Source organism: Ornithodoros turicata, chromosome 3 (genome assembly GCF_037126465.1).
Source record: "Ornithodoros turicata isolate Travis chromosome 3, ASM3712646v1, whole genome shotgun sequence".
NCBI classification, from domain to species: domain Eukaryota; kingdom Metazoa; phylum Arthropoda; class Arachnida; order Ixodida; family Argasidae; genus Ornithodoros; species Ornithodoros turicata.
This window is the reverse complement of record NC_088203.1, coordinates 27,662,455-27,722,440: the sequence shown is the minus strand read 5'-3', so window position 1 is coordinate 27,722,440 and position 59,986 is coordinate 27,662,455. Positions and strand designations below refer to the sequence as shown.

Here is a 59,986-nt window from a genome sequence, read left to right as displayed (position 1 = left end):
TATACGACGGGGTCCTTGGCACTGTAGGCGCTTTCAGGAATAAATCTAGCTCGCTGTCCTCTCCGGATAAAATTGCTGTGGTCGCATCGTCCAGCACGAAAGAACGACAGTTAAGGGCAGCCTCCATGGAGCGAATGTGCAGCGAAAAAGCTGCGAACATCCCTCAGCGTCGGACGCCCTGCGCGCGGCGTCAAAAATGTGAGCATCCGCCGCCGATCTCCCCATGCCAGATATTTTACTTGGCCTTCGGGAGAGGAAAAACAGTTGCGCTGCGCATGCGCTAGAAGTGATGTCACGTGTCTTTCTTTGCCGCCGCCTTGCAGTCTGCTCGCTTCGCGTACGCATGCGCTAGCAGACAGCGGTTTGTTTGCTTGAGCTGCTTGAGCATGACTTGAGGATGAGATTTGTTGTAGTGGTGAAGCAGCTTTGCCAAATATTCCGTTCAAGTTCCTCGCTGGATGTCCCGCTCGTCCGTCGATGTTCAAGAGGTGAGGGAACATTTCAGCAACGCCTGCGAGTTTCATGCTCGCGGTTCAAAAGGTGAGGGCGTCTGTACAAAATTGTAAAATGGGCCGCTCTGTTACTACAGATGCAACAAGTGCCAGTCCACTTTTTCTCAGCTGCACCTTCTCAGCCCAGGCAGCACCAGGTGAATGTAGGTACACAACTTCCAAGTGAATTAAGACGTACGAGTGCAATTCTGAAGCAGGTAAGTACGTCTCATGTTACACACCATTCGCGTTCAACGCGCTTATTTGCCATGTGTTGTAGCAAACTTAACTGGAGCAACAAAATTACGAAACACATGAGGATTGTGTTGAAACTGAGGACATTGCTTATTTTTACTGATTTCAGATTTTCAGGCATGTTGAGAAGAAATGCGCAGAAGGCAGCCAAGAGTCACTAAAGGCACAGGGGTAAAAAGATTGAAAGATGGAGGTTTAAAGTGTTATTATATTTGTAACTGATCGGGTGCTTTTACAGAGAACGTCATCAAAGGAAGAAGGTCCATAAAATCATAAGGTTCCGTCAGGCGTGGGGACACCTGCCTTGGTGATATGTCTGCAATGTTCCAAACTGGCAAGGTCTCGTTTGTCTTCCAAGCTTCCTATTATGCACATGATTTTGGGGCTGTCGCACACCCCACTGACAAAAACAGAGGAAGATGCAATAGAGGCGGCTCGTGCAGGCACTTGTAAAACACTATGTTGTACTGGAATGTCCTTTTTTTGCCTTCAAGAAACTATTTGTTTATATTAGGGAAACTACGTGACGGCATTGCACTCAGCGTACTATGCAGCTCAGTATTCGGGGTGTGCTGGATGGCACGTTTCAAAGGATCCAATTCACCTCACTACAAGGCAGTGCTTGTACACCACCATGAGGGACTATAATATATGTTATGGTGAGAGGAAACACGACCACAGTCAAAGCAGTGTTGCCCTGTTGGTCAGTTCTATCAGAGCCCAAACAAACAGTCCAGTGCTTTCCCTCACACACAAAAGCAAGAAGGATGATCCTACTGTCTTTCAACGAGGAAATACTGACTTGTTGCAAGATGAGGATTTCTTGCTAGTTCTCATGACAAGCATGCAAAAACAGCTGTTAAGGCATTTGGGCACCAACAAAAGTGTGATGAACATAGGAGGAGCAGGAAAGCTAGCTTGTGTTGACTTGATGTTAATGTCGAAGTGTACACTTTCTTTTTACCCTGTCTCTCTTGCACTTTGTGTATTAAATCTTCATTGCTGGTTCGTGTGTCTATGTGTTCGTCTCGTCCCGTGTTCGTCCTGTGTTTTCCCTCAAACTCAAGGCAATGTTAACATCAAAAGAAAAGTGTGCATAGATTCTACACATAGCACCACAGATGGGTCATTCAGTGTGATAGTTGTGTACTGCCACTTCATACTTTTTGGGTAATTTTTCAGGTGAAACACGTTACAGCAATGCATGCTCTCCTGCATTGACTTTTCAACTGAAGACAATATGCCCCATTTTGAGCTTGGTCTGGGGTATATTACAGCAGGTAAATACATTTAAGTGTGGTGACATACATACACATAACACACATGATTGGCAATTTGTATATCCTATAAAGTGCTCTGACCTGAGAAATCTTGTAGAAAAAATTGGGTTAGTATTCTGCCAATAAGAAGTGGAATAAACTTTCCACTCACTGCACTAGGCAGTTTGTTTTATTCTGTGTGTTTTTATCTCTCCAGTACTGAGTACTCTCTTGCAATATAATGAGACAACTGCCCCTGACTAATGGTATTGTTTTCTTCAGCTGCAACAGATGCTTTTTACCAAGAAAATACTAACATCAGTTGGCATTGCACGGATAAAGCCTTGGTGAGCTCAAAGCCGCTGTGTGTATTCTTGTGAATGATTTAGCTAAGGAAATGTACACCCAACAACCATCAGCAAACTCTTCATGACTATATATAATGCATAATTATTTAATTAGATTAAAGGAAAAATATATTGCCGTCACACCAGCTCAATTGCAGTCTTTCGTTATCATCAAAAATATGGTGGCTGGGGTACATGACTCTCATCAACATTCTGATAATCTAATTCGCATACAATGCTCAGTCATTTTTAAATTTTTCATCCGCATCAGTATGCCTTCTATATTCAAGTTGGCTTCTATCTTGTCTCATGCTAGTGTTAGTAGTATAGAGATAGACTGCATAATATTCGAGCGGCATAAGAACCGAGCGGCATAAGAACCGAGCGCTATAACGGCATCCTTTTTCTAATCCAAGATGGCCGATTCTAAGCCAACACAATCCAGTTCTAAGCCAACACAAGCCAAATCCAAAGCCATCTGATTGGCCGCCATTAGCTCCGCCCACTTCACGTTGATTGGCCCATGCTAAGCCTACTGATCTTCGAATGGCTGACCGTAGCTCCGCTCCTTCACGCTAATTAGTTGGCTTGGCTTCGCCCACTTCACGCTGATTGGCCCATGCTAAGCCTACTGAGCGTTGATTGGTTTACCGTAGCTCCACCCCTTTATGCTAATTACTTGGCTCCGCCCCCACTTCACGTTGATTGGTCCACGCTAAACCTACTGATCGCGTTGATTGGTTCACCATAGCTCCGCCCCTTTTATGTTCATTACTTGACTCCATCCCCACTTCACGCTGATTGGTGCACGCACGCCGTGCTAATTAACTGGCTTCGCTGATTGGTCCTACTGTCCAGTCGCGGCCCCGGCGGCAGCGGCCACGCTGCGGCTTTATCTCAGATGTTCGAACTTACCCATGCCGATTGGCCCGGGCTAACGGGTGGCCTACTGAACATAGCCTTCACCGGCGCTCGCCAGATGACAGCGGCCCCGCTGCGGCTTTATTTCAAATGTTTAAACTTACCTTGTGGTGTGCACCCGCTTCATGCTGATCGGTCTGATTCAGACGTCTAAGCCTACTGATCACCCTTCCAATGTAAGCCTGCCGATTGGCCCGTTCTAAGCCCACTGACACCGGACTTTACTGGCTCCGCCCACTTCACGCTGATTGGCCCATTCTAAGCCTACCGATGGCTGGCCCTGATTGGTCCACGCTAAGCCTACTGAACGGTGATTGGCTTACCTGAATTTGTCGCTCCTAAGCAGCTTCAGACAAGACACACGACAATTGTTGATTTCAACCTTTATTTGGTACAACAGCCTCCCGGTCCAGCTGCATCAGAGAGATCATTGGTCCATAATTCTATGTGGACATCTCTCACGCTCAGTCAGCTCCCTCGGTAGATTCCAACTGTTATTGGTTCATCTGACTGCACGTGGCCGCTCAGCAGGCTCCTTATTGGTTCTAGTTGGTCACAGCTCCCTCATAGCCTCCAACCCCGATTGGTCCATCTAACAGCAAGTGGTCACTGCTATTGATCCATTGAACTGCAAGCCACTCATTGGTCACTCACACTCATCTCTAGACGAGATAAATTTAACTGTGGGAGATTGTAACTTTTACCATAGGATAACTTTAGCGGTGGCTGGTAGGCTCCAACTGCTATTGGCCCGTGCTAACCGCATGCCTCCACCCTGCTGCCCATTGGTTCACAACGCGCATGCTCTGACAGCGCCGAAGAAGGTTCCCTACACATTTAATAGAAATTATGCTATTGGTCCAGCTGCGTCATAGGGCACGGCTTGGTTCTGCTGTGGCTGGCCCTGATGCTACTTACTTCGTGGCGCAACTCTTTAATGGCTCCACCCACTTCGCATTGATTGGTCCATTTTAAGCCTACTGACTTCTAAGCCAGTCCACGCTAAGCCTACTGATCACTCTACCAGCGCTCTGATTGGCCGCTACCAATTGGCCCTCGTTCTAAGTTCACTGACACCAGATGGCACAACTCTTCACCAGCTCTGCCTATTTCATGCTGATTGGTCCATTCTAAGCCTACTGACTTCTAAGCCGAACCACGCTAAGCCTACTGATTGTCCCTTCACACCAAAGCCTACCGATGTCTGGCCCTGATTGGTGTACGTTAAGCCTACTGAACAGTGATTGGCTAGCCTGTCGCTCCTAAACCACAATGCAGCAGCTTCAGACAAGACGCACATTGTTGATTTCACCCTTTATTTGGTACAACAGCCTGTGGGTTGGTTCAGCAGCATCAGAGAGATCCCGGTCATCTCTTGCACTCATTGGTCACTCAGCTCCCTCGATAGACACCATATGGCTCATCTAACTGCAAGTGCTCATTGGCCCATCTGACTACAAGCCTCTCATTGGTCACTTATGTCTAGAGCTCCCTAACAGGCTCGAACTGCCCATGCCTCCATCGGCGGCCGCTCAATGGTTCACAATGAAACTTTTTCACATGCTCTGCCCTACACAGACAAGAAATGGCGCCGCTTGTCTTTGCAATGATGGACAGCTGCCATTGCATTGGTGACTCATTTCTATCCAACTGGTTCTAGAGAGCCAGCGTTCTGTACAGCTTACATGCCGCCGCCTGTTCACATAGACGCAGTTGGAAATGGGGAAAAATTTTTTTCCCAGGGTACACATCTCAAAACACGCTCTACACAAGTAAAGTTGGCTTCCCCGGGTTGCATGCCTGCGTTAGGTGAAGCCCGTCCCATCTGGCTGCTCACTGGTTCACAATGAAACTTTTTCACATGCTCTGCCCTACACATATAAGAGATGGCGTCGCTTGTCTTTGCAAAGATGGACAGCTGCCATTGCATTGGTGACTCATTTCTATCCAACCGGTTCTAGAGAGCCAGCGTTCTGTACAGCTTACATGCCGCCGCCTGTTCACATAGACGCAGTTGGAAATGGGGAAAAATTTTTTTTTGCAGGGTACACATTTCAAAACACGCTCTACACAAGTAAAGTTGGCTTCCCCCGGTTGCATGCCTGCGTTAGGTGAAGCCCGTCCCATCTGGCTGCTCACTGGTTCACAATGAAACTTTTTCACATGCTCTGCCCTACACAGACAAGAGATGGCGCCGCTTGTCTTTGCAAAGATGGACAGCTGCCATTGCATTGGTGACTCATTTCTATCCAACCGGTTCTAGAGAGCCAGCGTTCTGTACAGCTTACATGCCGCCGCCTGTTCACATAGACGCAGTTGGAAATGGGGAAAAAATTTTTTTTGCAGGGTACACATTTCAAAACACGCTCTACACAAGTAAAGTTGGCTTCCCCCGGTTGCATGCCTGCGTTAGGTGAACCCCGTCCCATCTGGCTGCTCACTGGTTCACAATGAAACTTTTTCACATGCTCTGCCCTACACAGACAAGAGATGGCGCCGCTTGTCTTTGCAAAGATGGACAGCTGCCATTGCATTGGTGACTCATTTCTATCCAACCGGTTCTAGAGAGCCAGCGTTCTGTACAGCTTACATGCCGCCGCCTGTTCACATAGACGCAGTTGGAAATGGGGAAAAAATTTTTTTTGCAGGGTACACATTTCAAAACACGCTCTACACAAGTAAAGTTGGCTTCCCCCGGTTGCATGCCTGCGTTAGGTGAAGCCCGTCCCATCTGGCTGCTCACTGGTTCACAATGAAACTTTTTCACATGCTCTGCCCTACACATACAAGAGATGGCGTCGCTTGTCTTTGCAAAGATGGACAGCTGCCATTGCATTGGTGACTCATTTCTATCCAACCGGTTCTAGAGAGCCAGCGTTCTGTACAGCTTACATGCCGCCGCCTGTTCACATAGACGCAGTTGGAAATGGGGAAAAATTCTTTTTTTGCAGGGTACACATTTCAAAACACGCTCTACACAAGTAAAGTTGGCTTCCCCCGGTTGCATGCCTGCGTTAGGTGAAGCCCGTCCCATCTGGCTGCTCACTGGTTCACAATGAAACTTTTTCACATGCTCTGCCCTACACAGACAAGAGATGGCGCCGCTTGTCTTTGCAAAGATGGACAGCTGCCATTGCATTGGTGACTCACTTCTATCCAACCGGTTCTAGAGAGCCAGCGTTCTGTACAGCTTACATGCCGCCGCCTGTTCACATAGACGCAGTTGGAAATGGGGAAAAAAATTTTTTTGCAGGGTACACATTTCAAAACACGCTCTACACAAGTAAAGTTGGCTTCCCCCGGTTGCATGCCTGCGTTAGGTGAACCCCGTCCCATCTGGCTGCTCACTGGTTCACAATGAAACTTTTTCACATGCTCTGCCCTACACAGACAAGAGATGGCGCCGCTTGTCTTTGCAAAGATGGACAGCTGCCATTGCATTGGTGACTCATTTCTATCCAACCGGTTCTAGAGAGCCAGCGTTCTGTACAGCTTACATGCCGCCGCCTGTTCACATAGACGCAGTTGGAAATGGGGAAAAAATTTTTTTTGCAGGGTACACATTTCAAAACACGCTCTACACAAGTAAAGTTGGCTTCCCCCGGTTGCATGCCTGCGTTAGGTGAAGCCCGTCCCATCTGGCTGCTCACTGGTTCACAATGAAACTTTTTCACATGCTCTGCCCTACACAGACAAGAGATGGCGCCGCTTGTCTTTGCAAAGATGGACAGCTGCCATTGCATTGGTGACTCATTTCTATCCAACAGGTTCTAGAGAGCCAGCGTTCTGTACAGCTTACATGCCGCCGCCTGTTCACATAGACGCAGTTGGAAATGGGGAAAAATTTTTTTTTGCAGGGTACACATTTCAAAACACGCTCTACACAAGTAAAGTTGGCTTCCCCCGGTTGCATGCCTGCGTTAGGTGAAGCCCGCCCCATCTGGCTGCTCACTGGTTCATAATGAAACTTTTTCACATGCTCTGCCCTACACAGACAAGAGATGGCGCCGCTTGTCTTTGCAAAGATGGACAGCTGCCATTGCATTGGTGACTCATTTCTATCCAACCGGTTCTAGAGAGCCAGCGTTCTGTACAGCTTACATGCCGCCGCCTGTTCACATAGACGCAGTTGGAAATGGGGAAAAAATTTTTTTGCAGGGTACACATTTCAAAACACGCTCTACACAAGTAAAGTTGGCTTCCCCCGGTTGCATGCCTGCGTTAGGTGAAGCCCGTTCCATCTGGCTGCTCACTGGTTCACAATGAAACTTTTTCACATGCTCTGCCCTACACAGACAAGAGATGGCGCCGCTTGTCTTTGCAAAGATGGACAGCTGCCATTGCATTGGTGACTCATTTCTATCCAACCGGTTCTAGAGAGCCAGCGTTCTGTACAGCTTACATGCCGCCGCCTGTTCACATAGACGCAGTTGGAAATGGGGAAAAATTTTTTTGCAGGGTACACATTTCAAAACACGCTCTACACAAGTAAAGTTGGCTTCCCCCGGTTGCATGCCTGCGTTAGGTGAAGCCCGTCCCATCTGGCTGCTCACTGGTTCACAATGAAACTTTTTCACATGCTCTGCCCTACACAGACAAGAGATGGCGCCGCTTGTCTTTGCAAAGATGGACAGCTGCCATTGCATTGGTGACTCATTTCTATCCAACTGGTTCTAGAGAGCCAGCGTTCTGTACAGCTTACATGCCGCCGCCTGTTCACATAAACGCAGTTGGAAATGGGGAAAAAAATTTGTTTTTAGGGTACACATCTCAAAACACGCTCTACATAAGTAAAGTTGGCTTCCCCCGGTTGCATGCCTGCGTTAGGTGAAGCCCGTCCCATCTGGCTGCTCACTGGTTCACAGTGAAACTTTTTCACATGCTCTGCCCTACACAGACAAGAGATGGCGCCGCTTGTCTTTGCAAAGATGGACAGCTGCCATTGCATTGGTGACTCATTTCTATCCAACCGGTTCTAGAGAGCCAGCGTTCTGTACAGCTTACATGCCGCCGCCTGTTCACATAGACGCAGTTGGAAATGGGGAAAATTTTTTTTTCAAGGTACACATCTCAAAACACGCTCTACACAAGTAAAGTTGGCTTCCCCCGGTTGCATGCCTGCGTTAGGTGAAGCCCGTCCCATCTGGCTGCTCACTGGTTCACAATGAAACTTTTTCACATGCTCAGCCCTACACATACAAGAGATGGCGTCGCTTGTCTTTGCAAAGATGGACAGCTGCCATTGCATTGGTGACTCATTTCTATCCAACTGGTTAAAGAGAGCCAGCGTTCCGAACAGCTTACATGCCGCCGCCTACCGCTATTCACGTAGCCACAGTTGGAAATGGGGAAAAAATTTTTTTCAGGGTACACATTTCAAAACACACTCTACACGAGTAAAGTTGGCTTCCCCCGGTTGCATGCGTGCGTTAGGTCAAGCCCACCCCCTGAGAACCAGCTTAGGATCGTTTAGGATGTGTGTGTGTGCTTTGCATTTCAACCTAAAAATCGTTTCAATCAAGCAGAATGGCAAATGATGCAATGGAGCGCGTTCATTCTTGAGAACGAATTTTGTGACAGAACATAAACAAAACAAAACATTTCAATGTGCAAAAATGTCATCGTGACGCTAATCAGGAAAGCCAGCACGCGTTCGAAATAAGCAGGAAGAAGCACAAGATCGAGAAAACAACGATAGTTGATGCTGTGCAGAGAAGCTGGTTTGAGGGAAAAACAGCTTGTATGATCAATAAACCCTATAGAGCTTGGGCCTGTTTTTATTTTAGACAGCGCGCATTCAACACACGAAATTAAATAAATCGAGCAGAATGACAATAGCATAGTGGCGCTATGTGGTGAAGCTCAAGACGCACTGACACTCCAACGCTTATTAAACAATGACGCACGTACTGAAGCTAAAAAAAAAAAAAAGAAAACTCAACCCAAGCTGAGTATGAAGAAACACAATTGCTCCCATCCGAACATTCTGTTCAAACATAGCCGACGTACACGACACAGCTCGCACTCCTGGAAGCACTCTTAGAAATATAAGTCCAAGGCACAACGTCGCACAATGAACGAGTTCATCTCGGAAAAAATGCGCTCACCTTCGCAGACGGGTCACGAGCACCATGCCGCAATATCTGAAACATGCGGCGCGTGGACAGCTCACGCGACTTTAGCCAGCCCATGCAGTTTTAGACTCCAAGAAATCAACTAAATCCAGCACAAAGCACAGTGATGCTATGTCGTGACTGACGCTTATTAAACAATGCTATGCAGTGAAGCTTCGCACGTACTCAATGTTAAAAACGGACACTCAACCCAAACTGAGTATGAAGAAACACAATTTCAGATTGCCTTCACAGAACATCCCGCGCCTCCGCGTTCCTTCTCTATACTGGAAGCAGCAATATTAAGATCGTCGCACTATGAACAAGTTCATCGAGAAAATAGGCTCACCTCATCACATCCGTATGGCGCACGCAGATTCTTGTCGCGCGACGCGCTACAGCAGGGTAGGGAAACACGGGCGCGTGGACAGCTCACACGATTTCAGCCTGCTCGCGCACACCTCAACATGCGATGACATACCAAAATGTCGCGCGCACCTTCCAGGCACCCGTTACCTTGCCAGCCGCACGGAAAACTTGATAGCCGAAACACAGGCGCATAATATAACCCACCGGTTGGGACCATCTCTTTTATATCAGTGCTCGCTCGTTTCCGCAAGGTTGCAAGCCCGAGAAATTGGGTCACCTTGAAGATGTGTTGGAGCCATCTGTTTTATATCAAAGAGGCACTTCATGGCCAAACTCTGCGGCGGACCCTGGCGGGAAAAAATGTTGCGTCAAGGTGATGTAACGAGAAACTGGGTCACCTCGTAAATCATGTTTTCCGAGGCCGCACGTATTAAAACCAGTGATCACACCACGCTATGCGACCACCTGCTCATTGCCGAAACAAGCACCAAGAACAAAGGGTTCGCTTATGCAGTTTCCAAATGTCCTTCGGGCGAGCGCGCTCGGGCATGATTGTGAAAACAGAACCGCACCACCCTCCAAGGGCGCATTTGAGTTCCGTCCGACAGTCGGCTGTGGGTCAAGCGCACAACGAGGAAAGTTCTCATTTTCAGTTCATTCGGCAGTATTTCCTGTTTTTAGGAGGGAAAATTCTGTGTTGTGTGATGGAGAAGCTATATAGATAGGTGATAAGGAGAAGGATTATATAGCAGCATGCTCATCGACTAAGCGAGTATAGTTTGTGGAGAGCGCCACGCTATTTTAAAGTCATTTTATATCATATCCCAAACGTTCTGCGCGATCAAACAGCATTATGGAAAGAAGAAAACCGTTTCACGCATCACGGTGCGTGCGCGTACTCAAACAAGTTCTGGCTATTAGTAAAAGAAGTAGTTTTGGGTTCCCAGGCGGGTTCTGCATGGTGTTTCCAGCGCATCAGGCGACAACGTAAACTGTTCTGCGCGATCAAACAAGTCCCGCTCCCGCGCGCGTGCCATATCATAACTTGTTTCAGCGTGCTCAAACAAGTTCTGGCTTTTATGGTCGTATGATGGTGCACATTTGTAAGAAACACTAAAGAGATTCAAGGGCACACACTATGGAAATCGACAGCCGAATTACAAAAGCGATATTGCGATTTTATCCTCGCTGTCTAATCAAAAGCACTATTTTCAGCGGGGCAAACGGTCCTCGATGTTTTGACGGCGTTTTTCGGTCGGATTCCAGAAGATGCAGTACCGCGGGGTCTCTATGAAGCTTTCATCGGGAAACGATTCACCACCATCGAGAGGGTAGACGATGCTGTGGACGAGATCCTACGAGTATACCACGAAATTGAGCTAGAAAGAGGAGATGCGAACCTATTCATGATATCACGCGAAGTCCTAAAGAGATACGGCTACAGAGACATCGCGGGCATAGATATTCTTCAAGCTCTCCATCTACTGCACGTCTTAGTTTACCTCTGGAATGAATGCTGTCGTATCATGTACGAACCGGATGGCTGGCCCCCCTAAAGATCGAGTGAAACTGTTGTGTAATCCTCACGTAAAATAAAGCTCTTTCTTCCGCACAAAAGATTTTTGAATGCATGAACAGACGGTTTCGAACGTCCAGCCCACCTCATTCGACGCATTTTTTTGAAATTGCCACGCGGGCGCTTCACATCGCGTATCTTTATAACCACACATGGAGTAACCCTAAAACAAAGTATGGGGAATAAGGTACTTTCGAAGCCTGATGTGCGAAGATACTCTCCCTCTATATCTGTAAATAGGCAACACGCTGTGCAATTCGAGCTCCCACCGCACACCATTCGGGATAGCACATCGACACAGTGTTTGATAGAAGAAGGGGTAAATCGATTTCTTGCCCTCTCTTCACAGAACTGACGAAAATCACATGTTCTGTAGGACGCGCGGTCCTCGATGTTGTAACAACCTTCTTCCAACCTGAACAGGAAGTGCCGGAAGGAATATATGAAGCTTTCATCAACAAAAGATTCAGCGCAGATGACAGGGTAGACAGCGCCGTGGACAAGATCTTACGCATGTAGTACGTAATCGAGCGAAAGCAAGGAGTCTCATTTCTATTCAAAATATCACGTAATCTCGATGAAGTCCTAAGGAGGTCGAGCTACGAAGACATTGTACCTGTAGATATTCTTCAAGCTCTCCTTCTGCTACGCATGCTGGTCTATCGGTGGAATCAATGTTGTTGTTGTACGATTTACCAAGTGAGCGGTCGGTTTATATTCCCAAGGATTGAGTGAAACAGTTCAGGCAAATAAACGTTTATTTGCATAAAAAATCTATGGATGATCTCAATCTACGTAAACAATGAAGATTTCGCGCTGTCACTACATATCTCCTCTATGTGGGCAATACGCCGCGTAGTTCGCGTTCGCGAGTTGGATTTGGTTTACATCATAAAAATATAGTGGTTGCTTCATTCCCGCATTTATTTCGTGCGAACTTTATGTCACAAACAATAAAGATTATGAAGAAATTGTTTACAGTAAACACGGTATTCACAACACTTTAGCGAGGACGTCTTCTAACGTGGAGACAACACGTTCCTTTCCCTCGACGACGGTAATGTCCAAGCTCGTGTGGTTCTTTTTCCAGTAGTCACGCACCACGGGGATGGAAAACCCGGCATTTATGATTGTCTCGCTGATGGGTTCTCCGTTTCTATATCGCTCCAACAGTTCCAACTTGTATCTCACAAACTGTCTTATTTTATGAGTACTCCGCACGGGAATAGCTCTCAAAATGTCGCTAAAATCACTCTCTTCTCCGTGTCCATTTAAAAAGTTGTTTAGACATTGTAAATCTGCCAGCATGCGTTTGCAGACGAACTGATCCATCTCACACGACACACTGGGCCTTCGCACTTTTGCGGTTGTCAAGTCGGTGCTCATCACTTTTCACCTGTCGGAGGATCATCCTCTTGAATCTCTTCAGTGTTTCTTACAAATCTGCACCATCATACGACCATAAAAGCCAGATCTTGTTTGAGCACGCTGAAACAAGTTATGATATGGCACGCGCGTGGGAGCGGGACTTGTTTGATCGCGCAGAACAGTTTACGTTGTCGCCTGATGCGCTGGAAACACCATGCAGAACCCGCCTGGGAACCCAAAACTTCTTCTTTTACTAATAGCCAGAACTTGTTTGAGCACGCTGAAACGCGCACGCACCGTGATGCGTGAAACGGTTTTCTTCTTTCCATAATGCTGTTTGATCGCGCAGAACGTTTGGGATATGATATAAAATGGCTTTAAAATAGCGTGGCGCTCTCCACAAACTATATACTCGCTTAGTCGATGAGTACGTGCTATATAATCCTTCTCCTTATCACCTATCTGTATAGCTTCTCCATCACACAACACATAATTTTCCCCCCTAAAAACAGGAGATACTTTTATTTCACTGCCGAATGAACTGAAAATGAGAACTTTCCTCATCTTCCACGTTGTGCGCTTGACCCAGAGTCGACCGACGGACGGAACTCAAATGCGCCCTTGGAGGGTGGCGCGATTTTGTTTACACAATCGCGCCCGCGATGCGCGCCCGTTAGCTGCGAAGGACATTTGGAACTTATTGGAAACTGCATAAGCGAACCCCTTGTTCTCGATTACAGAAAGCTTGTTTCGGCAATGAGCAGGTGGGCGCATAGGGATATTTTTTTTCTTCGCATAGCGTGGTGTGATCACTGGTTTTAATAAACGCGGCCTCGGAAAACATGATTTACGAGGTGACCCAGTTTCTCGGAGAAGGTCTATTTACATCACCTTGACGCAACATTTTTTTCCGCTAGGGTCCGCCGCAGAGTTTGGCCGTGACGGGTGGAAGTGCGTTTTTGATATAAAACAGATGGCTCCAACACATCTTCAAGGTGACCCAATTTCTCGTACTTGCAACCTTGCGGAAACGAGCGAGCACTGATATAAAAGAGATGGTCCCAACCGGAGGGGTGTGTTACGCGCCTGTGTTTCGGCTATCGAGTTTTCCGTGCGGCTGGCACGGTAAGTTGGCGACATGCGGGTGAACCAGGAAGGTGCGCGACATTTTGGTGTGTCGGCGCATGTTGTGAGGTGTGCGCGGGCAGGCTGAAATCGTGTGAGCTGTCCACGCGCCCGTGTTTCCCTACCCTGCTGTAGCGCGTCGCGCGACAAGAATCTACGTGCTTCATACCGGTGTGATGAGGTGACGCACAATTTTTTTGATGAGATCAACTTGTTCATAGTGCGACAATCTTAATATTGCTAGAAGGAACGACTGCAGGTGCAACTGCAGGTGCAGGTGCAATGAAGGAGGTGCGACTGCACGGGATGTTCTACGGGAGAGAGCAATCTGAAATTGTGTTTCTTCATACTCAGTTTTGGGTTGAGTGTCCGTTTTTAACATTGAGTACGTGCGAAGCTTCACTGCATAACATTGTTTAATAAGCGTTGGAGCGTCAGTCACGACATAGCATCACTGTGCTTTGTGCTTGATTTAGTTAATTTCTTATGTTGAAGTCTAAAACTGCAATATGCGTAAACACGGGCTGGCTAAAGTCCCGTGAGCTGTCCACGCGCCGCATGTTTCAGATATTGCGGCATGGTGCTCGTGACCCGTCTGCGAAGGTGAGCGCGCATTTTTTCCGTGGTGAACTCGTTCATAGTGCGACGTTGTGCCTTGGACTTATATTTCTAAGAGTGCTTCCAGGAGTGCGAGCTGTGTCGTGTACACTGGCTATGTTTGAACAGAGTATTCTGTGGGGAGCAGTGTGAAATTGTGTTTCTTCATACTCAGATTGGGTTGAGTCTGCTTTTTTTAGCTTCAGTACGTGCGTGCATAGCATTGTTTAACGTTGGAGTGTCAGTGCGTCTTGAGCTTCACCACATAGCGCCACTATGCTATTGTCATTCTGCTCGATTTATTTAATTTCGCGTGTTGAATGCGCACTGTCTAAAATAAAAACAGGCCCAAGCTCTATGGGGTTTATTGATCATACAAGCTGTTTTTCCCTCAAACCAGCTTCTCTGCACAGCATCAACTATCGTTGTTTTCTCGATCATGTGCTTCTTCTTGCTTATTTCGAACGCGTGCTGGCTTCCCTGATTAGCATCACGATGAGCTTTTTGCACATTGAAATGTTTTGTTTATGTTCTGTCACAAAATTTGTTCTCAAGAATGAACGCGCTCCATTGCATCATTTGCCATTCTGCTTGATTGAAACAATTTTTAGGTTGAACTGCAAAGCACACACATCCTAAACGATCCTAAGCTTGTTCTCATGGGGTGGGCTTGACCTAACGCACGCATGCAACAGGGGGAAGCCAACTTTACTTGTGTGGAGCGTGTTTTGAGATGTGTACCCTGAAAAAAAAATTTCCCCCATTTCCAACTGCGTCTACGTGAAAAGACGGTGGCATGTAAGCTGTTTAGAACGCTGGCTCTCTTGAACCAGTTGGATAGAAATGAGTCACCAATGCAATGGCAGCTGTCCATCTTTGCAAAGACAAGCGACGCCATCTCTTGTATGTGTAGGGCAGAGCATGTGAAAAAGTTTCATTGTGAACCAGTGAGCAGCCAGATGGGACGGGCTTCACCTAAAGCAGGCATGCAACAGCGGGAAGCCAACTTTACTTGTGTGGAGCATGTTTTGAGGTGTGTACCCTGAAAAAACAAATTTCCCCCATTTCCAACTGCGTCTATGTGAACAGACGGCGGCATGTAAGCTGTTCAGAACGCTGGCTCTCTAGAACCAGTTGGATAGAAATGAGTCACCAATGCAATGGCAGCTGTCCATCTTTGCAAAGACAAGCGACGCCATCTCTTGTATGTGTAGGGCAGAGCATGTGAAAAAGTTTCATTGTGAACCAGTGAGCAGCCAGATGGGACGGGCTTCACCTAAAGCAGGCATGCAACAGCGGGAAGCCAACTTTACTTGTGTGGAGCATGTTTTGAGGTGTGTACCCTGAAAAAACAAATTTCCCCCATTTCCAACTGCGTCTATGTGAACAGACGGCGGCATGTAAGCTGTTCAGAACGCTGGCTCTCTAGAACCAGTTGGATAGAAATGAGTCACCAATGCAATGGCAGCTGTCCATCTTTGCAAAGACAAGCGACGCCATCTCTTGTATGTGTAGGGCAGAGCATGTGAAAAAGTTTCATTGTGAACCAGTGAGCAGCCAGATGGGACGGGCTTCACCTAAAGCAGGCATGCAACAGCGGGAAGCCAACTTTACTTGTGTGGAGCATGTTTTGAGGTGTGTACCCTGAAAAAACAAATTTCCCCCATTTCCAACTGCGTCTATGTGAACAGACGGCGGCATGTAAGCTGTTCAGAACGCTGGCTCTCTAGAACCAGTTGGATACAAATCAGTCACCAATGCAATGGCAGCTGTCCATCTTTGCAAAAACAAGCGGCGCCATCTCTTGTCTGTGTAGGGCAGAGCATGTGAAAAAGTTTCATTGTGAACCATTGAGCGGCCGCGGATGGAGGCATGGGCAGTTGGAGCCTGTTAAGGAGCTCTAGACATAAGTGACCAATGAGAGGCTTGTAGTCAGATGGGCCAATGAGCACTTGCAGTTAGATGAGCCATATGGTGTCTATCGAGGGAGCTGAGTGACCAATGAGCGCAAGAGATGACAGGGATCTCTCTGATGCAGCTGAACCTACCCACAGGCTGTTGTACCAAATAAAGGTTGAAATCAACAATTGTCGTGTGTCTTGTCTGAAGCTGCTGCATTGTGGTTTAGGAGCGACAGGCTAGCCAATCACTGTTCAGTAGGCTTAACGTGGACCAATCAGGGCCAGACATTGGTAGGCTTTGGTGTGAAGGGACAATCAGTAGGCTTAGCGTGGTTCGGCTTAGAAGTCAGTAGGCTTAGAATGGACCCATCAGCATGAAGTAGGCAGAGCTGGTGAAGAGTTGTGCCATCTGGTGTCAGTGGACTTAGAACGAGGGCCAATTGGTAGCGGCCAATCAGAGCGCTGGTGGAGTGATCAGTAGGCTTAGCGTGGACTGGCTTAGAAGTCAGTAGGCTTAAAATGGACCAATCAATGCGAAGTGGGTGGAGCCATTAAAGAGTTGCACCACGAAGTAAGTGGCATCAGGGCCAGCCACAGCAGAACCAAGCCGTGCCCTATGACGCAGCTGGACCAATAGCATAATTTCTATTAAATGTGTAGGGAACCTTCTTCGGCGCCGTCAGAGCATGCGCGTTGTGAACCAATGGGCAGCAGGGTGGAGGCATGCGGTTAGCACGGGCCAATAGCAGTTGGAGCCTACCAGCCACCGCTAAAGTTATCCTATGGTAAAAGTTACAATCTCCCACAGTTAAATTTATCTCGTCTAGAGATGAGTGTGAGTGACCAATGAGTGGCTTGCAGTTCAATGGATCAATAGCAGTGACCACTTGCTGTTAGATGGACCAATCGGGGTTGGAGGCTATGAGGGAGCTGTGACCAACTAGAACCAATAAGGAGCCGGCTGAGCGGCCACGTGCAGTCAGATGAACCAATAACAGTTGGAATCTACCGAGGGAGCTGAGTGAGCGTGAGAGATGTCCACATAGAATTATGGACCAATGATCTCTCTGATGCAGCTGGACCGGGAGGCTGTTGTACCAAATAAAGGTTGAAATCAACAATTGTCGTGTGTCTTGTCTGAAGCTGCTTAGGAGCGACAAATTCAGGTAAGCCAATCACCGTTCAGTAGGCTTAGCGTGGACCAATCAGGGCCAGCCATCGGTAGGCTTAGAATGGGCCAATCAGCGTGAAGTGGGCGGAGCCAGTAAAGTCCGGTGTCAGTGGGCTTAGAACGGGCCAATCGGCAGGCTTACATTGGAAGGGTGACCAGTAGGCTTAGACGTCTGAATCAGACCAATCAGCACGAAGTGGGTGCACACCACAAGGTAAGTTTAAACATCTGAAATAAAGCCGCAGCGGGGCCGCTGCCATCTGGCGAGCGCCGGTGAAGGCTATGTTCAGTAGGCCACCCGTTAGCCCGGGCCAATCGGCATGGGTAAGTTCGAACATCTGAGATAAAGCCGCAGCGTGGCCGCGCCTGGACAGTAGGACCAATCAGCGAAGCCGGTTAATTAGCACGACATGCGTGCACCAATCAGCGTGAAGTGGGGATGGAGTCAAGTAATGAACATAAAAGGGGCGGAGCTATGGTGAACCAATCAACGCGATCAGTAGGTTTAGCGTGGACCAATCAACGTGAAGTGGGGGCGGAGTCAAGTAATTAGCATAAAGGGGTGGAGCTACGGTAAACCAATCAACGCTCAGTAGGCTTAGCATGGGCCAATCAGCGTGAAGTGGGCGAAGCCAAGCCAACTAATTAGCGTGAAGGAGCGGAGCTACGGTCAGCCATTCGAAGATCAGTAGGCTTAGCATGGGCCAATCAACGTGAAGTGGGCGGAGCTAATGGCGGCCAATCAGATGGCTTTGGATTTGGCTTCTGTTGGCTTAGAACTGGATTGCGTTGGCTTAGAATCGGCCATCTTGGATTAGAAAAAGGATGTCGTTATAGCGCTCGGTTCTTATGCCGCTCGAATATTATGCAGTCTATCTCTATACTACTAGTGTTGGCTATCCGTGCGGTAGCCAGAAAATATTATGAGGGGTTCTATGGGGACCTCCCAGATGCACTACCAAAGGTACGATCTTGGGGGTTTGAACCCCCCTGGCTATGCCCCTGTTGGCTATGCTATGCTAAACCTGCTGTGACACTACTGAACAAAAATGCCAAACAACTCCGCTTTGTCACAACAAAGATGCAAGGAGTTAAAACGGGTGCAGCTATGTGAAAGCCAACCACTGCAGAAATGCAAATAGGAACGACAGTTCTGGAACCTGATGTTCGAACAGCTACTGGGAATTCAGAAGATCATACTATATGCGTGAAAATAACTAGCACAATCACATATGTTTGTATGTTCATGTGTCCTGCCTCAGCAACTGAGTTCCAATGTATGCTTGATTGCATTTATTTAGCATATGTTACAAGAGAGGCAAAAGTCCTCAAGATATTGCAAATCTATATTGTAAATCTACTCAGTATTGGCCAGTTAGATCACACAACTTGGTTGATTCATTTTATCAAGCTTTGTTTCACACCTCAAGGAAACTTAGCTCTTCGGTAATCTCAGTGAGCCAAACACGCAGTCCAGGTCCAGCTTTGGATATTTTTACTGGTCTCGTTAGCAATACATCATTCCAAAATACCACAAATTCCAGCTGGACACCATATCAATGAGCCTGTTGCCTTGCACCTCATCAGAGCGCTCCCTGCTGGCTAGCAGGAAGATATCGAATAAGAAACAGGTGACTGGCTGTTCTGTGCACCTCTCAGTGTGTGTGGCCACTCCTGTTTGCTGCTAGGGTGTCACTCCTACGGAGAAATGCAACACCCCGGTTCTCCATAAACTTTTGTCCCAATCTGTTCGAATATTGATGCACAGATGGTGTGAAGAAAGCCATAGCAGCAGGGCAGTTTTCACAAGCAGCTTTTCAACCAAATTCCAAGAGTGTGCCAAGCAGCAGGAAATACACCCAGCCAGAGGATTTATGTTGAATTCATGCTTAAGGACCTTCACATCTACATCATTTACTCATGAATGCAGCACTGTCATGTGACAACACATGCTGCAACACAATTCTTGCTTTGAACATGAATTGAGCTTTACCCTCTGGTTGGGCATGAAACAATGAATCTTTCAACAGCTCATGACCCACAGTTTGAGAAACACTGCTCTACGCATTTGTTCCAACAATAATCTGGCATCCTTCAAAAACACCATCAAACAGGACTTTTCTGATGATACGTAGGGTGACATGCAATTACTTTTTGATTATGTGCATTTCTCTGCTGTGCAATATCTTTGCTATTTGTTTCTTATACTTGTCATGTGTTCTTGGTATTTCTGTTCCCCTCAAATTGTGTAGACATTTGCATTGACTGTGTCTTGGACTGTTCAACAGGGCTTGCTCAGTATCAGTGTATACTGTCATGGAATAACAATAAAAACCTGAAAACTGAAAAAAAAAATCATCTGAAACACATCTGTCTGACTGATTCCTCTAACAATCTCCTCACAAATGCTCGATGAATGATAGTTCATGTAACCACTCCTCTGTCTGCATAGCACAGGATATGCACTTTGAAGATGTCGTTGTGGACAGAAACAAGCTGTAACATACCGAGGACGTTTAGATGATGTGGTGAACCTATGAGTTTGTTGTTGCCTGGAATGGGCAATCATCGCTCAGAGGTAAAACTTGACTACTGCCTTCAAAGTCTAACTATAAATTTTTTGTTCTGCACTGGTCTTGGTACACCGGAGTTCACCCAAATGACTTTAAACATTTTTGCAAGAGCAGCCTTTTGGGAAGAAATAGGCAGCAAAATCTCAAATTGGAACACTGACCTTACCGAGCAGTGTTTGTTAGTTGTTGGGGTTGTACAATGTACAGATTGGTACAAATCTTTACGGACCACCATGGTGTCACATTTCTCCATTGGAGTGACACCCTAGCATCAAACAAGAGCGGACGCACATACTGAGAGATAGACCCGTTTCTTATTCGATCTTTTGCTGGTAGCTGGCAGGGGACCGCTCCGATGAAGAAAAGCGCAGTGCCGTGAACTTCTGTCTCGGGCTGTACACGCTGTTGTGTTGTACTCATACAAATTCTGAACTGGATGCCACTTCTTAGAGAATCTTTGTAAATTTTAAACCATTATGCCTTAATTGTCAGCTCTGATCATGAGCGAGATGGTAGGGGGCCCCGGAGCATACTTCCAGTTATGTCCTGGAACCTTGCCAGTCTGGAATGTTGCAGACGAATCATCAATGCAGGTTACCCCACGCCTGACGGAACCTTATGATTTTATGGACCTTTTTCCTTTGATGATGTTCTCTGTAAAAGCACCCGATCAGTTACAAATAAAATAACACTTTAAACCTCCATCTTTCAATCTTTTTACCCGTGTGCCTTTAGTGACTCTTGGCTGCCTTCTGCGCATTTCTTCTCTCCATGCCTGAAAATCTGAAACCAGTAAAAATAAGCAATGTCCTCAGTTTCAACACAATCCTCATGTGTTTCGTAATTTTGTTGCTCCAGTTAAGAATACAGTACGATAATTCTGAGTAAAAACACAAATACAAAATAATAGGAATCATTAAGCACAACGAAAGATTACTGATAATTGCCGAAACCACGATATTTCTTACTCATATACCGACTTCGGTGTTAAGAAAGAACAGGTGACAATTAGACAGTCCGATTACACAGATTTTACGAACACGTCACCGGAATTAGTCCAACTTGACACTATGGGTGTACATTACGCACCAGTCTGCCGGTTTATGCCAATGAATCATTTGCTACAACACATGGCAAATAAGAGCGTTGAGCGTTTCTTCGTTGCACGCTTTTCCGAGGCGAGTTTGGGGGACCTGATATTTTCGCCCACCGTCCGCGATTCCGGAAGCGTCAAGTGCAGATGAACCAATCAAAGTGCTCTTCCGCTACGAACCACTGATCTCTATGTATAAAGGCTGGATCGCGCATGGGAGAGGGGCTCGTGGGGGAGAGGCGTGCATTCGGGCCGCCATGTTGGGAGGCCCTAAAGCGCAGTGTGTGCCCATAGAAAATCAATGTGAGGCAACGGAGATTGTGAGCATTTATTGCGCTGCAGGCGTTGATCGTTGTTTGTCATCACACAATCTTGTAAGGTGCCAGTATACTGATGTATCCTAACAGTGTTTCACAGGTGTCCTGCCGTTCGATTCTTAATTACGTTATGTTTTGCATTCCGAAACTAGACCGTCACTGCAGTGCAGCGCTGGGGATTGTACAACAGCACGTTTCCCAGCCAATATTTCAATAAGAAACTATGTGAGGTTAACAACAACCATGTATGTAATATCCCGTGCTGCGTTCTGGACAAAAATCGCTCGCATGGCAGAAAGAGATTGTTCTGTAGAATCACAGCCGTTATTTTAACCGTGTATGGGTTTAGTATGATTTATATCAAGCATCGCCGCAGAAAGAGTCTTTTAATGAACGACAGCGGTGCTTTGCCTCGCACATATGGACACACTGAAGCAGCCGAAATAATTACTTCACGCAATTAGATCACGCTCGTTAGGACAATTAATCAGGTAGTGATGTAAGCGTAATCAATTAAGTTACTTCTACTAAGTGGTAACACTTCCTTGAGACACAGGACTTATCTCTTTTTCAAGTACAGCCCTCCTATGTTTGTTTCTTCCTTCATTTGTTCTGATTATTTGCAGGCGCGGTTGTGCCAAACTGAATGTCTTTCTCGAGTACTCACATGGTTTTGCTGAATACAACTGCAGCGTGAGCAAAGCTGCTTAAGGACGGGGGCCTGCTATCAAGTGCTGACTTTGTCATGCTTGTTATGTGGAGCACGTTCCAAAAAGATGCAGCTGCACATCTTAAACTCCAATCATCCATCGTCATCTAAAAGGGAGCGTCGTAGCACCGTTGTGAGACCAGACTCACTTTCTGAAGATCATCTATGGCACCTTCCGCAGTTTGCACAATTTTGTTCAGCATCGAAGTCTCTCATAGGAACCACTTTGCATTAACTGTGACTCCCATCTTACATTTTGATGTGCAAGGGCCCTCTTGCACTGGTCTGCAAATGCAACAGGACGATTTGCAGCTTGAAACAGTTGTGATTTTGTCATTTTGGCCCTCGTGTACCCTGTCTGTGAAAGGTAAACAAAAAAAAAGTCTAACACAATATGCTTTTGTAAAGAAGACCACTGATGATGAGTAAAGAGATTATACAAGTTCAAGTTTATTCAACATTTTATATCAAGTTTATTCAAGTTCAACATTTATTTCTTGCACTTATGCGTTTCAGGATACAATTAACGTGCAGGGAGGTCGCAAAAGACTATATTTATTGTTTTGTGACCTTGCTACAATGACAATATATATTTTAGGAATAACAATGGACAGGTACACTCTCTAAATTTGTAGCACTCAATTTTAGGTTGGAATGAGCAATGAATAGCAACTTCCCTCCTGATATTTTCTCATATATGCTGAATTTTAAATTGAATGTGATCAAATATGTGATAATATAATAATATATATAAGAATAATAATATATAAGAATATAATATGTGATAAATGAATGTGATCAACAGTAGATGTAAACAACAGCAGTAGCCAGAGAAGTGCATTCTCAAGAAATAATTTTCTTCTTATAGCATATATGTGCATGCCTATTAACTGAAACAATTATCACAGTTCCCTGACAAGTTTTAATTTCTCAGAGTGTACTGTAGAAGCGGCTTAGATCTACAACAGTTAATACAAGGTATTATATACTGTGAATACATTTGAAAATCCCATGTGACACAAACTTTCTGGAGGTGCTGTGGTAATCAAAGTTTGTGGGCACTACGCAGGTTCTACACCCATTTCTTGAGTATGTCGAGGCAGCTGTGACCTGTATTGATGATTATTATTCCAATTTTTATGGTGCATCGACAACAAAGGTCATAATACATCAGAACGTTGGTTTGGATGCAGCTCGTTAAAAATGAATATGTTGTTTAACAAATGCATTGGACAAATGTTAAAACATCAGTTTAAAGCAGGGTTTACAATCCCTGTGTCTTCTAAAAATTGAAAAGATTAAAAACAATTCTAAAAAGAATATGGGTAACTCCTCTAAACAGTATTATAATTATTATATTGCTGGGTGAAGGAGCCTAAGGTGTATAAGGTGTGTTTCTGACGTGAACATGTAAGAAAATGTGCAAAATTGAGAGAGACTAACCACAGTGCGCACACTGAGGTGGTTCCTTCCTGTAAAGTAGAAACCCGTGGATGAGAAGCATAATACTTACCTGTACACTCTGTCGCATCACACTTCATAGATGATCCTCTGGGTAGCCGCATGAGGAAATCTGTATTGAGAGACCACTTTTGCCTTAAAAACTGCTACAAATAGCACGGCACGTACGCTACAAATTATAACTATCGCAACAAGCTGACGACATAGCTCAGATACAAAGGCGGTATTCAAGTCGCTCCACACCACCGTTACGTAGGATTCTTTGTCACAAATCAAACCAAGGCACAAAACAATACCAGTACATGAAAAAGGGTCACAATCTTGGTCTCATTATGACGTAATACCAAACTTGTGCGCGAAGGTAATTCAAAGAAATGAATGTGCACTTGCTTCCGTAGAGAACACCGTGTGCCATGCTAGCAATGCATGCAGAAAAGCGCTCGAGTGTTCGCACATACAGGGTGTGTGCAGAAAAACGTGACCCGCATTTAGGCACATAGCTTGTTGCCTACCTAACTAACGAACTTCCGGTGGCACATGATGGCGCATTTATGCGTGCGAAATCTGCAGAAAAATTGTGGCAGCCATACTCAGCTTAAAAAATGAACGGAACAACGAAAACGTCGCCTTCCGTGCATCAGAATAGGGCCACATGGTGGACAACAGGGTGTATGTGAAAGGGCAACATGGTGAACGTAGGAGAGTTGTGTTAAAGTACCGCTAGGGGAGCTATCGGTGCATAAATCGAAACGATGTCCCACATGGATGCTCATCGGCAGTACCCCTAGCGGTGCCTACACACATAACTCTCCTGAGACCGAAATGCACTACCATGCACTGTGATGACCGCCCTATTCTAATGCATGGAAGCCCATGTTTTCGCGCTCTGTTTATTTTTTTACACTGAGTATGACTTCCAGGATTTTTTGTAGCTTTCGCACGCATAAATACGCCGTCGTGCGCCACCGGAAGTTCCTCGGCTAAGTAGACAACGAGTTACATGTAAAAATGCGGGTCATGTTTTTCTGCACACACCTTGTATATTGATAACAACATTACCAGTGTAGTGTAACACGTTCCCTCAAGCATATTATGCACTCAAAATGCATTTGCCGCCGGGTAAAATGCAAGTGTGTTCGACTGAACCTCGGAAGAGCGATCAAACAACCTGCATCCAGTGCTCGTTTTGGGCAAAAAAACACTTCATAATTGTCAACTAAATATACAGAATGGACGCCTATTTATTCCTTGATAAAGAATGACTCACCTGTATAAATTTAGGCCCTGTATCCTTGCCAGTACGGTTGGTACGACCGTAATTGCAAGAAGTTGCCATAATCGCTGCGGCGACTGTTGTGGGTAAAGTAAGATGGCGGCCGGTTTCTTCACGCTCGCGCTCCCTATCCGCGATCCAGCCTTTTACAATCGAGATCAGTTGTCTGCACGCGGTCGTCTGCTCTCGTGAATCATCGTCGTCGTCCTCTTCTTGCAACTGGATGCTGTCGTCTGCTCGCTGTTTCGTCAACTGCATCGCTAGAACGTGCGGCATTCTCTGCCAAGAAACATGTTCTCCTTTCGCAGTACTGAATATGCCTTTTGGTACGTTACTGGGCGCATCTTTTCGGACAGTTGTTGGATTTAGTTGCAAAATTTGTGACATTAAATGAAATTTTTCGAGCAACTGATTTCACTAGGCTTTCACCTTATTCCCTGGCAACAGTGATATTACAGCATGACTTCTCGCCGCCGTCCGCTGGTTTTTCGCCCCATGGAGATGGTGCCGGCGAACAATTGGCGGCGGAACGCGCGTGGCGGTCTCCCGCGCGAACTTCGTTGCAAAAACATTGCTTCTTTGGAGGTTCCCCTTTAGAACATCTGTCCAGCGAAGGTGATCACAGGTCGCAGGAAGGTGAATTCATTCATGATGGCTATTTCCAGTGTAAAGAAGCATCCTGTCACAAGAACTCATGTAATACTGAGTGACAGGCCACGATGTATTGCGATATCGAAGCTAGTACCTCACGCGCCATGCGTGAAAAATGGCGCGGCAGACAAGGCGGTCATACGAAGCCACATGAAAACGCAATGTGCTCTACTCTTACTTATCTGTCAACAACGAGCACAACATGGTGCAACAACCCTACCGCGTAAGCAACATATCTCCCGCCGGCGTTCACATACGACAGCGGAGGTCAAACGTCGCATCCCTCCCTTTCCTTCTTTCGTGGTGCACCTTGCTTCCAAGCCGAACCGAGAGCAGGCTGTCCGCACCCTCGAAACAGCATACTTCTCCTCCGCTTACGCTTTCGCCGCCGCTACCAGGAAATCCACGCAAATAGGAGTGAGGAGGACGCCAACGTCGTAATATAGCAGCGGGCAGCCGGACACACCAACATAGGCCTTCGTCAGAATTCAACTTCAAAACCCCATCAGCGGTCTTCCGAGGCCACATGAACGCGCTATGTGCTCACTTATCTGTCAACAACAGGCGCAACATTCTGCAACAACCCTACCGCGCAAGTAACACATCTCCCACCATTCACATGCGACAGCGGAGGTCAAACGTGGCATCTCTCCCTTTCCTCCTTCATTGGTACACCCTGCTTCCAAGTCCAACCGAGAGCAGGCCAACATGTCACCGACTGAACTACCGAGGAGGGTTGCGATCTCCTAGAACCTTCCCGTTAACAGCTGGCGCTGTGAAAAAATAAACCTATTGAAAGCGGCCAGTATCTGTCATGAAGAAGAAGTAGAAGGAAGCAGCGCGAGCTCATGCAACCGGACGCCGCGTGCATAAGTTCCAACAGTTCAGTCGACGTTCAGTCATGAAAACTCTCCGGACGTGGTTTCTTGGGCTCACATAATCCCGCTTCACGCTGTACCTTCTGGAGGCGAGTGTTACGTTAAGAGCTTTGTGTGAATGCTGCTATATCTGTAAAGATACACGCATGTCATCCGCGGTTTGAAGCACAGTGTGTAGCGTTCGCAGTTTCGCAAACGTTGGCAACTCCCAAGCAGAAGCCCGGGCGCACTTCATGCGTTAATTTTCCTTTCTTCGAACTACAAGTAAACTTAAGCAACGTGTTAAGCAGGGGTGTCGTTGAGAATAGATCGAATCTCCGAATGGGAAGACCTAACACTGCAGTAAGGTTTATGCCTGTAACACCGGTACCAACACTTGTGGTAGACTATTAATGTAATATGTGTAACAGTGGGTGCTATGTAGGATTCATTTTATGGTGTACAATGAATGTCTTATGTTCAGTGTTGCGACTATAATTTCAATACATTTTCAATTACAATAGTTACAATACAATTTTTTGTAGGCTACATCCACCGCGGGGGTCTACATCTGAGCAGCAGCGACGGACGCTGTCGACCCCTCGTAGATGAACAGGTGGAGCTGTATACCAGATCATAGCCAAAATAAAGTAGCTTTTCTGTTCGGTCTGGACATTCCTCATTGCCCCGTCACGCGTGCGTTTTGCGAAGATCAGGCACTCGCGTCACCTCGCGCCGCATTCTTTCACCGCGTGTTTTGAGATCACGTTATCAGTGCTGTTATCAGACGATATCCCGAGATGGAATGTTTGGTGTAACGGAATTGAAGTGAAGCGATTGTGCCGTGGCTACTAATTTTGCTCTTCTTAGTAGAAAGCCTAACTCTGACCACGACGGAGGCAACCACTCAGGAAGTTTTCGTTGATACTACGACTATGTTGCCAACTAAGACTACCCATGCCACGGCGCCAATTGAGACTACTAGTACTCCGACAACGACGTCGACGACCACCACGACTACAACCACCACGACTACGACGACGACTACCACCACCACAACGACTACCACCACCACAACGACTACCACCACCACAACGACTACCACCACCACAACGACTACCACCACCACAACGACTACCACCACCACAACGACTACCACCACCACAACGACGACCACAACCACAACGACGACCACAACCACAACGACGACCACAACCACAACGACCACCACCACGACCACGACCACCACCACCACAACGACCACCACTACCACAACGACCACCACCACTACGACGACTACCACCACGACCTTGAAGCCACGTAAGTGGTTTATATTGTGAATCCTCGATATTGACCGATTATCGGTGCAGAAGTGTTTGTACGTTGTGAATTCTGCTCACTGGTTCACTGCTAATCCAATGTCCTTTCTTGCCCAGCTTTGCCTCATAAGTTTCTTGCTTGCGTCAGTTCAGTCGTTCAGGCAATATTTCATCCACTGGATGATGTGTGCTACTTCATGTTCTTCACCGTCCAAGACATCAATGAACTGAAAAACAAGAATCTCGGTCTTGCGAAAACCAAAATTGGTATCGACATACCGAGCTCGTAAGTCAAGTAGTCAAACCTACAAAAACGAACATGCGTCGAGTGAACCATTAGTGTGCTGACAAGTGAGTGCCCTGGTGCATCGGTGGACGTGCACTCTATTTTAGGAAAGCCAACGCTAATCAGGGAAAACTTCAAAGTTCCATCGCAGCGTACTGGCCAAAGATCAGAGACTTCGCTGTCCTGGACATGGAACTCCGTCCAAGTGTTTCAACTTATGTCGGTCATGTCGAAGCATTTCTAACAGTAAGCCACGAGTTTCCTTTTGCGCGCTTCTCTCGTAAAATTGTGTTGTAAGGTAGGAAGAGCTGACGCCGACGCACAAGGGGGATAAGGCTGCCGTGGTACCTTCATCAAATTAGGACGTCACCTAGGACATCCCTCTCTTTCTGACGTTACATAGTTCCAATTGCATGACCTTGACAGTGTAGCAGCATGCTATCCATGGGGCAGGACCCCCTCCCCCACTCTCAAAAAAATCCTGGATCCGCCCCTGCTGGTAGTACCTATGTCTGTTCCCGGCGTGCCCTTATTGTGTCCATGACCGTGAAAACTGTTTCATCGCGGCAGTTGATTCGTGAAAGTTATCATCGAAACGTAACACATCTGTTGGAACATCTAATAAACATATTCCCTGAACGGTTGGCAGCAATTGGGCCCTTTAATGTCATATTGAGAATTTTAGGGCGCCAAAAGGGGCGTTTAGTATCCGCTGCGTGATCGACAATCGCTTACTCAATTGCCTTGCCGCGGATCTCTCAAGCTGATACATTGGTGACTCAACTACCACATGATGCAAATTTATGCGCAACATGCCGAAGTCAACATTACACAAGCCTCACCATTGGTATACAACTGGCTCATTTCAAACGCCAACTGAGTCGTGCTCGACTTCAGTGACCTGCGCGTGCATTGTTGAAATTGTCACCAACACCAACAATGACAACGGGTCGACTGTTCTAGTGACTAGGCGTTGACTGAACTCTTTCAGGAAACGGACAGACTCTTAAATATCCATATGAGCGCAGAACCAACGCCACGTAGCAAGTTTGGCTACGTGCTACTAGGTGTGGCAATACTCCATGGAAGCCAACAACCAAGCACCCTCATGACTAACTTCAATCAGCTCGTACAGTGAGTAGATCATGTGTGTCCGGCGTGAGGGCCCGGGGTGCTGCTTATCCGGATATCTTAGCGGCAGGCTGCGAAAGGGTACGCCGATTGCACTTGCACACTTTTAATTTGATGGTTCAACGAAACCGTGTTAAAATCACAAAGTACAAACACAAACCTACTTTTTCTAAATGGTCCTGGTCCCGAAAGAGCCGCGGATAAACTCGGTGGATTCGTTCTTCCCGGAGAATAAACCGCATCGTCTGAGTATCAGACGCCACAGCATGATGGATAGCGTGGCCAAGGCGATCTGAAATGGCGCGCTCACCGTGCGATTTCGTAGTGTCTGGGACCATCTCCACACCACACACTAACAATCACGACTTCGCCCCAATTTTCAGCGACCAATTATTTTTACTGTATATCCTGTATTGTGCGTTTGTGTACGGTGTGGACAAACATTACTGTTCGGTTGCTGCAATTGAATGGAGTAGGCTCCCTAGTACGCCGAAATGAATGTCTCGTGTCAGTGTCTACTAGCTAGAGAATCTGCGGCATGGGCTTCTGGCTGCATCTCGTGATAGGAGCTTCTCTTTACAGAGGAATTAAGCCGGACGCACTGCTGTACCGAACTACTCTCAATCGTAATGTAACGGACCCAAGCGTATGCAGGAATACAGGACCGTCACCCTGGGAGGGACCTGGCATGCCGTCTATGCAGTCGTCAATCGTAAGGACCGTTTTTGTGTCTGACGTTCGGAAACGGAACAATCCGTTGCATCAGTACTATTGTACGACGGAAATAATACCCCGTGGTGGAGTAGAGTTGAGGGTTAAAATCAAGTTGAGGGACCGCTGATCTCGGTTCAAATGTTAATCGGTGTTGGTGAAACCGGGCTATAGTAAAATATACGGTCGTAGACCCAGAACAAAACGCTGGCAAGGTGACCGACCTTGTACGGGAGAAGATTTAATATACATTCTTTCTCCCAAGCAATTGCATCAACTACTTGATAGGCAAATGCTAAGGGAATTGCAACGATTCCCCAGTCAAATGACGGAGATGCTCTTTGACTGCTAGTGCCGCGAAACAACGGTTTCTATGACTGGAGTATACAGCCGTGCACAGCTGGAGAGAAGTTGTGACGAGTGGGCAGACTTCAGAGGTAACTGTGCCGACATGCGTATGGAAGGCCTGCAGGAAAACAGGAGAGAGCACATCCAGCAGAAGAATTCGAACCCACCACTTCAACCAAATGAGCAGATGTTTTTTTTTCAATCAGCCATGCCTTTTGGTCTTTCGGCAAAGATCGAGGCGCGTTTCCAGCTCGATAGATGACGTCGATAAGAAGATTCCTCGCTACGCACGCGCGCTAGATTTTGCCCCATCTTTCCCAACTGTGGTACTGCGGTTCAGCATAAGCAAAAATCAGTCAGTTTTCCTGAACAAGGTGTTCATACGCAATTACCAAAGCAAGATGTGCTCACTCCATGCATACAGGGTGTCCGGCGAGAAAGTGTCAAAAAATCACACACAAAAAATCTAGGGGTGATAAAAGCATGGGACTTGCTTTATGAGACTCCTGAAGGATTTTGCCACCTACTGTAATAACTTTCGTTAGTGTAATTAAATAATTAGTGCAGTTTCGCTAATTCCTGAAAAATGCCAAGGAAACTCCACGTTTTTCTGTCGGAATTGGAAAGGCCATGTCTTGAATAGCGTATCGCAGTCAAATTAGTTGATTTTGCGCACGTTTTTCAGAGAAAAATTGCTACCCGAAAAGTACCCGCAATCCTATCGCAAGTTGGGCGCTCTAGCGGCCTTTGCTTTGCCGCGGATACAAGCTCCGCTCAAGGTCCCTCCCTCTGCGAAGAAAGCAGGAAGAAATAAGCAAACAAAATCGGTAAAGAGGAAGAGTGAAACAGACCGCAATCCTGTTATCAATCACCGATAAACGGAGTCACACGGTTAGGTAATTGATAACAGGATTGCGGTCTGTTTCACTCTTCCTCTTTACCGATTTTGTTTGCTTATTTCTTCCTGCTTTCTTCGCAGAGGAAGGCCCCTTGGGCGGAGCTTTTATCCGCGGCAAAGCAAAGGCTGCAAAAGCGCCCAACTTGCGATAGGATTGCGGGTGCTTTTCGGGTAGCAATTTTTCTCTGAAAAACGTGCGCAAAATCAACTAATTTTCACTGCGATACGCTATTCCAGACATGACCTTTCTAATTCCGGCAGAAAAACGTGACGTTTCATTAACATTTTTCAGAAATTAATTGGCGAAATTGCACTAATTAATTACACTAACGAAAGTCATTACAGTAAGTGGCAAAATCCTTCAGGAGTCTCATAAAGCAAGTCCCATACTTTTATCACCCCTAGTTTTTTGTGTGTGTGATTTTTTTACACCTGCTCGCAGGACACGAGTGTGGCTGTTCAAGCTACCTCTCCTTTGGGGTCATTACTGTTCTTGCAGGTCGAGTCGCTGGCATTTAGGCATGTGACTGGGTTTCAACCACTGCCTTTGAAAACAACGGAATTGCTCTCCTTCAGCGCTGCGGCCCTTATAACCACCTACAAGGACAGGAGTAATCATCCTGAAAGACCATGCGAGTGTGTCACCCAGGGCAATCCAAAAGAACTGGTAAGCCGACATTGAGTGTCATGGTTCGGACACTGAGCGTTGTAGGATTAAGGAAAAAGGACCGAGAGACAAGGTGAAAGAACGACACAAATAATTGTCACTTGGGTTGTGTCGTTCTTGTTCCGTGTCACCCGGTCTTTTTTCCCTTTAATCGTCATGCCTGTTAGTCTGCGCCCTACCTCGCCTTCCAAAGGAAAGGACACTTTCCTCAATTGCCAAAAAGGTAGCGTCACCAGTCAGGCTTTTCGTGACAGGTGTCCTCCTCTGAAATCAGGAATACTAGATGCAGCATTGTTCTATGGGAAAACGAGAAGCGCCCAACGTCTGTCGGAAAAAGCTGTGTGGGAAACGGACAGCCAATGACACACTCCACTGTTTCGTTCTCTACCACTGGCGCAGCGCTATGTTGGACCCAGGCGTGGATCAAAGGAAGGGGGAAGTCCTGACCCACATATCTGTCGTTCTTTTCAATTGACATTAGTGTTGTAGGATGCTGTACAAGGCAGGTCCCCCTCCCCCCCTGGTTCTCTGGCCTCTGGTCGGATCCAATTGTTTTATAAACATTTGCGTGTTTGTGCTCGTTATTATTAAAAACAGCAATAAGATGTGGGAGCCGGAATGAGTACCGTCACCTGGTACACATTCACGGCCGCTCACTTGGTCAGATTACGGTTACATGTACAGTGAACTATGTAAGTATCCATAGTAATACATTACTCAACAGCGGCAACACGAACAACCGACCACATGAACTTCAGTTACAAGATATATGATGTGGCCAGATAGCCAAATACCGAAATGCACGTTATCGTAGGAGGAAATATGCGGAGTGGCATACAAGAAATGTCTCTCGGTTTTGAGCGGCCGATGTAGTACGTTCCACAGTTTAATCCCGTAACATCCCAGCAACCCGGTCCCGTATGCATTGCAATTAAATTAAAATCCATAAATGCTGTTCCTGCACATGTGTTCATCTACAGCTTGTACACTCTAAGAAAAAAGGTGGAACTTCTACAATTTGTGGCCAACCCACGTGCGCCATCTAATCCTCGGGGATAAGCGGCTGCGGCCCTTGCCCTGGCTCCTCTCACATTTGCTCCAAGAAGAAAAAAGCTGATAGATCGACAGTTTCTACTCTGTAGTTATACCCAAAACGTAAAATTTGAGTAGAAATGTGGTTGCAGTACAGCTCCACCGAGATGGGTAGAAAATTCTACCTCTTTTCCTTAGAGTGTAGTAATTCATTCTTTTTGGCGCAAGCTGCACGTTTCTCGGGATCAATCAGGCGGCCAGACACAGTAGATTTTGGTGACGGCTTCTGAGTTGCAGCGTACCACGCGGCGATGTCAAATTCTGGAAGTGTCCGGGTGCTGTCGTCGGTGTCCTTGCGTTTGTTTGGGTGAAGTCTGACCACATAACGGGTGATGTATCGCCATTATCGCAGGTTTCCTTGCGAAACATACTACGCAACTGCCGAGACGAGCCCTTCGTTTATCGTTGACTAGGATTTTTAAATCAAATTGGATTGGCGCTGTTTCTGGTACAAATATTCCCTAAAACCATACTGTTACATGCCGGTTACCGGCGCCACTAGAGCGCGGCGGCGGTTGCAGAGCGCTGCGTAGGGTAACAGGAGAAGCAGAGAAGAGAAAGAGACGGGTGTGGCAGCGGGCGGATCATATGCAGTACTTGCTTGTATGTGCGCTATGATTAAATCCAGTTATACTCTGTAGGTTGTCTTGAATATACTGCAGAGCTCACGATCTAACAAATTCAGAAGTGGGATTACGAAGTCCACAGTGCAATTCTGACGACCATAGCAGCGGATGTAACTGGATTTTTGTGACCATGCTGCGACGACATCCTACCACGACCACCCGTGCGAACACGAACCCAAAACAGCATGATGAGAGTGTCTCGAGAGATGCAGTTGTTTCACAAGGGACTAACGTAGCCGACGACAACGAAGACGTCGATCGGAAGTCTCCGGAGGACCAACAGCACAACGTAGGAGAGACGGATTTGTCGCATGCAAACGGCACACAGCGCACAAACAGTCTGTCACGCTGTGTCAAAGTTAGAGGGACCGGCCAAAACGTGGCATGAAGGACTTTAGGAAGTGCCGACGACGTGGCAGGAATGGAAAACACACCTGCGAAGCGCATTCCCAGTCATAAGAAGTCTTCCGAAGCTGCACCACGAAATGGTTGAGAGAAGAAAGAAAAAGGATGAAACGGTTGACGAGTACTTTCACGATAAAGTGAGCCGAGCTAGGCGATGCGGATTGACTGACGAAAATATTATGGAGTACGTGATAACTGAACTAGACGATGAAGAGGCAGTTCGTTGTCTCAGTGTGACCTCCTTTACATCGCTTCGAGACCTTCTCAAGTGCATCAAAAAACTAGACAGGCTTGTTGCTGTTAGAGGTGCATCGAAGCGTGATGAACACAAATCAACAGACGGCGTTCGTTCGAGGACATCTGATAATCAAGCTTCAGCAAAGGTGAAGACGAAGCGCAAGCCGATATTTAATGAGAAGAATGAACCTCTTTGCTTTAATTGCAACCGGTACGGTCATATCTCGCTTGAATGCCCAGAGCCACAGAAGCGACAGCGTTGCGACAAATGCAAGAAGGTCGGGCACAAGATACAGGATTGTCCAGCAGAGAAGACGACATCTCATACTGTGAAAAGTCACCATGTTGAAAATCAAGCAGCATCAAGCAGGGACAATGAGAAATATTTCGTTGACGCGGTCATAAACGACGTGCCGGTAAAGGCGTACGTAGATCTAGGAAGCCAATGCGTGGCCTTAAGACGCTCTGACGCCGAGGAGTTAGGTGTCGTGTACTCGCCTCCTAAAGAAAAGATCAACATCGGCGGATACGGGTCAGGAAGTGTACCTGTATGTGGTATTGCGAACGCTAATATCAAGATCGACGAGGCGAAAGCACAGGTCCCAGTCTACATTGTTCCAGATCACTCTCAGTCCATACCGCTTTTGGTAGGACAGCCTTTCACTGAGCAACGTCACGTAACCGTCGTTCGTAGGCGGGATACGCTGCGCCTGTTTGAAGAATGTCAAGATATAGACGAAGATGATAATACGCTTAGTAGAATACAGATCCCAACATTACCACAGAGACGAGTTAGCCTATGGGCAAAGGACTCTACCGTCATACCACCGAACTACATCGGTTTCGTTGGATGTTTTACGCAGAGTCCAGCGGAAACGGACCTCTTTGTAGATACACAGTACAGACCAAAAGAGGGTGAAGAACATTGTATTCCCAGTTGCGTTGTACGCGTTACCGATGACTCGCAGTGTGTTGTGCCCATTGCGAACGTGTCCGGCTCAGACTTGAGTATACGAAAGGGACAAGTAGTCGCTCGTGGAGATAAATGCAGCGAAGATACGCCATTGATCTGTCTGCCGTACTGCACGTTCATCCTAACAAGTACGAGCCCATCGACGTGCATGAGCTCAATGTTGGAGAGATGGCATCGTCGGAGGAACGCCAGCAACTGCTTCGACTCATTGAGGAGTACCGTGATTGTTTTGCGAAATCACTGTCTGAAATCGGACTAACCACTGCGTCACAAATGAATATAGAACTGATAACAGACAAGCCAGTTACGTACCGACCTTACCGGCTTTCGTATAAGGAAAGGGAGAATGTCCGAAACATCGTCGATGAGTTAAGGAGTGCAGGGATTGTGACTGACTCAAGCTCTGAGTATGCCAGCCCAGTCCTATTAGTACGCAAAAAGACAGGTGAAGAAAGACTTTGTATTGACTACCGTGCCTTGAACCGTATCACAAAACCAGACAAGTACCCACTTCCGTTGATTGACGATCAACTCGACAGGCTTCAAGGAAAGAAGTGTTTTACTAGCTTGGACTTAGCGTCAGGATACTACCAGGTACCCATGGCCCAAACGTCGCAGAAGAAAACTGCTTTCATCACTCCGGATGGTCATTTCGAGTTTACGAGGATGCCCTTTGGTTTGGTAAACGTGCCAGCCGTCTTCCAGCGAATGGTAAACACGGTATTAGGGCCTCTCCGTCACACGATTGCCATGGCGTACATGGACGACATACTTCTACCTTTTGCGACCGTCGAGGAGGGACTACGAAATCTGAGAGAAGTACTAGAAGTTCTTAGAGAAGCTGGACTGACATTGCGGCTTACGAAGTGCTACTTCTTTCGAAATCATATCGACTATCTTGGATATCACACATCGGCAGATGGTATTTCACCTAGTCCTCGAAAACTTGCAAGCGTGTTGGAGTTGTAGGAAGATTTAATACGACGTGGAACGGTCAGTACATGGACAGCGCCTCAAAACAATATTTACAATTTATGAGCTATGAGGCTATGAGGGGCGATACATACATTGCTACACTTCATGATACAAGAGGGATATGCACTATTTACATTCGATGGAGCATGAGACGAGTGATGGGAGTGATGAGAGATGGGAGGGGTACTGTTCACGGAGGGACACCTCGGACAGACACGGAGCCCCCTTGCACCGAAAGCGAAGGGTGGAACCGCCACCGCTGCAGAAACTCGTCGCCGCCGAGTGCAAAGAGTTCTTGTTGCAAGCTATTAGACACGAGAATGCGCAATTGACGAACAAGCAGGAAAACGGGGACGTTCCGCCGCCGTTGAGCGACAGCCTTGCAACGGGCCTTCCACAACACTGCAGCACCACACGCAGTGAATAGCACACTCAGCCTGTTTGGGCACCTTTGATCACACTGCACGGGACAAAGCACATTCGTACAACGTCTAACCAAGTGCCAGAAGGTGCGGGAAATGCGGCACTCGAATAGTACGTGGTAGTTTGTTTCTGCCCTGCCGCAGTACGGGCAGGCCTCCGTTGATGTGATGTCCCACGCATGCAGCCGGTCGCGTGTGGGAAGTATCCGCCAGGCAAAGGACCAAATGATGTCGCGCAGTTGACCAGGAAGCCACGGGCCGACGAACGATGTCCAAGAGATGCCTGAAGCATAGTCCACCCGTCTTCTAAGGCTCTCAGTGGTTGCGGCAGAGTCCAGCAAAACTAGTTTGGTCATCGTTGAAGGCGAAGTGGATTGCAAACTGGAAGCAGCGGGGAGCAGAGACGAGACCTTCTGATAGTAAGCCCGAACCGCCGCGTGAAAACGGTGAGGAGCTGCACGATGGCCATGTTGGAGGGCGGCATGTTGGAGTTTCCTACCCCCACTACCTTGCACGAACTAAGACAGTTCATCGGACTTGCAAGCTACGTTCGACGCTTTATCAAAGGCTTCTCATGTATCGCCAAGCCTCTCACGAAGCTTATGTCAAAGCAGCAACCATGGCGATGGGAAAAAGAACAGCATAGCTTTGAGGAACTACGACGGAAATTGACTGAGTCCAACGCTAGCTTTATTCTCATACCAATCCCGCTCAGAGGTGCACACTGATGCTTGTAAAGACGGCCTTGGCGGTGTTCTGCTTCAAGAGCAATCTGATACACACCTGCATCCGGTCATGTACGTCAGCCGCAAGACGACACCAGAAGAGCAACGTTATCACTCTTACGAACTGGAAGCGCTTGCTGTTTGGACGATCGAGAAGTTGAGGCCGTACCTCTTGGGGATGAAATTTCTTCTTATTACGGATTGCAGTGCCCTGCGAACGGCATTGGCAAAGAGAGATTTGGTGCCACGTATTGGTAGATGGTACCTGAAGTTGCAGGAATTCCAGTTCGACATCGAACATAGACCTGGTACAAGCATACCACATGTTGATGCGTTAAGCCGAATGCCTCATGGAGAACCGGAGGAAACCGACTCTACTGATGGAGTACATGTGCTCGCTACTGCGTTGACTACGGAAGAGTGGCTCATAACGGCACAGAAGACGGATGCTGAGTTACGGAGCATTATAGAAGGCCTCCAGGCCCATCCGAAAGACGGAAACAGTGAATGTTTGCACCGCGAATATAAAATAATCAACGGACGACTGTACCGGAGAGTTCGCATCGACGATGGCGAACACCTGCGTTGGGTGGTGCCCAAGGCGGCGAGACACCAAATCGTCCGCAAGTGCCACGACGACGTTGGGCATTTTGCTGTTGAGAAGACTCTTGGAACTCTTGCGCCGTGATTACTGGTTCCCGCGAATGAAACGCTACCTGCGACGTTACATCGCTGGGTGCCTACAGTGTCTGTTTTACAAGAAACCTTCGGGGAAACAGCCAGGTTCATTGCACAGCATCGACAAAGTGGGTGAGCCGTTTCACACCCTTCATATGGACCATTTGGGCCCGTTCGTTAAGAGTAAAAACGGCAACATGTACATCATCGTTGCAGTAGACGCCTTCACCAAGTTCGTGCTACTACGCGCTGTCCGGAATACCTGTGCAAACGGCGCTCGACGCTTTTTAATGGACATAGTCGCTATCTTCGGCGCACCGAAACGTTTGATCACTGATCAGGGCACGTCATATACCGGTTCAAGTTTTCAGCAGTGTTGTCGAGACCTCAACATTGTCCACATCAAGAATGCGACTGCGACTCCTCGTGCCAATGGCCAGGTAGAGCGATATAACGGAATGATCACCCCAGCAATTGCCAGCTTGTGTGAAGACCCCAAGGGAAAAGACTGGGATGACAAGCTCCCTCAGATACAACACATATCACAAAGCGACACGCACCACACCGTTTGGTTGGCTTTTGAACTACAGACCGCGCTCTGCATCGGGGGATGATACGCTGGATGCTATGCACGAGATGTTCGATGCGGATCTGTTGAACAAACGCTTGACAGCAATCGACTACATCAGAGGATCAGCGAAAACAAAGGGAACGCTACAACCGGAAGAGAGCTGAAGCCCCGCACTACGCTCCTGGTGATCTGGTTCTCTTACGACATAATCCAGAGGCGAGGGGAGAATCTCGAAAGTTGAAGGAGTGTTACAAAGGCCCATATGTCATAACTGAGGCTTTGCCTAATGATTGCTACCGCATAGAGGACATCCCCGAGATACAGCGGACGACCCGCTTTTATAGCAATGTGGCGCCCGTGGACAAACTCTGGCGTTATCAGGTTGCTCAGGACAGTGACGACGAACTCGTTGCGTCCAAGGACTGTGAATCGGAAGATGACGACGTGGCTGTGCCTCGCCGTTCTTCGCGCGTCAAGGGAAAGCCAGAGCGGTATGGTTTGTCTCCCGGGACGGTCGGCATTTAGGATGGCAGAGTGTCACAGGCCGGTTACTGGCGCCACTAGAGCGCGGCGGCGGTTGCAGAGCGCTGCGTAGGGTAACAGGAGAAGCAGAGAAGAGAAAGAGACTGGTGTGGCAGCGGGCGGATCATATGCAGTACTTGCTAGTATGTGCGCTATGATTAAATCCAGTTATACTCTTTAGGTTGTCATGAATATACTGCAGAGCTCACGATCTAACAATACTAAGTAAAGACCTGGGAAGATCTGTTCCATATATCGGACTGGGAAGAGGTCCTATCTGCTTGAATGAAACAGTTCTTTTCTGAACCTCGGGTAATCAGCCCGTTGCGTCTTGAGGAAAGCGGAACGTCCACCCACACGTCGACTAGGATTACTAAACGATCAAATCCTCATAAATTAAATTAAATCAAGTACCGTATTTTCACGCGTATTAGCCGCGGCTTATGCGAGATTTTTTGTTTTCGCGGGCGCTCTGCGGCTTATCCGCGGGTGCGGCTTATCTGATGACTATTTTTCCCTGGTATTTTCCCAATACCCTGGATGAAACGAAAGGGCAGACCGTGCGTCATGTTTTTCGGAACAGGACCGCCCTGCCAGTGCACGAACAATACCGAACAGGGACGGGTCCACATTCGAGTGGACTGACCTTCCGGATACATTCCCCCTCGCAGCTTTAACAAAAGGGGTGACAGCAGGGGCGGATTTAAGGGTCTGTCATGGGGGGGGGGGGGGGGATTTCGTGCTTTGCGGCGCAGCATCGTCCAGGAGATAGGGTTTTTACATAGGGAACCATGCCCAAGAATTAGGGACAAAACGTAAAGCAGGCTTCACCTAAAACGGCTCCCATAGAGCCTGTGTATTTTGGAACGAAAAGCGCGTGCTACATATTCTGCTGGCAGCGCTTTACATTCGTTCTCTAATGGCATGTTGCCCCTGCCAAGACAAAACTTTTGAGCATTTTTTTGGGCATGAATAGTGGCATCTTCAAGGTTCCATTCGGGTTCCAAATTTTGAACATGTAAAGGAGCCTTCAATCGCCGCACAAACGCGTAGCGGCGAAGCCTACGTTCAAGGCCACGCGCAACCACAGGTTTGGGAAATGGCTCGCCGCAGAAGAGACTGCAACAGATAAAGAAGACAAATAAGACGTAACAATACGAGGAGCAAAGATTTGTGTGTTACTTCACGTGGTAAGGGTATAGGATATAAAAAGCTAAAAACTTGACAGCTGTTAGGAGAACTGACATCGTTCAGGTTGTAATAAAGAGCAAACGTGTATACATTATGGCTGTTACGAAGTCTGTTGGTATCATCTGCTAAACTGTGAGCAATCAAACAAAACATAAAATAAAGGTGTGGTCGGAGTGAACGGCACAACAAAGACAACAATAAATGATGACGATGAGATGGGGTGTTTCACCGCGGAGGTGCGTACCCTACCCCACTGCACGTGGAACATTATGTGAAGATGACGAAGGAAGGATGAGAACACAAGAAAGAACTAAAATGAACGGCAGAAAATGGACCAACGACAGCTTAAGACGGCATGTACTACTTTACACAGGAAAATGTGATATCTGAGATCCTACGATGTGCTAGGGTTGTCAAACCAAGTTTATCGAGGATAGGTTCATAATTATAGACACCAATGTGTCGGTCATAGAGAATGTCAATGACTCCAAGGGATTCAATGTTGTCATTCGGTCAATCTCTTATCGTTGAAAATTAGTGAAGCTAATTAAGTATACCATTTCAGTTAGCCATCGAACACTGATGAGACCGGCTAGGAAAGATATCCGAGAGGCCAGGTATGTTAGGCGCCCAAACGGCACGTCCGGGGCTCTCATAAATTTTTAATAACAACTGTGGAACCTAACAAAGGACAACCTGTATATCCTCATGTGTTTCCATACTGACTCCCGGAAGAATTCGAGGCTCGTTCGAGTAGACCGAATGTACAATCGTATCTATGAAATAGCGCACAAAAAAAGGAAACTAAAAAAATGACATGGTTGCAAAATTTGAGACATACACAAATAAAAGATTTGACTAAAATTGACTAACGAACCAACATTCAGTTTGATTGTAGAAACAAGGTATTTTGAGGCACGATAGATCTATAAGTTGACTAAATTTTGGCGTGGATATGTCTCGGTGACGTAGATGGTGTCGTCTAGACGAAAAAAAAGATGCTGAAGGCTGAAGGCAAGGCAGTGCAGAGAACCTACGGACACGCATGTAAGATGAGGGAAGTAGGACAACCATGCACACACGCGCATGACGCTGAACTATAAAACCGATCTATATATTCCGAAACTCCGAGTGGATGAACACACCGTTTGTATAGACTGCGGTTTCGTTTCTTCTTTCTCGCTCTCTCCTTTTTCCTTTCTTTCTTTTTTTTTGGGGGGGGGGGGGGCTTATTAATACCTGAAGACAATTTATGATACAGCTGATGATGTCAAGGTGCTCGCTAACGCAGGAGCCTCTCTAGCGAGGAAAGCGCAAAGACGGTCACGTGGTCGGTTTGTATTACAACACATTACTCTACTCTCTTTTGACCACAATAATGCTCGTTGCGCTGTCAATGTCATCTGCATATTTTAGACACTGTAGATATGTCGTTCACCTCGAAACTACAAAAAAAGTTAAGAAATCACGACTTTCTGCTGTTTTTGTTTGATTTGCGATTATCTGGCAACTTTCTGTTGTCGTCATCTCTCAAAATCTCTCAAAATAAACACAATTTCAGACAACAAAAAAATAGAAAAGTAAATAAATATATCATTCTGCTTTCCTGTCTTTTATTTTCCATACTTAATACAGCTAAAGCCGTAGTGGCTCAAATCTATCCCTACTGCCGCCTAATGCCGCGTGCTTTTCGACAGCCGTACTCCTGGCTTTTCTTTTCGTCAGTGGAGAGGGTTCTAGCAGGTGTGTTGTCTTATCAGCGTAGTTCTTCTGAAGATTTACAATCTTGATCCAAACATACATGCTTGCGCTTTCAGCAGACTGCTTGGGACTGTGTTGTTCGCTATCGCGTCTTTTTTCATTCGATCATCTTTGTTTCTGTAGGTGTGAAGAAAAGTTTATTGACCGGTTGATAAGCAACTGCGTGCACCACGTAAAAGTCAGTTGTGTAGCATCGATTGCTAATGCGTATGAGTTGAATAAATACGAATGAAGCACGATGAACATTTGATTTACACATAAGAGTTAGTGATGTCTTCATGTTGGGAAAAACTTCGCATGGCTGCATATGCGATCACAATGTCCTCCTTTTAACGTTGAAGCCAAAATAATCGGGAGCACTCCAAACTACGTTACTCAAGCTGTGACGCAACATTTGCCTCAGCTTGCCGTCGTCTGGATCTTTGGACGTCGTTCCCGATTTCCGTTCTTAGCTCACCTCGCGTCATAGAGTCCACATCTAACATGCGTGACACGCGCTGGTTGAGTTCGACACTTATACGTGGCCCCTTTCCTCCTGGATGCCATCTTCTTCCCAGTACATGACGTCACGTTTCTGATATCTGCTAGGCTGTAGCGCAGATGAATTTTCTTCTATCCTTTAACATATTTTAGCCCATCCCATGCTGCATCCCATTTGTTTGTTCGCCGATGATGTAGGTTCTCTAAGACACAATTTTTCTTTTTTAGTCCTTGGCTGGAAGGCCGTCCTAGTCAGCGCTGCTGCATGTGGCTCACCGCGGCGTGATGCGAAAAAACATGTATATACGGGGTCATGCTCTACTGTCCCTACCCCTTCCATTTGTTTCCCAGATCTAGAAACATAGTTAGGACGTTTAACGTCTCCTGACGCAGATCTTTCCCTGCAGTATCTTGCTCAAATTCTTTTACCACACGTCTAAAAAGATCCCATAAGTGTACTAGTTCATCTCTGGTGTCTGAGGAAAGAACTGGAGTCACAAGGCGTGGTAGATTATCAAGAAGTAAATCGACATCCTTTCCTGTTAATGATGTGAATTTAGCAACTTCCGTTTTGCTGTCAGTTAGCAGTCTGACGTTCGCGCCAGTTTCCTTTATAATGTCCACCAGTTTTCTCACGGACGTGTCTTTTCCTTTTGGATCGCGCACTCTATTAGCAGTGTCTACGTCCTGCATTTCCAGAGCAGGTTTTCAAGAGGCTGCTCGACTATTCGTATCTTCATGTGCAAAACATCAGGGACAATGAAGCGGGGTTCTATAGAGAACAATGGGGGGGTGCCGCACTGAGTTTTTCATGTTGCCATACATCTGCGTCTGCTTTCCACTGGCCGAATAATAACTTGTGAGTGTTTGTTTCACAAAATTGTTTATCATAATACCTAAGAGGATCGTTAATTCAAGAGCTTATATGCATTCCATTACCGATGCCAAACAATTTAAGAAATGCTTATGCGACCATTGCGGGCGGACGGGTAACGTGGAAATTGGAGCGATCTGCATGCCTACACTGGCGGCACTTTGCGGGGGGAAGGGATGAAGAGGGGGAGATGAAGGAGGAAGGCTCACGCGTCTGGCTGGCATGACCATTGCGCTGCATTGCCATTTTTCGATTTCCACTTTGTACGTGTTGTCATTGTTTGCTCCAGTTGACCAAAATGTTTCATGTACTTGCTTATTTACCTCCACGTATCTGCACATTTTTTTCATGTGGTTGTATGCTGGTATGTTAACATTATGCTACGAAATGCTAACCTCCCGTGTGTATTGCCTCCATGGCCAACAGGGGAAATAAATACATGAGTCTGTAGGTCTCACAGCAAAACAACCGTCCACCTTCCGCGACCCTTGCGACCCCAGCCCTGTCCTCGGACACCAGAGATGAACCAGCACAATCATGGCGTCTTTTCAGAAGTGTGGTAAAAGAATTGAGCAAGATACTACAGGGAAAGATCAGCGTCAGGAGACGTTAAACGTCCTAAGTATGTTTCTAGATCTGGGAAACAAATGCAAGAGGTACGGACAGTAGAGCGTGACCCCGTATATACATGTTTTTTCGCATCAAGCCGCGATGAGCCACATGCAGCGGCGCTGACTAGGATGGCCTTCTAGCCAAGGACTAGAAAAGATAAATTGTGTCTTAGAGAACCTACATCATCGGCGAACGAACAAATGGGACGCGGCGTGGGATGGGCTAAAATATATTAAAGTTGGAAGAAAATTCGTCTGCGCTAGAGGCTAGGAGATATCAGAAACGTGACGTCACGTACTGGGAAGAAGGTAGCACCACTGATCTCTATGTATAAAGGCTGGATAGCGGATGGGTGAGGGTATCGCGGGAAAGGGTACGACCACCGGCCGCCATATTGCGGTGCTCAAAAGAGCGATTACAGCCCATAGGAATGCATGTAAGCTGTGACAAGTTTTGCTGTTTGTGAGCGCTTCCCTTGCTGCTTCGCTAAAATTTTGCCACGGATCGCTCCAGAAATCCCTCGTGATTGGATTCCTTACGTTTTTTGTGTGAAATCCCGTCACATACATGTTATTTCCTGTCTATTTTGTACTCGTGTGAGCGCGTGTCGTTCCAATCTTGTACTTTGAACTACGATTATGTGATTTGCTGGTTTTGTGTGGTGTTGTATTTGTTGTGTTACGTTTCCTTTGTCGTCCGTCAGCGTGTTGGTTCCCGTGTTTCTCCCATTTCCTTTCTGCTCGGGGGTGCGGAATGCCAGGGAATGTTTGGCACGTTTGTTTATGTAACTACCTTAATATGCTTGGGTATAAACATTATGCTTTGCACAGGAAGTTTAGATATGACTGGTTATGACACGAAATGCCGAACGGCACTAAAGCACTTCCAAAGGACTAGAATGATATGTGATATAAAGGCTATATGACGGTAAAAACATACCGACTAGAAATATGTGCACTGGGGAAATAAATGGCGGTAAAGACAGTTCAAAATGACTAGAGGTAGAGTGAATAAGTCATAAAAAGGCTAAGTAGCAAGGTCTTGTGGTGAAAGTTCCAACATCAAAGTATCGCAAGTCCAGTAGCAACAGCAAGTTTGAAGCAGTCAAGCAGGTAAGTGGGCAGAGTGCATTACTGGTTGTTGAATATGATCAACCTTGACAATTTCTTTCGCAGCTGTGGCCTGGCTGTCACCTTCTCTGTATATTCTTTGGCAAGGTGGTACAGTCCGATACTGCTGTAGCACTGGGAAACTTCTTTGATCAGACGGATCACATTGTTTTCATTTGGGCTGCATTCAAACATGTGTTGTCGCAAGCTTAAGCAGCGAGAATAAAGAGTAGACATTCGAGGTTGAAAAATTATTTATTGTCTCTAAGTAAAGTAAACATGCTGGAATGCACCAAAGAGACATGTGGCTGGTGTGTTTGTATTTTCACTCACGTCCACTTATTTCCTTGCTTTCTTTACGGTTCTTCCACAGCATTTTATGTCATAAAACATGATGTCCAGTCAATGACAGTATTCTGTTCAGGAAGTAAGAACTGCTGCTATTGAAATGAAGCTGAACCATCGTGTGCAGACAGGGAATAAGATGTAACACGTTCGAATTGTTGGACATAAACGAAAACTCAACGCAGGCAACTCAGGGTCGAACTCAGCTGCACCTGTGTAGTGTTATTTTGTGTCCGAAGTAACTTGGGAGCAACTCGTTCTTTTTTTAAAGTAACTCTGTAACGTTTCAAGCTACGTTTCGGGCTGAATAACTTAGTTGCATTTTTCACACGGTAACTTTGTAACGAGTTCCTTTTGACGGGCAACTTCTCGATCTATGCTTTCAACTCTGCATGCTTTTTGTACACTACATAAAGTAAGATACTTTTGCCCCAGTGAGTTTGTTGCGTATTTTAAATGCATGCAAGTGAATTCCTAGAGGTACATATTTTGAGCAAGATAAATGAGTTTTTCATGCATGTGTGTTCAACTAGCTTTTAGTGGATATAAATCTGGCCTCTACATATGTCGCATGCATTATTACTTTCTGGAGGTGTTCTGGGAAGTCGAACTTGTTGGGCACAGCGTCAGGCCTCAGTCGAACGGTTTGGCCCGTTCTGTCGAAGCATTTGTTTTTAAAATATTTGCTGCAGACCAGTGATGTCGTCGACGGCGTCCAGTCCTTTCGCCTGACATTTACCGCACACTTTGTTTAAATGTTCTGGGCGGCCGTGAGGGAACCTGCATTGAACAATTTATGCCATCAATTACGGAAGGGATGACAAGGCTAATCCAAGCAAGCAATCGTCGATACCGTGACCAACAAACTGAGCCGCAGATATCACAGCTGACAAGCGCACTTCAACGCTTGCTGAGTGCCGAGACCATACCCGTGAACTGCAGGAAGGCTAGACTATCACAATGACTCTATGCAGATAACGTACGGCTTAAACTTTAACGCTTAGATCTTGAGATACGATTCACAAAGTGCAGCGCACATGCATCAACAGCAACGTTTTGTCACTCCGCTCGTGGACTAATAAATCACATTTATTTGTAAAACCATGTCACTTACTTGTGAAATGTCGTCCCCGGTGCCTTGCCAGTACGGTCAGCACACCCATAACCACAGCAGGCGGGCATGACACCACAAAAGTGCTACGCAAAGGCGCATGCACATAATGCAGCTGAGTGGCGGACGGCAATGTTTTGAGCTTCCCAAGATGGCGGCCGGCGACCGTACGGTTGCACCCTCAATCCGCTATCCAGCCTATTACTATAGAGATCAGTGGGTAGCACCCAAGAGGAAAGAGGCCAGGTTTAAGTGTCGAACTCAGCCAGCGCGTGTCACGCATGTTAGATGTGGACTCTATGACGCGAGGTGAGCTAAGAACGGAAATCGGGAACGACGTCCAAAGATCCAGACGACGGCAAGCTGAGGCAAATGTTGCGTCACAGCTTGAGTAACGTGGTTTGAAGTGCCCCCGATTATTTTGGCTTCAACGTTAAAAGGAGGACATTGTGATCGCTATGCAACCATGCGAAGTTTTTCCCAACATGAAGACGTCACTAACTCTTATGTGTAAATCAAATGTTCATCGTGCTTCATTCGTATTTATTCAACTCATACGTATTAGCAATCGATGCTACACAACTGACTTTTACGTGGTGCACGCAGTTGCTTATCAACCGGTGAATAAACTTTTCAACACACCTACAGAAACAAAGATGATGGAATGAAAAAGACGCGACAGCGAACAACACAGTCCCAAGCAGTCTGCTGAAAGCGCGAGCATGTACGACGGCTGGATCAAGATAGTAAATCTTCAGAGGAAATACGCTGATGAGACAGCACACCTGCTAGAACCCTCTCCACTGACGAAAAGAAAAGCCAGGAGTACGGCTGTCGAAAAGCACGCGGCATTAGGCTGCAATAGGGATAGATTTGAGCCACTACGGCGTTAGCTGTATTAAGTGTGGAAAATAAAAGACAAGAACGCAGCACGATACGTTTTTTTTTTTTTCGTTGTCTGAAATTGTGCTTATTTTGATAGACTTTGATAGGTAGAACAGAAAGTCGCCACAAAATCGCAAATGAAACTCAAACAACAGAAGTCGTGACTTCTTAACTTTTTTTGCAGTTTCGATGTGAACAACATATCTACAGTATATAAAAAATGCAGATGACATTGACAAGGCAACGAGCATTATTGCGATCAAAAGAGAGCAGAGTAATGTGTTATAATACAAACGTAACACGTGACCGCCTTTTACAATTGCGCTTTCCTCCCTAGAGAGAGGCTCCTGCGTTCGCGAGGAAGCCTGACATCCTATAGCTGTATCATAAATTGTCTCCCCCCCCCCCCAAAAAAAAAAGAAAAAGGAAAAAGGAGAGAGCGAGAAAGAAGAAACGAAACCGGCAGTCTATACAAATGGTGTGTTCAGCCACTCGGAGTTTTGGAATATACAGATCGGTTTTATAGTTAAGCGTCATGCGTGTGCGTGCATGGTTGTCCTACTTCCCTCATCTTACATGCGTATCCGTAGGTTCTCTGCACTGCCGAGCCTTCAAGCCTCCAGCATTTTTTTCGTCTAGACGACACCATCTACGTCACCGCGACATATCCACGCCAACATTCACTCCACTTATAGACCTATCGTGCCTCAGAATACCTTGTTTCTATAAGCAAACTGAATGTCGGTTAGTTAGGCACACTTTAGCCCGCCAATTTTAGTCAAATCTTTTATTTTTGTATGTCTCAAATTTTGCAACCATGTCCTTTTTTTTTTTTGCGCTATTTCATAAACACGATTGTACATTCGGTCTACTAGAACGAGCCTCGAATTCTTCCGGGAGTCAGTATGGAAACACATGAGGATATACTGGTTGTCCTTTGTTAGGTGCCACAGTTGTTATTAAAAATTTATGAGAGCCCCGGACGTGCCGTTTGGGCGCTTAACATGCCTGGCCTCTCGGATATCTTTCCTAGCCGGTTGCATCAGTGTTCGATGGCTAACTGAAATGGTATACTTAATTAGCTTCACTAATTTTCAAAGATAAGAGATTGACCGAATGACAGCATCGAATCTCTTGGAGTCATTGTACATTCTCTATGACCGACGCATTGGTGTCTATAATTATTAACCTATCCTCGATAAACTTGGTTTGACAACCCTAGCACATCGTAGAACGTCAGATATCACATTTTCCAATGCAAAGTAGTACATGCCTCGTCTTAAGCTGTCGTTGGTCTATTTTCTGCCGTTCATTTTAGTTCTTTCTTGTGTTTTCATCCTTCCTTCATCATCTTCACATAATGTTCCACGTGCAGTGGGGTAGGGTGCGCACCCCCGCGGTGAAACACCCCATCTCATTGTCATCATTTATTGTTGTCTTTGTTGTGCCGTTCACTCCGACCACACCTTTATTTTATGTTTTGTTTGATTGCTCACAGTTTAGCAGATGATACCAACAGACTTCGTAACAGCCATAATGTATACACGTTTGCTCTTTATTACAACCTGAACGATGTCAGTTCTCCTAACAGCTGTCAAGTTTTTAGCTTTTTATATCCTATACCCTTACCACGTGAAGTAACACACAAATCTTTGCTCCTCGTATTGTTACGTCTTATTTGTCTTCTTTATCTGTTGTAGTCTCTTCTGCGGCGAGCCATTTCCCAAACCTGTGGTTGCGCGTGGCCTTGAACGTAGGCTTCGCCGCTACGCGTTCGTGCGGCGATTGAAGGCTCCTTTACATGTTCAAAATTTGGAACCCGAATGGAACCTTGAAGATGCCACTATTCATGCCCCAAAAAATGCTCAAAAGTTTTGTCTTGGCAGAGGCAACATGCCATTAGAGAACGAATGCAAAGCGCTGCCAGCAGAATATGTAGCACGCGCTTTTCGTCCGAAATACACAGGCTCTATGGGAGCCGTTTTAGGTGAAGCCTGCTTTACGTTTTGTCCCTAATTCTTGGGCATGACGACCGTATGGGGGGCGGTCGCCCCCCCCCCCTTAAATCCGCCCCTGGGTGACAGTGAATCATGTCTCCTGGAACATGTCTTAGTGAGCCGCTCTGTAATATTTCTGATTCTCTATTGATTTTGTATGTGCATCACTTGTTTAGCGCACAATGCAGTCGCGTCGTATTACCAGCGGCTTATCTGAAAGAGCGGCTTATCTGCAAAAACATTTTCAAAATGTATCTAAAAACGAGTCCTGCGGCTTCTCTGCGGTGCGGCTAATACGCGTGAAAATACGGGTAAGTGTTCAACACAACGCAAGCAAGCAAGAGAGCAGCTACTTAACGCGAACATTGTTTCTCCCGGGAACCTTTACTGAACACAGCGATTCTCCCAATAAGGTCCTCCAAGTGATCTGGTACCCATTCCGGTTTGCCATCAAAACACCTCAAAATGCTTTTAAACCATCTAGGTTAGCGTCGGACGTGCTCGTCGAAACACCGTGTTCACATTGGTGAGCGGCGTATTTACGGAGGATTTTTCACTGGTCATCTCGTGGCAACGCAGAATAGAGCTCGAAAATTGCTAGGTCGGCGACCACGCGGGACCACCTGTTAGGGGTTTTCACTGTCACAATCCTGTTTCGAACATCAGGGGTTATGTTCTCAGAGATACTGCAGGGAAATTTAGTTGGAAGGTTGGTAGGTTGGTTCGTAAGCGATTCCAATACTGTGTACGTGTTCTAAAAACGCCGAATGATAATGTATGCCATTTGATCTGTTGCATTAGCTTTGCAGTAATGCAGGCTTTTACCTTGAGTCCTTGTTTTCAGGTGTGCAAAAATGGACAACATTATGACATAGTAACCGAAAATGTGGGTACGCTTGAAACCAACGTCACTCGATTCGACCAAATGGGCGGTTTGAGGGACAACAGTATCACAATAACGTTCGACTCGGTTTGCACTATGTCGGGAAAGGTACGTATACAATTGTGAAGGTCCTGTATCTCAGCAGCCTAACCATTACCATTGCTGCGTTTATGCAGAGTTACACGAACGTGCGAAATCCATTTCTCGTGCCCCGGTACAGTCAATGTGTAAAGTGTACATTGTATATTCCCTGAGTCTGTCTTACACTGTATCTTTTTACATTTCTGGTGCTTCGGCTATACAGGGTGCCCTAGCTAAATGCGAACGTATTCTTAACACGATGGTCCGATGGTGTCCAGAAATGAGCTTTGAGCGCAGATCGTTGCTGGGCTGGATTGGGCCTCGGACCAAGCAATTTCGATAGGGAGAAGGGGCAAGAGTCCAGCTGATTAAAAGGCGTTTGTGCTGCGTTTTGTGAAATACGCCATTTGACATGGCGTTTCTGTAGAAGACACCATTAGAAACTATGGTTTGAAACTTGCGCCATAAAGGCTTGCGATACACACGAAATACAGGGTGCCCCAGCTAACATATTTAAAAAATATATGTATATCACTTTTTCCGAGATCAAATCAATTGCAATACACTGTAAACTGAAAAACACCCTTATGGGTGTAAATGGCTTGTCCTATAACTCACACCACTTTTTACACCGTATGGTCTGGAACACCCTTTTTAGAGGGTGTATTCTGTGTAAAACACCCTTTGAAGGGGTGCTTTTCCTTGAAAATGTCTTGTTTTGCACCCTTTAAACACCCTTTTAGGAGCGTGTTTAACACTCTTACACCCTTTCGAAAGGATGTAAGCTCCCGCGGCAGCATGCCGAGCTATACAGTCCGACGTTTCTGCTTGTATGGCAACAACCACCCTATAGAGACGGCATAGTTCCAGCCGTGGTTCCCCCGCAGAACCTAAACTGGAGCACAGCGCGTCACTGGCAGCCCTCATCATCCTAGCAACACTGAGTGAGCAAAAAAAACAATTAAAATAAAATGAAAGCAAAACAGTCGGACATGCGTAAGGGAAGAGGTGAAGATCGTAACATCGTAACGCCGTCCGTGCTCGTGAAATGAGCGGCGTTACGATGCTGCCATCTTGAGACAATGCCAGTAATGAGCCCGGGCATCCTCGGTAGCCTAAAGTGGCGTACCAGATTGATCATATACTGAAATATAGTTAGTACGTTCGCTAAGCTTAGTGCGACAAAACTCGTCTGTAACGGTGATGACAATGTGTCTTTGCAATTAACACGTACACCTGTAACGAGTCAAAGATATCAGCGAGCTTCCTGACATCCCTCCCTGTCAAATATTGTGTTTTCAACTCAAGCTATCGTATGAAACAGCACTTGGTGTAATAAAGAGTATTTTCTCATACACCTTTTTAGCACCCTTTTTGCGGCGTTTGGTTAACTTTGCGGAATTAAAAAAGGTTACTGGAATTTACTGTGTATAGCATACGCTGAAGGGCCCTCGTCAGGAGGGCATTAGCGAACTGACCACAATAACTTTAATAATAACTTTTAACTTTTAATAATAATAATTTTTTAATTATAAAATGAGAATATCTGGTCCCTTCGGTCGCCTGATACCGGAGCCGTTTGCGGAAAAAAAACGTTGATAGATCGTCCGCAAAAAATTCGTGAAGGAACACATTTTGTGCATTGCGCATCTTTGAGAAGCGTCTTTCCTTCACCCCCAGTGTGAGAGGGGAAAGAGCACAATATCGCCTCCTGCGTCCTGGAAAAATATTAAAAGAAAACAAGGGCAGTTCCGATGTCACAGGGTACATTTGTTTTTGTTTTGTTTCTATAAGTTTAAGCTAATCTTCGACGCATGAGGCAGCACTGTGCTCCTTCACCCTCTCACACTGGGTGAAGGAAAGACGAGTCTCCGAGGATGCGCAATGAACAAAATAAAGAAAAATTTGCGGGCGATCTATCGAACGGATCTGTTCTTTCTTTTTTTTCTTCTTTTTTTGAAAACTGCTCCGATAGCAGGTGACCGAAGGGACCAGATGCTCTCATTGGGACAACTTCGTAGCTTTTCTTTTCTTTCGAGTTTGCTAATGCCATCCTAAGGAGTGCCCTTCAGCATTTGCACTATATTGCAATTGATTTGATCTCTAAAAAGTGATATACATATTTTTTTAAATATGTTAGCTGAGGCACCCTGTATTTCGTGTGTATCACAAGCCTTTATGGCGCAAGTTTCAAACCATAGTTTCTAATGGTGTCTTCTACAGAAACGCCGTGTGAAATGGCGTATTTCACAAAACGCAGCACAAACGCGTCCTAGTCAGCTGGACTCTTGCCCCTTCTCCCTATCGAAATTGCTTGGTCCCTGGCCCAATCCAGCCCAGCAACGATCTGCGCTCAAAGCTCAAAGCTGGACACAATCGGACTTCGATCGTTATTGTGAAGGGGCTCATTATTTTATTCCCCACCTCCCCACCAGCAATGGGGTAAAGTATCGCCCCCGGCGATGAACCTCTCCATCTCAAATAAAGTTGTTGTTGTTGTTCACAAAACGCAACATCTCAGGGGCGTGTTCCACAGCCTTGTTTCTCAGATGAGCTTTCTGCCTGAAAAAAAGGGTATTCATTTGCAGACACTTCCTGAAGGGCGTAGAAAATTTTCTGTGCTCTTCGTGTGACAGCCGCGCTGTACTTGCGTGTCGGTATCTATCCTGTGCTGCAATTATCCCGGATAAGCTTGACTACTTGGGTCACGCCGACGGGTCTGCCGACAGGTGGCTACGAAGGGCTCTGCTCGCCAGAGCCGTATATTAAAAGGGAGTCTGGCCATTAATGGGTCATGCCTATACCTGAAGCTCCACCCACTTTTTCAGCTTTCCGACCAATGAAGTCATGAAATATGGGGCGTTATCAATCAGCCTATCCTCACTATTTGCCCCCCTATCCAACATGGGCAGCGCCATTTTGGGTGGCAAGTGGATTGGATGGGATTGAAATGGATACCTCTCGCAATCTGCAAAAGTAGTGGATTGTTGGTGCAAATTTGATAAGCACCACCTAGGGAGCGTAAGGCACGTCGGGAATTGTCGTCTGCTTCCGTCATTGTACCGCTGCCGGCAGAACCACCTGCTGGGACACATTCTGTTGTCGGTATGATTTTTAAACAAATCTACATGAATAGTTGGAATATAAGAGGCAAGAATGTTTATATCCATGAAATCCAGCTGTTAAGTACAAGATTGTACAGCACAGCGCCGTTTTTGTTACGATTTCGTTGTGATCGCAGTGTTCACTAGGCCTAACACCGGCGACAAAACGTATTTTCAGTTAGATATCGATGGATGAGCATAAGTTGAAACTGATTTCCGAAAAATTTATATTGGGATGTACATTTGCAGCATAAAATCAGGTTAGTCTGAAAATTTTTTGTCACGAAATCTTCGCTTCACAGTGTTTGTTTTCGTCGCCATTTTGGGTGGCTGTATGTTGTCATGGCGACCCCCTTGGTAAAAAGCAAACCAATCAGAGGAGCGAAACTGTGATTGACAGGTCGAGCCTCTTGTGACTCCTCCCAATGGCCAGACTCCCTTTTAATATACGGCTCTGCTGCTCGCTGTCGCTGCGCGCGCCCTCGTGGCCCCATGTGCAAAGAGCTCCGTGGATAACCCGGGAGTACCCGCGATAGGCGAAATTGAAGCAGTACGCTGCAAATTCGAGGGAAAGGAAGATGTGCGCGTGCTGGTGCATCACGCTGCGCACTTATCATAATGTTGATAATATGCCGACAACGAGCGAGCTTGGAAGTCGTGCACGGGTTCCACCCAGCAGTTGGCAGTAATGTTAATGTAATGTACACGAAGAAAGTGTCACTCGACGATTCTCCTGTTTTGGCACGTTACAAGAAGGGTGCGAACTTTTCGCTACAGCATTTTGAGTTACTTGGTTACGCTTGGATTCCGTTATACACCCCGTTCCACGCTGCTTGTAGTGAATGAATGGAATTTGTGTGCGCACGTACACGTCCTTGGAATTTCATTTCAGGGAATAAGTTTCGCAAATAGTGGCAGTGACACAGATTTAACATAGTATATCAATTTAAGTGGAAAAGTTAAACATCATGATATATGCTCTGTACATAACGTATTCTACGTACGTAGATGGGTAGAAATCCAGCGAACCGGTAGGGATGTAGGAAGGGAGTTGCCTCAGGACAGAAGCCGCCGATATTTCGAACAGAGACTGTTCTTCAGAAGAACAGTCTCTGTTCGAAATATCGGCGACTTCTGTCCTGAGGCAACGTATTTCTTGTCGTTCCCGCTGAGATTAGTTTCTATCTACGCCATTTTCGAAAACACAGCGATACATGCTATTGCATTCAGAGTGTTTGAAATCCAGAATCTAATACCTAAAAGGTGTGAAAATTTAATCCCCATAATGTGTATGTCGACTTGCGGATTTATATCGTGGTGCCAGGAGACTGAATCCTGTCCCGCCGTGCTCGTGCCTGAATGCTGTTCCTCGCATGTCGTAGAAATATGGATCTTGAACGCGAGGAAAACGTGCAGAGCCAGGTTATAAGCGATATAGCCACGGGACTTTGTGTGCTTTACATAACCAAATGCTTCCAACAAGTACCCGTCCCATACAGTCAGGGTCGAGCCCCCCCCCCCCCCCCCCCAACTCCTTACAGCCGCCAAATATTTTGTGACACTCGCACCCTTTTTTCCTGCCCACTTCTAGAGGGGTTATTATTGCAAGCGTAGCTTAGACGTGTGGCAGCAGCGCTGCCTGCACCACTGCTCTAAGACACGTAATGAAACGCATGGAGAGGAATGGAGCATCAAACAGCGAAAGCAAACGAAAAAGAAGTGCGCGAGAGCTCCGGGATAGCCATTCACCGACGCTGTTTGGTTTCTTTCGCACTGTCGCACACAATCTGTATCGGCCCGCAATCCTGGTCGGCGTAATCCCGCTGGGCACGCTGTACCGTCCGCACTTCACGTTCGTGATGTTGGTTTTCATTTGCAGCCGTCTGGTAGAAGCTTTGCACAATACCCCTAAAAGAAAACACCGGTCCAGGATGTCTATTTCAGCGTTTGTCTATGTTGTTTTCTTAGTGCGGGTCGCTGTCATCGCCGCCATCTTGCCAACTCGGAAGTGGCAGTGCGAGTAGCGAGAAGGCGAGGGTGAAAGGAAGCCACTGGTCCTGCGCCAACCCTTGAAGTGTGTAATCACGTTCGCGAACGGGGGACAAGTGTCTACGTTGTTGATCTGGAGCCATCTCAGAGTCCCACAAAAATTGTTCCGCGCAGCGAGCGTCAGTGCATGCATGTAAACAATTTCCGCGACCAAGCGCTCCCATGGATTGGATATGCCGGTGAGCACACCAGTTCTCCTAGCTCACCATAGTTGCCCACCAGCCGCGCGTCGTCGTCTTCGCGGCGACTTTTAAATTTCTCGCGCGCGCTATATCGATAAACCTGGTTTCATCACAACATTTCTTGGACGATCCTTTCTTGCTAAAACTTGCATGCAAATCTTGGATTTCCTTCGAATGGCCGCACTGCCACCGTCGTACTTCGGTAGCGTTTGCTGAATTGTGTCCACTAGGCTAAATCATTTTCTCGCTGTCCCGGTCCATTTTTGCTTTCGAAAGAGGACATTTCGGGCCACAGTTCACTGGAGAACAAGCTTTGGATCTTCCAGTCGACGACTGTGTCGGTGTCTTCTACGATATATGCTTATGTGGCTTTTTGTGTTCTTATATTTGACATCGTACACCACGAACTCTCGAAGTTGGGCTCAAAAAATCAGTTAGGCTGCTGGAAAGCAAAAGTCTCGTTCAAAACTGTGAAAGGATAGTTGATCAAAATTTATCCCTGCAATCAGGTAACGCATATGTAACGGTTAAGTACCGCTTGGCCATGAGGTACATTTTTTAAAAAATGTACCTCTTACATGCGCCCTCACATGCGGTACATGTAACGGATAGCGGGCAGCGATTTAGGCCTACCCGTCCGGGTGGTTCCCCTCCTACACGATATATTAACAGCCCCAGGAAGCTGCACTGCACGATAAATATAACAAACAAATACCTTTATTCGAAAATTATATCCATTTCAGGGGTGATGCTTGTCCATCGCGAGCGTGCATTGTCATGATGCACAAACGCTGAACACACGGGGCACAACGTATATGTATGAACGATTACCACTGCATCTCTCCTTCACCATTGCAGCTGCTCTGTGGTCACGCTTTATCTCTTCCACACCTTTGGATTGCTGTTCTTCCCCAACTTCCGTTTCTTCCGCAGAACGTAACACCAACCACAGTCTGTCTCACCCATTTACGACATCGCCTGGACGTAACCTAGGAGAAAATACGATGTAAAAAAAAATCCAACAACCGAAATAGCTTGCCTGAAAAACATGCCTACTTGGTTGTGTAATCCAGGTGTAAAGTGCAATCTAGGCTCCTCTAATTCACGCATCAACGTTCGTGCATGAAGCACAAAGTTCGTTGTCTCCGTCCCTCAGTCGTTGTGTCCAGCCTGCCGGTGATCAGGACCACTGGGAATCAGAGCGAAGATAAACGCAAATGCATCTTGCAGACGAATAATTACTTCAGAGATATAATACGCACCTTAAATGCCTCCAACCTTGGAAGCGTCGAACGAATTTCTTCGAAGACCGAGCAGTCTCGTCCTCGCTCCCCGACATTTCAAAACAGACTGATTTGCAGCGGTTCCAAGAAACGCATTCTTCCCAAACGCGCGATCCCTCACTGTCACGGGTTCTAGTTATTGCACTTCTTTGACAGAATGATAGTGCTCATCCATTACGGCACTGCTGCATAATGGAATTTATTGACTGGTATTCGGAATCACACGAAATATTTTTTCAGCGCATGGATATCGTGAGAAGGCGTTCGTACTCATGCACCGGAAACACGCGGTACACATGAGATACATCTGCTATAGATCGCGCTTAAAAGGTACCTAGCCGGTACGGATGGGTCTCGGAGAATTTCGCAGTGGTCGCGAACTGTACCTGCTGGTTGAGGACTGTACCTCATGTGTACGCTTGGCCCAGGTGCGGGTCTTCTTTCATGCGGTACATATCGGGAGCCGGATTTGGGCCGGGAGCCGGGAGTGTGGGAAGCCAAGCGAAGCCATGTTGTCCAAGCTTTGAAAGCAGTCATTAAGCTAAAAAAATAGGGAAAACAATGCAGGTGCAGTACCTCTGCACATAGAGGGACCAGTTCAGCAGTATAGCTTGAGCAGAGATGGGTAGAAATCCAGCGAACCGGTAGAATGTAGGAAGGAGTTGCCTCAGGACAGAAGCCGCCGATATTTCGAACAGAGACTGTTCTTCTTCTTGAGCAGGTTTTGACCGCATAGCGTTAACAACCCTTTAACTGGTGCACTACAAGGCAGTGTTGTGCCCGCTACTCAATTTAAGTAGCGCTACAAATTTACGAATGTAGCGCGCTACCGCTACCAAAAAAAATGTAGCGCAATTACCCTTCCGCTACTTTCTCACCGAAAGCCTATGAATATGTGACACGATACATTCAAAGATATGTGCTCTTGCTGATACTTTATTTCTTGAGATCAGTACTTTCTGAAAAAGTCATTACACACTTGCATTCACCTTCAAGAACAGTTGCGGCTCAAAGTTCCCGTCACTGAGGCTAACATGTTTCTTGAACGTATCGGCGCAAACACTGAAAAGTCGTTCGGCACACGCACTTCACGGAACGGCGGTATTCAGCTCCCCGTGCACTCTTGGATAACCCTGCTTTAGCGATGTCAAAGTTATCTGGCACAAAGAGGTACTGAATAAGCTCACATCAGCTGGATTTGCTGTAGAAGTTGACTCCCCAAAAGAGCCGCCCCCGGAGCTCGCTCTTGGATTCCTCGGCGCGCTCACTTGAGGCGACCGCTAGCTGGTTACTTCCTTTCGTTGGTTTTCATCCGGGAGCCATGAGAGCTTAAACGTCGGAATTAAAATAGCAGCAATTTGAAGGTTCTGGTCTGACATGAATCGGTCGAACTTGAAGTGAATACCATGTATTTTGCTGGTTTCGCAGTTGAATACGATACGGAGCATGTAGTAAAATCACCTTTAGACGCTAGAGTCTAGCGTCTAATTTATTTTATTTTCTCCCTCAAAAGTAGCGGTAGCGGAGGCGGTTCCGCTACTCAAAATTGTAGCGGAAGTTACTTCCCCGCTACAAATAACAAATGTAACGGAATTGCACCTCAGCTACTGAAGAAAGTAGCGATTACAGTAGCGCCGCTACGCACAACACTGCTATAAGGTGAAGATTGTTCTGATTGCTTCAGATAACGGGCATATCTCCCTTCTATTCAGAATATCCGTTCTTTCGGAATTACAGGATAAGTAGCAACCGAGCTGGTGGTTGTAGTGGTGGTGTGGTTGCAAGACGAGGGACAAGATCGGTTGTTGAAGGGATAAGTTCTGTGTGTGTGTCGCTTGTCCCTCGTCTCGGGGTTTCGTTGACATGAATGGATGTCGGTTTGCGGAAAGTCCGGATATAAAATGTAGATGCGGAATTGTTCCAGCTCTGAAAGACAGTTACAGCTTTATGAGAGAATATGTGAGTTTATACAAATTACGAGGAAGCATTATGACCTGCTGACAACATATAGATGTGTCGGTCTTTCCAGACCTATAGCTTCACGAGACGAGGGACAAGAAGGGTTCTTGAAGGGACAAGTTCTCTGTGTGTGTCGCCTGTTCCATCGTCTAGGGGTTACGTAAACATGAATGGATATCGGTGAATTGTTCCGATTCTGAAAGAATGTGATTAGATACTGTACAGCTATTAGTTCGAAGACATCGCTTGTGGGATAAGCAAATTACGCAGAAGCATTATAACTTGCTGACAACATATTTTCTTTTCTTGACAGATGTGTTTGTCGTCCAAGAGGTATAGCTTCACGGGCGGCTACGTCATCTTCGACGTCCACTTTCACTACCTGTGTTCAGCACCACAAGGCTCCATAGACACCAAGGGCGACTTTGGCGTTGTGAAGTGGGCAAACGTTAATATGAACAAGAACTACGCGGGGATAGAGTGCCCGTCTTATTGCTTCTTCTAAGCGCACGGGTAAAGAATGTGATTACCATTGGGATGCGGAGTATTGTTTACAAGGCCGCGAAGCAATCTGATGTGATATGATGCAATATATGATGTTCCATCCATGACTCCTGCCTGCAGTCTTCCTGCCGTGTTAGACAGCGTAGAGGCTGTTATGCTGCCTTGCGAGATGGCTGAACCAAAGTCTAAAGCGAAAGCCGAAGTCCGTAAGTATGGACGATGAGAAGCGTTGCCTTTCCAATTACGTTAGTACGACCAGGCGGATATCCTCTCGGAGACAGTACGTATCTGCAATACCGTAGAGCAAAAGCCGTTCTATTTCCTATGGAAATGAATGAACCAGGGAATGAATCGACCATGGCAGGTTTCACTTCATATTCTGTTCGGGTAAAAATTAATTCGAATATAGAATCCCGTATTGGATGCGATTCGAAAAAAGTCGAAAATTCGCGAATATGTTTAACTAACATTGCGAATGACTTAGTAAATCATGCCACATGCATGTCAAGCATGCCATGCCCGAAGCGGAGTGGGGGGTAACGACATTTCTATAGTTTTCGTTT

General features: G+C 46.5%; 1 protein-coding gene and 1 long non-coding RNA gene across 4 annotated transcripts; one reads left to right on the top strand and one right to left on the bottom strand.

Annotated features, from left to right (window-relative positions):
- Positions 1-20,748: 20,748 nt before the first annotated feature.
- On the bottom strand, positions 20,749-25,112 carry LOC135390111 (uncharacterized). The gene is made up of 3 exons (XR_010421714.1): positions 24,914-25,112; positions 23,699-23,758; positions 20,749-20,849 (listed from the first exon to the last, which is right to left on the bottom strand). It is a non-coding gene; the product is annotated as an uncharacterized LOC135390111 (long non-coding RNA).
- A 1,303-nt stretch (positions 25,113-26,415) lies between these two features.
- On the top strand, positions 26,416-59,530 carry LOC135388333 (uncharacterized). Of its 3 annotated transcripts, XM_064617817.1 has the most exons (9): positions 26,416-26,537; positions 26,973-27,747; positions 27,864-28,032; positions 28,140-28,278; positions 29,024-29,166; positions 29,746-29,875; positions 31,620-31,787; positions 50,223-50,369; positions 59,233-59,530. In XM_064617817.1, exons 2-9 carry the CDS (start codon positions 27,363-27,365, stop codon positions 59,422-59,424), a joined length of 1,473 nt encoding a protein of 490 aa, XP_064473887.1. In that variant the 5' UTR covers positions 26,416-26,537; positions 26,973-27,362; the 3' UTR covers positions 59,425-59,530. The 3 variants fall into 3 exon arrangements, with proteins under 3 accessions (XP_064473887.1, XP_064473889.1, XP_064473888.1); XM_064617819.1 differs by lacking the exons at positions 50,223-50,369; positions 59,233-59,530 and adding an exon at positions 33,521-33,692; XM_064617818.1 differs by lacking the exons at positions 50,223-50,369; positions 59,233-59,530 and adding an exon at positions 32,042-32,248.
- Positions 59,531-59,986: the final 456 nt, after the last annotated feature.

Coding starts and splice junctions, on each gene's coding strand:
- LOC135388333 (XM_064617817.1), top strand. CDS start 27,363: ATGTTGCCAACTAAGACTACCCATGCCACGGCGCCAATTGAGACTACT. Junction 28,033..28,139: donor GGTATCGACATACCGAGCTC/GTAAGTCAAGTA, acceptor ACTCTATTTTAG/GAAAGCCAACGCTAATCAGG. Junction 50,370..59,232: donor TTTGCACTATGTCGGGAAAG/GTACGTATACAA, acceptor TTTTCTTGACAG/ATGTGTTTGTCGTCCAAGAG.